The following is a 72,089-nucleotide window of genomic DNA, read 5'->3' as shown; positions in this document are numbered from 1 at the left end:
AAAGCTGTGGAGTTCAGAGTGGTTTAACAAGACGGGATTAATGCCCCTTGGAAGAGGCGTTAAGGTCACAGTGGCTTAAAAAAACGGTTTTAATGCCCCTTGGAAGATTGGTGGAGGTTACAGTGGAATAAAAATACAATATCAATGCCCCATGGAAGAGGCTTGGAGATTACAGTAGCTTAACAAGACGGTTTTAATGCCCCTTCGAAGAGTGGTGGAGGTCGCAGTGGAATAAAAAGACAATATCAATGCCCCTTGATAGACTGGTGGAGGTCGCAGTGGAATAAAAAGGCAATTTCAATGCCCGGTGGAATAGACGTGGGGGTCACAGTAGCTTAACAAAACGGTTTTAGTGACCCTTGGGAGAGTGGTGGAGGTCGCTTTGGAAAAAACAGACAATATCAATAGCAGGTGGAAGAGACGTGGAGGTCACAGTAGCTTAACAAGTTTGTTTTATTGCCCCTTGGAAGAGTGGTGGAGGTCGCAGTGGAATAAAACATTATCAATCCCCCATGGAAAATACGTGGAGGTCACAGTAGCTTAACAAGACGGTTTTAATGCCCCTTGGAAGAGAGGAGTTCGCAGTGGAATAAAAAGACAATATCAATGACCAGTGGAAGAGACGTGGAGGTCACAGTAGCTTAACAAGATGGTTTTAATGCCCCTTGGAAGAGCTATGGAGTTCAGAGTAGTTTATCAAGATGGTTTTAATGCCCCTTGGAAGAGAAGTGTAGGTCACAGTAGCTTAACAAGACGTTTTTAATGCCCCTTGGAAGAATGGTGAAGGTTACAGTGGAATAAGAAGAAAATATCAATGCCCCATGGAAGAGACGTGGAGTTCACAGTAGCTTAAAAAGACGGTTTTAATGCCCTTTGGAAGAGTGGTGAAGGTCGCAGTGGAATAAAAAGACAATATCAATGCCCCTTGAAAGAGAAGTGGAGGTCACAGTAGCTTAACTAGACTGTTTTAATGCCCCTTGATAGAGCTGTGGAGTGCAGAGTGGTTTAACAAGACGGTTTTAATTCCCCTTGGATGAGACATGGAGTTCACTGCAGCTTAACAAGACGTTTTTAATGGCCCTTGGAAGAGTGGTGGAGGTTGCAGTGGAATAAAAATACAATATCAATGCCCCTTGGAAGAGAGGTGGAGGTCACTGTAGCTTTACAAGACAGTTTTAATGCTCCTTGGAAGAACTTTGGAGTTCATAGTGGTTTAACAAGACGGTTTTAATGCTCCTTGGAAGAGACGTGGAGGTCATAGTAGCTCAACTAGACAGTTTACTGCCCCTTGGAATAGTGGTGCAGGTCACAGTGGATTAAAAAGACAGTATTAATGCCCTTGGAAGAGTGGTGGAGGTCACAGTAGAATAAAAAGACAATATCAATGCCCCGTGAAAGAGACTTGGAGGTAACAGTAGCTTAAAAAGACGGTTTTAATGCCCCTTGGAAGAGCTGTGGAGTTCAGAGTGGTTTAACAAGACGGTTTTAATGTCCTTTCGATGAGATATAGAGGACAAAGTAGCTTAACAAGACGGTTTTAATGCCCCTTGGAAGAGCTTTGCAGTTCACAGTGGTTTAACATTACGGTTTAATTGTCACTTGGAAAAGACGTGAAGGTCACAGTAGCTTGACAAGATGGTTATAATGCCCCTTAGAAGAGTGGTGGAGGTCACAGTGGAATAAAAAGACAATATCAATGCCCCGTGGAAGGGATGTGGAAGTCACAGTAGCTTAACAAGACGTTTTTAATGCCCCTTGGAAGAGTGGTGGAGGTCGCAGTAGAATAAAAAGACAATATCAATGCTCCGTGGAAGAGACTTGGAGGTAACAGCAGCTTAACAAGATGGTTTTAATGCCTATTGGAAGAGCTGTGGAGTTCAGAGTGGTTTAACAAGACGGTTTTAATGCCCCTTGGAAGAGACGTGGAGGTCATAGTAGCTCAACTAGACAGTTTACTGCCCCTTGGAAGAGTGGTGCAGGTCACAGTGGATTAAAAAGACAGTATCAATGCCCTTGGAAGAGTAGTGGAGGTCGCAGTAGAATAAAAAGACAATATCAATGCCCCGTGAAAGAGACTTGGAGGTAACAGTAGCATAAAAAGACGGCTTTAATGCCCCTTGGAAGAGCTGTGGAGTTCAGAGTGTTTTAACAAGATGGCTTTAATGCTCCTTGGAAGAAACGTGGAGGTCACAGCAGCTTAACAAGACGGTTTTAATGCCCCGTGGAAGAGTGGTGTAGGTTACAGTGGAATAAAAAGACAATATCAATGCCCCGTTGAAGAGACGTGGAGGTCACAGTAGCTTAACAAGACGGTTTTAGTGCCCCTTGGAAGAGTGCTGGAGGTTACAGCGGTATAAAAAGACAATATCAATGTCCCGAGGAAGAAACGTGGAGGTCACAGTAGCTTAAGAAGATGGTTTTAATGCCCCTTGGAAGATTGGTGGAGGTCGCAGTGGAATAAAAAGACAATGTCAATGTCCCTTGCAAGTGTGGTGGAGGTCGCTGTGGAATAAAAAGACAATATCAATGCTCCGTGGAACAGAAATGGAAATCACAGTATCTTAACAAGACGGTTTTAATGCCCCTTGGAAGAGTGCTGGAGGTCGCAGTGGAATAAAAAGACAATATCAATGCCCCTTGGAAGAGTGGTGGAGATGACAGTGGAATAAAAAGACTATATCAATGCGCCTTGGAAGAATGATGGAGGTCGCAGTGGAATAAAACGACAATATGAATGCCCCTTCGAAGACACTTGGAGGTCAAAGTAGCTTAACAAGACATTTTTATTGCCCCTGGAAGAGAGGTGGAGGTCGCTGTGGAATAAAAAGACAATATCAATGCCCTGTGGAAGAGACCTGGATGCCACAGTAGCTTAACAAGATGGTTTAATGTCCCTTGGAAGAGTGGTGGAAGTCACAGTGGAATAAAAAAGCCATATCAATGCGCCGTGGAAGACAATTGGTCACAGTAGCTTAGCAAGACAGTTTTAATGCCCCTTGGAAGTGACGTGGAGGTCACAGTAGCTTAACAATATGGTTTTAATGCCACTTGGAAGACTGGTGGAGGTCGCAGTGGAATAAAAAGACAATATCAATGCCCATTGGAAGAGCTGTGGAGTTCAGAGTGGTTTAACAAGATGGTTTTAATGACCCTTGGAAGAGATGTGGAGGTCACGGTAGCTTAATAAGACGGTTTTAATGCTCCTTCGAAGAGTGGTGGAGGTTAGAGTGGAATAAAAAGACAATATTAATGCCCCGTGGAAGTGACGTGGAGATCACAGTAGCTTAACAAGATGGTTTTAGTGCCCCTTGGAAGAGTGGTTCAGGTCACAGTGGAATAAAAAGACAATATCAATGCCCCTTGGAAGAGTGGTGGAGGTCGCAGTGGAATAAAATTACAATATCAATGCCCCTTGGAAGAGTGGTGTAGGTCACAGTGCAATAAAAAGACAATATCAATGTCCTGTGGATAAGACGTGGAGTTCAGAGTAGCTTAACAAGACAGTTTTTATGCCCCTTGGAATAGTGGTGGAGGTCGCAGTGGAATAAAAAAACAATATCAATGGCCCGTGAAAGAGATGTGGAGGTCACAGTAGCTTAATAAGACGGTCTTAATGCCACTTGGAAGAGTGGTGGAGGTCGCAGTGGAATCAAAAAACAATATCTTTGCCCCTTGGCATAGTGGTGGAGGTCGCAGTGGAATAAAAAGACAATAACAATGCCCCTGGAAGAGACTTGGAGGTCACAGTAGCTTAACAAGATGGTTTTAATGCCCCTTGGAATAGTGGTGGAGGTCGCAGTGGAATAAAAAGACAATATCAATGGCCCATGAAAGAGATGTGGAGGTCACAGTAGCTTAACAAGACGGTCTTAATGACACTTGGAAGAGTGGTGGAGGTCGCAGTGGAATAAAAAAACAATATATATGCCCCTTGGCATAGTGGTGGAGCTCGCAGTGGAATAAAAGGACAATAACAATGCCCCTTGAAGAGACGTGGAGGTCACAGTAGCTTAACAAGACGGTTTTAATGCCCCTTGGTAGAGTGGTGGAGGTCGTAGTGGAATAAAAAGACAATATAAATTTCCCCTGTCAAAGAGACGTGTAGGTCACAGTAGCCTAACAAGATGTTTTATTGCACTTTGGAAGAGTAGTGCAGCTCGCAGTGGAATAAAAAGACAATATTAATGCCCCGTGGAAGAGACTTGGAGATCACAGTAGCTTAACAAGATGGTTTAAATGCCCCTTAGAAAAGCTGTGGAGTTCAGAGTGGTTTAACGAGACGGTTTTCATGACCCTTGGAAGAGACGTGGAGGTCACAGTAGCTTAACAAGACAGTTTTAATGCCCTTTGGAAAAGGGGTGGAGTTTCCCTTGGAATAACAGGACAATATCAATAACCCGTGGAAGAAATGTGAAGGTGGCTTTAAAAGACGGCTTTATTGCCCCGTGGAAGAGTGGTGGAGGTCGCAGTGGAATAAAAGAACAATATCAATGCCCCATGGAAGAGACGAGGAGGCCACAGTAACTTAACAAGATGGTTTAATGCCCCTTGGAAGAGTGGTGGAAGTCACAGTGGAAAAAAAAAACTATATCAATGCCCCGTGGAAGAAGAGACATGGAGGTCACAGTAGCTTAACAAGACGGTTTTAATGCCCCTTAGAAGAAACATGGAGGTCACTGTAGCTTATCCAAACGGTTTTAATGCCCCTTGAAAGAGTGGTGGAGGTTGCAGTGGAATAAAAAGACAATATCAATGCCCTTGGAAGAGAGGTGGAGGTCGCAGTGGAATAAAAAGACAATATCAATGCCCCAAAGAAGAGACGTGCAGGTCCCAGAAGCTTAACAAGACAGTTTTAATGCCCCTTGTAAGAGTAGTGGAGGTTGCAGTGACACAAAAAGATAATACCAATGCCCCGCGAAAGAGACATTGAGGTCACAGTAGCTTAGCAAGATGGATTTAATGCCCCTTGGAAGAGTGGTGGAGGTCGCAGTGGAATAAAAAGACAATATCAGTGACCCGTTTTAAAGACTTAGAGGTCACAGTAGCTTAACAAGACGGTTTAATGCCCCTTGGAAGAGCTGTGGAGTTCAGAGTGGTTTAACAAGACGGTTTTCATGCCTCTAGGAAGAGACGTGGAGGTCACAGTAGCTTTGCAAGATGGTTTTAATGCCCCTTGGAAGAGCTGTGGAATTCAGAGTGGTTTAACAAGACAGTTTTAATGCCCCTTGGAAGAGAAGTGGAGGACACAGTACTTAACAAGATGGTTTTAATGCCCCTTGGAAGAGAGGTGTATGTTACAGTGGAATAAACAGACTATATCAATGCCCCGTGAAAGAGACATGGAGGACACAGGAGCTAAACCAGACTGTTTTGATGCCCCTTGGAAGAGTGGTGGAGGTCGCAGTGGAATAAAAAGACAATATCAATGCCCCTTGGAAGAGTGGTGGAGGTCGCAGTGGAATAAAAAGAAAATATCAATGCCGCTTGGAAGAGACGTGGAGGTCACAGTAGCTTAGCAAGAAGGCTTTAATGCCCCTTGGAATAGTGGTGGAGGTCGCAGTGGAATAATAAGACAATATCAATGCCCAGTAGAAGAGACTAGGAGGTCCCGGTAGGTTAACAAGAAGGTTTCAATACCCTTGGAAGAGCTGTCGAGTTTAGAGTTGTTTAAGAAAATGGTTTTAATGCCCCTTGGAACAGTGGTGGAGGTCGCAGTGGAATAAAAAGACAATATCAATGCCCCATGGAAGAGTGGTTGAGGTCGCAGTGGAAAAAAAAAGACAATATCAATGCCCCTTGGAAGAGTGGTGGAGGTTGCAGTGGGTTAAAAAACAATATCAATACCCCGTGGAAGAGACGTGGAGATCACTGTAGCTTAACAAGAGGGTTTTATTGCCCCTTGTAAGAGCTGTGGAGTTCAGAGTGTTTTAACAAGATGGTTTTAATGACCCTTGGAAGAGACATGGAGGTCAAAGTAGCTTAACAAGATGGTTTTAATGCCCCTTGGAAGAGTGGTGGAGGTTACAGTGGAATAAAAAGACAATATCAATGCCCCATGGAAAAGATGTGGAGATCACAGTAGCTTAACAACATATTTTTAATGCCCCTTGGAAGAGTGGTGGAGGTCGCAGAGGAATAAAAAGACAATATCAATGCCCCATGAAAGAGTGGTGGAGGTCGCAGTGGAATAAAAAGACAATATCAATGCCCCGTGGAAGAGATTTGGAGGTCACAGTAGCTTACCAAGACGTTTTTAATGGCCCTTGTAAGAGTGATGGAGGTCGCAGTGGAAAAAAAAGACAATATCAATGCCCCGTGGTAGAGACGTGGAGGTAACAGTAGTTTAACAAGACGGTTTTATTGCCCATGGGAGAGCTGTGGAGTTCAGAGTGGTTTAACAAGATGGTTTTAATGCCCCTTGGAAGAGACGTGTAGGTCACATTAGCTTAACAAGACTGTTTTAATGCCCAGTGGAAGAGAGGTGGTGGTTAAAGTGGAATAAAAAGACAATATCAATGCCCTGTGGAAGAGACGTCGAGGTCACAGTAGCTTAATAATATGGTTTTACTGCCCCTTGAATGAATGGTGGAGGTTGCAGTGGAATAAAAAGACAATATCAGTGCCCTTTGGAAGAGTGGTGGAGGTCGCAGTGGAATAAAAAGATAATATCAATGTCCCTTGGAAAAGTGGTGGAGGTCGCAGTGGAATAAAAAGACAATATCAATGTCCCATGGAAGAGACGTGGAGGTCACATTAGCTTATCAAGACAGTTTTAATGCCCCTTGGAAGAGTGATGGAGGTTGCAGTGGAATAAAAAGACAATATCAATGCCCCGTGGAACAGAAATGGAAATTACAGTAGCTTAACAAGAGGGTTTTATTGCTATTTGGAAGAGTGCTGGAGGTCGCAGTGGAATAAAAAGACAATATCAATGCCCCTTGGAAGAGTGGTGAAGGTCGCAGTGGAATAAATAGACAATATCATTGCCCTGTGGAAGACACTTGGAGGTCACATTAGCTTAACAAGACGTTTTTATTGCCCCTGGAAGAGAGGTGAAGGTCGCTGTGGAATAAAAAGACAATATCAATGCCCTGTGGAAGAGACCTGGAGGCCATAGTAGCTTAACAAAACGGTTTAATGTCCCTTGGAAGAGTGGTGGAAGTCGCAGTGGAATAAAAGAACCATATCAATGCCCCGTGGAAGACAATTGGAGGTCACAGTAGCTTAACAAGACAGTTTTAATGCCCCTTGGAAGAGACTTGGAGGTCACAGTAGCTTAACAATATGGTTTTAATGCCACTTGGAAGACTGTTGGAGGTTACAGAGGAATAAAAAGACAATATCAATGACCTGTGGAATAGATGTGGAGGTCACAGTAGCTTAACAATATAGTTTTAATGCCCCTTGGAAGAGTGGTGGAGGTCGCAGTGGAATAAAAAGACTATCAATGCCCCGTGGAAGAGACATGGAGGTCACAGTAGCTTAACAATATAGTTTTAATGCCCCTTGGAAGAATGGTGGAGGTCGCTGTGGAATAAAAAGACAATATCAATGCCATATTGGAAGAGCTGTGGAGTTCAGAGTGGTTTAACAAGATGGTTTTAATGATCCTTAGAAGAGACGTGGAGGTGACGGTAGCTTAGTAAGACGGTTTTAATGCTCCTTCGAAGAGTGGTGGAGGTTACAGTGGAATAAAAAGACAATATTAATGCCCCGTGGAAGTGACGTGGAGGTCACAGTAGCTTAACAAGATGGTTTTAGTGCCCCTTGGAGGAGTGGTTCAGCTTGCAATGGAATAAAAAGACAATATCAATGCCCCTTGGAAGAGTGGTGGAGGTTGCAGTGGAATAAAATTACAATATCAATGCCCCTTGGAAGAGTGGTGGAAGTCGCAGTGCAATAAAAAGACAACATCAATGCCCTGTGGATAAGACGTGGAGGTCACAGTAGGTTAACAAGACAGTTTTTATGCCCCTTGGATTAGTGGTGGAGGTCGCAGTGGAATAAAAAAACAATATCAATGGCCCGTGAAAGAGATGTGGAGGTCACAGCAGCTTAACAAGACGGTCGTAATGCCACTTGGAAGAGTGGTGGAGGTCGCAGTGGAATCAAAAAACAATATCTGTGCCGCTTGGCATAGTGGGGGACGTCGCAGTGGAATAAAAATACAATAACAATGCCCCTGGAAGAGACTTGGAGGTCACAGTAGCTTAACAACACGGTTTTAATACCCCTTGGAATAGTGGTGGAGGTCGCAGTGGAATAAAAAAACAATATCAATGGCCCGTGAAAGAGATGTGGAGGTCACAGTAGCTTAACAAGACGGTCTTATTGCCACTTGGAAGAGTGGTGGAGGTCGCAGTGGAATAAAAAAACAATATATATGCCCCTTGGCATAGTGGTGGAGGTCGCAGTGGAATAAAAGGACAATAACAATGCCCCTTGAAGAGATGTGGAGGTCACAGTAGCTTAACAAGACTGTTTTAATGCCCCGTGGTAGAGTGGTGGAGGTCGTAGTGGAATAAAAATACAATATCAATTTCCCCATCGAAGAGACGTGGAGGTCACAGTAGCCTAACAAGACGTTTTATTGCACTTTGGAAGAGTAGTGCAGGTCGCAGTGGAACAAAAAGACAATATCAATGCCCCGTGGAAGAGACTTGGAGATCACAGTAGCTTAACAGGATGGTTTTAATGCCCCTTGGAAGAGACGTGGAGCTCACAGTAGCTTAACAAGACAGTTTTAATGCCCTTTGAAAGAGTGGTGGAGTTTCCCGTGGAATAACAGGACAATATCAATGACCCGTGGAAGAGACGTGAAGGTCACAGTAGCTTAAAAAGACGGCTTTATTGCCCCTTGGAAGAGTGGTGGAGGTCGAAGTGGAATCAAAGAACAATATCAATGCCCCGTGGAAGAGACGAGGAGGCCACAGTTACTTAACAATATGGTTTAATGCCCCTTGGAAGAGTGGTGGAAGTCGCAGTGGAATAAAAAAACTATATCAATGCCCCGTGGAAGAGACATGGAGGTCACAGTAGCTTAACAAGACGGTTTTAATGCCCCTTAGAAGAAACATGGAGGTCACTGTAGCTTATCCAAATGGTTTTAATGCCCCTTGGAATAGTGGTGGAGTCTACAGAGGATTAAAGAGACAATATCAATGCCCCGTGGAAGAGACGTGGAGGTCACTGTAGCTTTACAAGATGGTTTTAATTCCCCTTGAAAGAGTGGTGGAGGCCGCAGTGGAATAAATAGACAATATCAATGTCCTTGGAAGAGAGGTGGAGGTCGCAGTGAAATAAAAAGACAATATCAATGCCCCGCTGAAGAGACGTGCAGGTCCCAGAAGCTTAAGAAGACAGTTTTAATGCCCCTTGTAAGAATAGTGGAGGTTGCAGTGAAACAAAAAGACAATTTCAATGCCCCGCGAAAGAGACGTGGAGGTCACAGTAGCTTAACAAGATGGATTTAATGCCCCTATGAAGAGCTGTGGAGTTCAGAGTGGTTTAACAAGACAGTTTTAATGCCTCTTGGAAGAGACGAGGAGGTCACAGTAGCTTTACAAGATGGTTTTAATGCCCCTTGGAAGAGTGGTGTAGGTTACAGTTGAACAAACAGACAATATCAATGCCCCGTGAAAGAGACATGGAGGACACAGTAGCTAAACCAGACGGTTTTGATGCCCCTTGGAAGAGTGGTGGAGGTCGCAGTGGAATAAAAAGACAATATTAATGCCCCTTGTAAGAGTGTTGGAGGTCGCAGTGGAATAAAAAGAAAATATCAATGCCCCTTGGAAGAGACATGGAGGTCACAGTAGCTTAGCAAGAAGGCTTTAATGCCCCTTGGAATAGTGGTGGAGGTCGCAGTGGAATAATAAGACAATATCAATGCCCAGTAGAAAAGACGAGGAGGTCCCAATAGGTTAACAAGACGGTTTCAATGCCCTTGGAAGAGCAGTGGAGTTCAGAGTTGTTTAAGAAGATGGTTTTAATGCACCTTGGAACAGTGTTGGAGGTTAGAGTGGAATAAAAAGACAATATCAATGCCCTGTGGAAGAGACGTGGAGGTCACAGTAGCTAAACAAGATTGTTTTAATGCCCATTGGAAGAGTGGTGAAGGTCGCAGTGGAATAAAAAGACAATATCAATGCCCCATGGAAGAGTGGTTGAGGTCGCAGTGGAAAAAAAAAGACAATATCAATGCCCCTTGGAAGAGTGGTGGAGGTTGCAGTGGAATAAAAAACAATATCAATACCCCGTGGAAGAGACGTGGAGATAACAGTAGCTTAACAAGGCGGTTTTAATGCCCCTTGGAAGAGCTGTGGAGTTCAGAGTGTTTTAACAAGATGGTTTTAATGCCCCTTGGAAGAGATATGGAGGTCAAAGTAGCTTAACAAGTGGCTTTTAATGCCCCTTGGAAGAGCGGTGGAGGTTACAGTAGAATAAAAAGACAATATCAATGCCCCATGGAAAAGATGTGGAGATCACAGTAGCTTAACAAGACGGTTTTATTGCCCTGAGGGAGAGCTGTGGAGTTCAGAGTGGTTTAACAAGATGGTTTTAATGCCCCTTGGAAGAGACGTGTAGGTCAAATTAGCTTAACAAGACGGTTTTAATGCCCAGTGGAAGAGATGTGGTGGTTACAGTGAAATAAAAAGACAATATCAATGCCCTGTGGAAGAGACGTCGAGGTCACAGTAGCTTAATAATATGGTTTTAGTGCCCCTTGAAAGAATGGTGGAGGTTGCAGTGGAATAAAAAGACAATATCAGTGCCCTTTGGAAGAGTGGTGGAGGTCGCAGTGGAATAAAAAGATAATATCAATGTCCCTTGGAAAAGTGGTGAAGGTCGCAATGGAATAAAAAGACAATATCAATGTCCCGTGGAAGAGACGTGGAGGTTACAGTAGCTTATCAAGACAGTTTTAATGCCCCTTGGAAGAGTGATGGAGGTTGCAGTGGAATAAAAAGACAATATCACTGCCCCGTGGAAGAGACGTGGAGGTCACAGTAGCTTAACAAGACGCTTTTAATGCCCCTTGGAAGAGCTGTGTAGTTCAAAGTGGTTTAACAAGATGGTTTTAATGCCCCTTGGAAGAGTGGTGGAGATCGCAGTGGAATCAAAAGACAATATCAATGCCCCCTGGAAGAGTGGAGGAGGTCGCAGTGGAATTAAAATACAATATCAATGCTCCGTGGAAGAGATGTGGAGGTCACAGTAGCTTAACAAGATGGTTTTATTGCCCCTTGGAAGAGTGGTTGAAGTTGCAGTGGATAAAATGGACAATATCAATGCCCCGTGGAAGAGACGTGGAGGTCACAGTAGCTTGAGAAGACGGTTTCAATGCAATCTGGAAGAGCTGTGGATTTCAGAATCGCTTAACAAGATGGTTTTAATGCCCCTTAGAAGAGAAGTGAGGTCACAGTAGCTTAACAAAATGGTTTTAATGCCCCTTGGAAAAGTGGTGGAGGTTACAGTGGTATAAAAAGACAATATCAATGCCCCGTGGAAGAGACATGGAGTCCACAGTAGCTTAACAAGATGGTTTTAATGCCCCTTGGAAGAGTGGTGGAGGTTCCAGTGGAATAAAAAGACAATATCAATGCCCCTTGCAAGAGTGGAGGAGGTCGCAGTGGAATAAAAAGACAGTATCAATGCTGCGTGGAAGAGACGTGTAGGTCACAGTAGCTTAACAAGACGGTTTTCTTGCCCCTTGGAAGAGTGGTGGAGGTCGCACTGGAATAAAAAGACAATATAAATGCCCCGTGGAAGAGACGTGGAGGTCACAGTAGTAGTGTTGAGCGAATATGCTCGACACTGCTCGGTACTCGCCCGAGCAACACACCCCTCGGGATGTTCGGCGAGCACCGAGCATTTCCAGGTTACTCGGGCGGGAGCTTGGGTCTCCGCCCTGCATGTTTGGCACCTTTACAGAGCCAATGATCATGCAGGGATTGCCAGCCAGTCACTGTAATGCCGCAGCCATGTTGGTTGCGGGCATTACATTGATTGGCTGGCTGCACAGCGTCACCTCGAGTATTTAAAACCGGGCTCCGCCATCTTGGACACAGTCGCTCTGGATTAGCCAGTGTAGGGAAAGCACTGCTGAGCTAGGGAGAGATTTATACTGCGAAATAGTTAGTTTAGGGTCTGTAAAGGCTGCCAAATCAAACAAACAGTCCTTCTCAGGACTAATATCCATCCCAAATGTCAGGCAGGCAGGCAGGCAGGCTGTATAGGAGACGCAAAGGTTAAAGCAGAAAACATTGCATTACAGTCCTGTGTGCTCCTGTTGCTGAAATTTCTGGACTCAGCTCCAGTTCCTAGCGGCCAGGAAAAATCCTTTTTTTCTCATCTAAATCCTCTTTTTTTTTTCCCTCCTTCACACCGTACAAATACCCGTCTTATTAACCTTTTAGTGTCCCCCTCCTTCAAAATAAAAAAAAAAAAGTGTGTCTGTGACAGTTCAGACACAAATATATCTGTTTAAAATAGTCTGGTGTAGGACAGAGAAACAAAAGTGTGGTTTTGCAGGTCCATGGTTCAAACCTCTATATTATCCACTTTTGGGCCATTTTTACCTAAAAAAAACAGTTTGAGTGTGTCGCTCACTGTTCAGCCGCAAATATATATATTGAAAAAAGTCTGGTATATGCCAGTAAATTATAACTTTGGTTGTGCTGTTCCACGGTAAAAAAATCTCTGTATTATCCTGCTTTTGCCATTTGTAGCCGTAAAGAAAAACAGTAATAGTGTCTCCTGATTGTTCAGACACCAATATATCTGTTTAAAAGAGTCTGGTATACACCAGTAAATTATAACTGTGGTTTTCACGTTCCACGTTAAAAAATCTCTATTATCCAGCTTTTGGTATTTTTTCCATAAAGAAAAAAAGTAATAGTATCTCCTCATTGTTCAGACACCAATATATCTGTTTAAAAGAGTCTGATATACAAAAGTAAATTATAACTGTGGTTTTGCCATTCCACGTTAAAAAATCTCTATTATTCAGCTTTTGGTATTTTTTCCTTAAAGAAAAACAGTAATAGTGTCTCCCTGATTGTTCAGACACAAATATATCTGTTTAAAATAGTCTGGTGTAGGCCCGAGAAATAGAAGTGTGATTTTGCAGTTCCACGGTTCAAACCTGTGTATTATCCACTTTTGGGCCATTTGTACCTAAAAAAAAACAGTTTGAGTATGTCGCTCATTGTTAAGCCGCAAATATATATATTGAAAAAAGTCTGGTATACACCAGTAATTTATAACTGTGGTTGTGCTATTCCATGCTAAAAAATCTCTATGATTGTGCTTTTGGCATTTTTTGCCGTAAAAAAAAACAGTAATAGTGTCTCCCTAATTGTTCAGACACAAATATATCTGTTTTAAATAGTCTTGTGTAGGACAGAGTAAGAGAAGTGTGGTTTTGCAGTTCTTCGGTTCAAACCTCTGTATTATCCACTTTTGGGCCATTTGAACCTAAAAAAAATCAGTTTGAGTGTGTTGCTCACTGTGCAGCCTTTTTTTTTAAAAAAAAGTTTGGTATACACCAGTAAATTATAACTGTGGTTTTGCTATTCCACAGTAAAAAATCTCTATTATCCTGCTTTTGCTGTATTTTGCCATAAAGAAAAACAGTAATAGTGTCTCCTGATTTTTCAGACACAAATATATGTGTTGAAAATAGTCTGGTGTAGGCCCGAGAAGTAGAACTGTGGTTTTGCCGTTCCACGGGTCAAATCTCTGTATTATCCTGCTTTTGGCATTTTTTGCTGTAAAGAAAATCAGTAATAGAGTCTCCTGATTGTTCAGACACCAATATATCTGTTTAAAAGAGTCTGGTATACACCAGTAAATGATAACTGTGGTTGTGCTGTTCCACGGTAAAAAATCTCTATCATCCTGCTTTTGGCATTTTTTTGGGGTAAAAAAAAACTGTAATAGTGTCTCCCTGATTGTTCAGACACAAATATATCTGTTTAAATTAGTCTGGTGTAGGCCAGAGAAACAGAAGTGTGGTTTTGCAGTTCCAAAATTAAAACCTCTGTATTATCCACTTTTGGGCCATTTGTACCTAAAAAAAAAACAGTTTGAGTGTGTCGCTCAATGTTCAGCCACAAATATACAGTACAGAACAAAAGTTTGGACACACCTTCTCATTTAAAGATTTTTCTGTATTTTCATGACTATGAAAATTGTACATTCACACTGAAGGCATCAAAACTATGAGTTAACACATGTGGAATTATATACTTAAGAAAAAAGTGTGAAACAATTGAAAATATGTCTTATATTCTAGGTTCTTCAAAGTAGCCACCTTTTGCTTTGATGACTGCTTTGCACACTCTTGGCATTCTCTTGATGAGCTTCAAGAGTTAGTCACCGGAAATGGTCTTCACTTCACAGGTGTGCCCTGTCAGGTTTAATAAGTGGGATTTCTTGCCTTATAAATGGGGTTGGGACCATCAGTTGTGTTGTGTAGACGTCAGGTGGACACACAGCTGATAGTCCTACTGAATAGACTGTTAGAATTTGTATTATGGCAAGAAAAAAGCAGCTAAGTAAAGAAAAACGAGTGGCCATCATTACTTTAAGAAATTAAGTCAGTCAGTCCGAAAAATTGGGAAAACTTTGAAAGTGTCCCCAAGTGCAGTTGCAAAAACCATCAAGCGCTACAAAGAAACTGGCTCACATGGCGACCGCCCCAGGAAAGGAAGACCAAGAGTCACCTCTGCTTCTGAGTATAAGTTTATCCGAGTCACCAGCCTCAGAAATGGCAGGTTAACAGCAGCTCAGATTAGAGACCAGGTCAATGCCACACAGAGTTCTAGCAGCAGACACATCTCTACAACAACTGTTAAGAGGAGACTTTGTGCAGCAGGCCTTCATGGTAAAATAGCTGCTAGGAAACCACTGCTAAGGACACTCAACAAGCAGAAGAGATTTGTTTGGGCTAAAGAACACAAGGAATGGACATTAGACCAGTGGAAATCTGTGCTTTGGTCTGATGAGTCCAAATTTGAGATCTTTGGTTCCAACCACCGTGTCTTTGTGCGATGCAGAAAAGGTGAACGGATGGACTCTACATGCCTGGTTCCCACCGTAAAGCATGGAGGAGGAGGTGTGATGGTGTGATGGTGTGATGGTGTGGGGGTGCTTTGCTGGTGACACTGTTGGGGATTTATTCAAAATTGAAGTCATACTGAACCAGCATGGCTACCACAGCATCTTGCAGCGGTATGCTATTCCATCCGGTTTGCGTTTAGTTGGATCATCATTTATTTTTCATCAGGACAATGACCCCAAACACACCTTCAAGCTGTGTAAGAGCTATTTGACCAAGAAGGAGAGTGATGGGGTGCTACGCCACATGACCTGGCCTCCACAGTCACCAGACCTGAACCCAATCGAGATGGTTTGGGGTGAGCTGGACCGCAGAATGAAGGTAAAAGGGCCAACAAGTGCTAAGCATCTCTGGGAACTCCTTCCAGATTGTTGGAAGACCATTTCCAGTGACTACCTCTTGAAGCTCATCAAGAGAATGCCAAGAGTGTGCAAAGCAGTCATCAAAGCAAAAGGTGGCTACTTTGAAGAACCTAGAATATAAGACATATTTTCAATTGTTTCACAATTTTTTGTTAAGTATATAATTCCACATGTGCTAATTCATAGTTTTGATGCCTTCAGTGTGAATGTACAATTTTCATAGACATGAAAATACAGAAAAATCTTTAAATGAGAAGCTGTGTCCAAACTTTTGGTCTGTACTGTATATGTTTAAAAAAGTCTGGTATGCACCAGTAAATTATAACTGTGGTTCTGCTGTTCCACCGTAAAAATCTCTGTATTATCCAGCTTTTGGTATTTTTTCCGTAAAGAAAAACAGTAATAGTGTCTCCTGATTGTTCAGACACCAATATATCTGTTTAAAAGAATCTGATATACACCAGTAAATTATAACTGTGGTTTTGCCGTCCCACGGTAAAAAATCTTTATTATCCAGCTTTTGGTATTTTTTCCGTAAAGAAAAACAGTAATAGTTTCTCCTGATTGTTCAGACACCAATATATCTGTTTAAAATAGTCTGGTGTAGGCCCGAGAAATAGAAGTGTGGTTTTACAGTTCCACGGTTCAAACCTCTGTATTATCCTCTTTTGGGTTATTTGTACCTAAAAAAAAAACCAGTTTGAGTGTGTCGCTCACTGTTAAGCCGCAAATATATATATTGAAAAAAGTTTGTTATACACCAGTAAATTATTACTGTGGTTGTGCTGTTCCACGGTAAAAAATCTCTATTATCCTGCTTTTGGCATTTTTTGCCGTAAAAAAAAACTGTAATAGTGTCTCCCTGATTGTTGAGACAAAAATATATCTGTTTAAAATAGTCTGGTGTAGGCCAGAGAAATAGAAGTGTGGTTTTGCAGTTCTACGGTTCAAACCTCTGTGTTATCCACTTTTGGGCCATTTTTACCTTAAAAAAAAGCAGTTTGAGTGTCTTGCTCACTGTTCAGCCGCAAATATATATATTTAAAAAAGTCTGGTATACACTAGTAAATTTTAACGGTGGCTTTGCTGTTCCAGAGTAAAAAATCTCTGTATTATCCTGCTTTTGCCATTTTTAGCCGTAAAGAAAAACAGTAATAGTGTCTCCTGATTGTTCAGACACCAATATATCTGTTTAAAAGAATCTGATATACACCAGTAAATGATAACTGTGGTTTTGCCGTCCCACGGTAAAAAATCTTTATTATCCAGCTTTTGGTATTTTTTCCGTAAAGAAAAACAGTAATAGTGTCTCCTGATTGTTCAGACACAAATATATCTGTTTAAAATAGTCTGATGTAGGCCCGAGAAATAGAAGTGTGGTTTCGCAGTTCCACGGGTCAAATCTCTATATTATCCTGCTTTTGCCATATTTTGCCATAAAGAAAAACAGTAATAGTGTCTCCTGATTGTTCAGACACAAATATATCTGTTTAAAATAGTCTGGTGTAGGCCAGAGATACAGAAGTGTGGTTTTACAGTTCCATGGTCCAAACCTCTGTATTATCCACTTTTGGGCCATTTCTACCTAAAAAAAACCAGTTTGAGTGTGTCCCTCACTGTTCAGCCGCAAATATATATATTTAAAAAAGTCTGGTATACACCAGTAAATTATAACTGTGGTTTTGCCGTTCCACGGTAAAAGATCTCTATTATCCAGCTTTTGTTATTTTTTCCATAAAGACAAAAAGTAATAGTATCTCCTGATTGTTCAGACACCAATATATCTGTTTAAAAGAGTCTGATATACACCAGGAAATTATAACTGTGGTTTTGCTGTTCCACAGTAAAAAATCTTACTATTATCCTGCTTTTGCCATCTTTTGCCGTAAAGAAAAACAGTAATAGTGTCTCCTGATTGTTCAGACACAAATATATCTGTTGAAAATAGTCTGGTGTAGGCCCGAGAAATAGAACTGTGGTTTTGCCGTTCCACGGGTCAAATCTCTGTATTATCCTGCTTTTGGCATTGTTTGCCGTAAAGAAAAACAGTAATAGTGTCTCCTGATTGTTCAGACACAAATATATCTGTTTAAAATAGTCTGGTATACAACAGTAAATGATAACTGTGGTTTTGCCATTCCACGTTTAAAAATCTCTATTACCCAGCTTTTGGTATTTTTTCCTTAAAGAAAAACAGCAATAGTGTCTCCCTGATTGTTCAGCCACAAATATATCTGTTTAAAATAGTCTGGTGTAGGCCAGAGAAACAGAAGTGTGGTTTTGCAGTTCCACGGTTCAAACCTCTGTATTATCCTCTTTTGGGTTATTTGTACCTAAAAAAAAAAACAGTTTGAGTGTGTCGCTCACAGTTCAGCCGCAAATATATATATTGAAAAAAGTTTGTTATACACAAGTAAATTATAACTGTGGTTGTGCTGTTCCACTGTAAAAATTCTCTATTATCCTGCTTTTGGCATTTTTTGCCGTAAAAAAAACTGTAATAGTGTCTCCCTGATTGTTCAGACACAAATATATCTGTTTAAAATAGTCTGGTGTAGGCCAGAGAAACAGAAGTGTGGTTTTGCAGTTCCACGGTTCAAACCTCTGTATTATCCAATTTTGGGCCATTTTTACCTTAAAAAAAGCAGTTTGAGTGTCTCGCTCACTGTTCAGTCGCAAATATATATATTTAAAAAAGTCTTGTATACACCAGTAAATTTTAACTGTGGTTTTGCTGTTCCAGAGTAAAAAATCTCTGTATTATCCTGCTTTTGCCATTTTTAGCCGTAAAGAAAAACAGTAATAGTGTCTCCTGCTTGTTCAGACACCAATATACAGTTATATGAAAAAGTTTGGGCACCCCTATTAATCTTAAGCTTAGTATTTTATAAAATTTGGTGTTTTTGCAACAGCTATTTCAGTTTGATATATGTAATAACTGTTGCACACAGTAATGTTTCTGCCTTGAAATGAGGTTTATTGTACTAACAGAAAATGTGCAATCTGCATTCAAACAAAATTTGACAGGTGCATAAGTATGGGCACCCTTATCATTTTCTTGTTTTAAATACTCCTACCTATTTTTTACTGACTTACTAAAGCACTCTTTTTGTTTTTGTAACCTCATTGAGCTTTGAACTTCATTGCCAGGTGTATGCAATCATGAGAAAAGCTACTTAAAGTGGCCACTTGCAAGTTGTTCTCCTGTTTGAATCTCCTCTGAAGAGTGGCATCATGGGCTCCTCAAAACAACTGTCAAATGATCTGAAAACAAAGATTATTCAACATAGTTGTTCAGGGGAAGGATACAAAAAGCTGTCTCAGAGATTTAACCTGTCAGTTTCCACTGTGAGGAACATAGTAAGGAAATGGAAGAACACAGGGACAGTTCTTGCTAAGGCCAGAAGTGGCAGGCCAAGAAAAACATCAGAAAGGCAGAGAAGTAGAATGGTGAGATCAGTCAAGGACAATCCTCAGACCACCTCCAGAGAGCTGCAGCATCAACTTGCTGCAGATGGTGTCACTGTGCATCGGTCAACTATACAACGCACTTTGCACAAGGAGAAGCTGTATGGGAGAGTGATGCGAAAGAAGCCGTTTCTGCAAGCACGCCACAAACAGAGTCGGCTGAGGTATGCAAAAGCACATTTGGAGAAGCCAATTTCTTTTTGGAAGAAGGTCCTGTGGACTGATGAAACCAAGATTGAGTTGTTTGGTCATACAAAAAGGCGTTATGCATGGCGGCAAAAAAACACAGCATTCCAAGAAAAACACTTGCTACCCACAGTAAAATTTGGTGGAGGTTCCATCATGCTTTGGGGCTGTGTGGCCAATGCCGGCACCGGGAATCTTGTTAAAGTTGAGGGGCGCATGGATTCCACTCAGTATCAGCAGATTCTTGACAATAATGTTCAAGAATCAGTGATTAAGTTGAAGTTAAGCAGGGGATGGATCTTTCAGCAAGACAATGATCCAAAACACCGCTCCAAATCTACTCAGGCATTCATGCAGAGGAGCGATTACAATGTTATGGAATGGCCATCCCAGTCCCCAGACCTGAATATCATTGAACATCTGTGGGATCATTTGAAGAGGGCTGTCCATGCTCGGCGACCATCAAACTTAACTGAACTGGAATTGTTTTGTAAAGAGGAATGGTCAAACATACCTTCATCCAGGATCTAGGAACTCATTAAAAGCTACAGGAAGCGACTAGAGGCTGTTATTTTTGCAAAAGGAGGATCTACTAAATATTAATGTCACTTTTCTGGTGAGGTGCCCATACTTATGCACCTGTCAAATTTTGTTTGAATGCAGATTGCACATTTTCTGTTAGTACAATAAACCTCATTTCAAGGCAGAAACATTACTGTGCCCAACAGTTATTACATATATCAAACTGAAATAGCTGTTGCAAAAACACCAATTTTTATAAAACATTAAGCTTAAGATTAATAGGGGTGCCCAAACTTTTTCATATAACTGTATCTGTTTAAAAGAGTCTGGTATACACCAGTAAATTATAACTATGGCTTTGCTGTTTCATGGTAAAAAATCTCTATTATCCAGCTTTTGGTATTTTTTCCATAAAGAAAAACATTAATAGTGTCTCCTGATTGTTCTGACACCAATATATCTGTTTAAAAGATTCTGGTATACACCAGTAAATTTTAACTGTGGTTTTGCCGTCCCACGGTAAAAAATCTTTATTATCCAGCTTTTGGTATTTTTTCCGTAAAGAAAAACAGTAATAGGGTCTCCCTGATTGTTCAGACACAAATATTTCTGTTTAAAATAGTCTGGTGTAGGCCAGAGAAACAGAAGTGTGGTTTTGCAGTTCCACTATTCAAACCTCTGTTATCCTGCTTTTGCCATTTTTTGTCGTAAAGAAAAGCAGTAATAGTGTCTCCTGATTGTTCAGACACACATATATCTGTTTAAATTAGTCTTGTGTAGGACAGAGAAAGAGAAGTGTGGTTTTACAGTTCCACGGGCCAAACCTCTGTATTATCCACTTTTGGGCAATTTATACCTAAAAAAAAAACAGTTTGAGTGTGTCGCTCACTGTTCAGCCGCAAATATATATATTGAAAAAAGTCTGGTATACACCAGTAAATTATAACTATGGTTGTGCTGTTCCACGGTAAAAAATCTCTATTATCCTGCTTTTGGCATTTTTTACCGTAAAAAAAGAACTGGAAAAGTGTCTCCTGATTGTTCAGACACAAATATATCTGTTTAAAATAGTCTGGTGTAGGCCAGAGAAACAGAAGTGTGGTTTTGCAGTTCCATGGTTCAAACCACTGTATTATCCACTTTTGGGCCATTTATACCTAAAAAAAAAACTGTTTCAGTGTGTCGCTTACTGTTCAGCCGCAAATATATATCTTAAAAAAAGTCTGGTATACACCAGTAAATTATAACTGTGGTTTTGCAGTTCCACAGTAAAAAATCTTAGTATTATCCTGCTTTTGCCATTTTTTTCCGTAAAGAAAAACAGTAATAATGTCTCCTGATTGTTCAGACACAAATATATCTGTTGAAAATAGTCTGGTGTAGGCCCGAGAAATAGAACTGTGGTTTTGCTGTTCCACGGGTCAAATCTCTGTATTATCCTGCTTTTGCCATTCGTAGCCATAAAGAAAAACAGTAATAGTGTCTCCTGATTGTTCAGACACCAATATATCTGTTTAAAAGAATCTGATATACACCAGTAAATTATAACTGTGGTTTTGCCGTCCCATGGTAAAAAATCTTTACTATCCAGCTTTTGGCATTTTTTCTGTAAAGAAAAACAGTAATAGTGTCTCCCTGATTGTTCAGACACAAATATTTCTGTTTAAAATAGTCTGGTGTAGGCCAGAGAAAGAGAAGTGTTGTTTTGGAGTTCCACTGTTCAAACCTCTGTTATCCTGCTTTTGCCATTTTTTGTCATAAGGAAAAGCAGTAATAGTGCCTCCTGATTGTTCAGACACAAATATATCTGTTTAAAATAGTCTGGTGTAGGCCAGAGAAACAGAAGTGTGGTTTTGCAGTTCCACGGGCCAAACCTCTGAATTATCCACTTTTGGGCCATTTGTACCTAAAAAAAAACAGTTTGAGTGTGTTGCTCACTGTTCAGCCGCAAATATATATGTTTAAAAAAGTCTGGTATACACCAGTAAATTATAACTGTGGTTTTGTTGTTCCACCGTAAAAAATCTCTGTATTATCTTGCTTTTACCATTTTTAGCCGTAAAGAAAAACAGTAATAGTGTCTCCTGCTTGTTCAGACACCAATATATCTGTTTAAAAGAGTCTGGTATACACCAGTAAATTATAACTGTGGTTTTGCCGTCCCACGGTAAAAAATCTTTATTATCCAGCTTTTGGTATTTTTTCCGTAAAGAAAAACAGTAATAGGGTCTCCTGATTGTTCAGACACAAAGATATCTGTTTAAAATAGTCTGGTGTAGGCCAGAGAAATAGAAGTGTGGTTTAGCAGTTCCACGGGTCAAATCTCTGTATTATCCTGCTTTTGCCATATTTTGCCATAAAGAAAAACAGTAATAGTGTCTCCTGATTGTTCAGACACAAATATATCTGTTTAAAATAGTCTTGTATAGGACAGAGAAAGAGAAGTGGGGTTTTGCAGTTCCACGGTAAAAAATCTTTACTATCCAGCTTTTGGTATTTTTTCCGTAAAGAAAAACAGTAATAGTGTCTCCCTGATTGTTCAGACACAAATATTTCTGTTTAAAATAGTCTGGTGTAGGCCAGAGAAACAGAAGTGTGGTTTTGCAGTTCCACTGTTCAAACCTCTGTTATCCTGCTTTTGCCATTTTTTGTCGTAAAGAAAAACTGTAATAGTGTCTCCTGATTGTTCAGACACCAATATATCTGTTTAAAGAGTCTGGTATACACCAGTAAATTATAACTGTGGTTTTGCCGTTCCACGGTAAAAAATCTCTATTATCCAGCTTTTGTTATTTTTTCCGTAAAGGAAAAAAACTAATAGTATCTCCTGATTGTTCAGACACTAATTCATCTGTTTAAAAGAGTCTGATATACACCAGTAAATTATAACTGTGGTTTTGCCGTCCCACGGTAAAAAATCTTTACTATCCAGCTTTTGGTATTTTTTCCGTAAAGAAAAACAGTAGTAGTGTCTCACTGATTGTTCAGACACAAATATATCTGTTTAAAATAGTCTGGTGTAGGCCAGAGAAATAGAAGTGTGGTTTAGCAGTTCCACGGGTCAAATCTCTGTTTTATCCTGCTTTTGCCATATTTTGCCATAAAGAAAAACAGTAATAGTGTCTCCTGATTGTTCAGACACAAATATATCTGTTTAAAATAGTCTTGTGTAGGATAGAGAAAGAGAAGTGTGGTTTTGCAGATCCACGGTAAAAAATCTTTACTATCCAGCTTTTGGTATTTTTTCCATACAAAAAACAGTAATAGTGTCTCCCTGATTGTTCAGACACAAATATTTCTATTTAAAGTAGTCTGGTGTAGGCCAGAGAAACAGAAGTGGGGTTTTGCAGTTCCACTGTTCAAACCTCTTTTATCCTGCTTTTGCCATTTTTTGTCATAAAGAAAAACAGTAATAGTGTCTCCTGATTATTCAGACACACATATATCTGTTTAAAATAGTCTTGTGTAGGACAGAGTAAGAGATGTGTGGTTTTGCAGTTCCACGGTTCAAACCTCTGTATTATCCACTTTTGAGCCATTTATACCTAAAAAAAAAAAGTTTGAGTGTCTCGCTCACTGTTCATCCGCAAATATATATATTGAAAAAAGTCTGGTATACACCAGTAAATTATAACTGTGGTTGTGCTGTTCCACGGTAAAAAATCTCTGTATTATCCTGCTTTTGCCGTTTGTAGCCATAAAGAAAAACAGTAATAGTGTCTCCTGATTGTTCAGACACCAATATATCTGTTTAAAATAGTCTGATATACACCAGTAAATTATAACTGTGGTTTTGCCATCCCAAAGTAAAAAATCTTTACTATCCAGCTTTTGGTATTTTTTCCGTAAAGAAAAACAGTAATAGTGTCTCCCTGATTGTTCAAACACAAATATTTCTGTTTAAAATAGTCTGGTGTAGGCCAGAGAAACAGAAGTGTGGTTTTGCAGTTCCACTATTCAAACCTCTGTTATCCTGCTTGGCCATTTTTTGTCGTAAAGAAAAGCAGTAATAGTGTCTCCTGATTGTTCAGACACACATATATCTGTTTAAATTAGTCTTGTGTAGGACAGAGAAAGAGAAGTGTGGTTTTACAGTTCCACGGGCCAAACCTCTGTATTTTCCACTTTTGGGCAATTTATACCTAAAAAAAAAACAGTTTGAGTGTGTCGCTCACTGTTCAGCCGCAAATATATATATTGAAAAAAGTCTGGTATACACCAGTAAATTATAACTATGGTTGTGCTGTTCCACGGTAAAAAATCTCTATTATCCTGCTTTTGGCATTTTTTGCCGTAAAAAAAGAACTGGAATAGTGTCTCCTGATTGTTCAGACACAAATATATCTGTTTAAAATAGTCTGGTGTAGGCCAGAGAAACAGAAGTGTGGTTTTGCAGTTCCATGGTTCAAACCTCTGTATTATCCACTTTTGGGCCATTTATACCTAAAAAAAACCCAGTTTGAGTGTGTCGCTCACTGTTCAGCCGCAAATATATATCTTAAAAAAAGTCTGGTATACACCAGTAAATTATAACTGTGGTTTTGCAGTTCCACAGTAAAAAATCTTAGTATTATCCTGCTTTTGCCATATTTTTCCGTAAAAAAAAACAGTAATAATGTCTCCTGATTGTTCAGACACAAATATATCTGTTGAAAATAGTCTGGTGTAGGCCCGAGAAATAGAACTGTGGTTTTGCTGTTCCACGGGTCAAATCTCTGTATTATCCTGCTTTTGCCATTCGTAGCCATAAAGAAAAACAGTAATAGTGTCTCCTGATTGTTCAGACACCAATATAGCTGTTTAAAAGAATCTGATATACACCAGTAAATTATAACTGTGGTTTTGCCGTCCCATGGTAAAAAATCTTTACTATCCAGCTTTTGGCATTTTTTCTGAAAAGAAAAACAGTAATAGTGTCTCCCTGATTGTTCAGACACAAATATTTCTGTTTAAAATAGTCTGGTGTAGGCCAGAGAAAGAGAAGTGTTGTTTTGGAGTTCCACTGTTCAAACCTCTGTTATCCTGCTTTTGCCATTTTTTGTCATAAAGAAAAGCAGTAATAGTGCCTCCTGATTGTTCAGACACAAATATATCTGTTTAAAATAGTCTGGTGTAGGCCAGAGAAACAGAAGTGTGGTTTTGCAGTTCCACGGTTCAAATCTCTGTATTATCCACTTTTGGGCCATTTGTACCTAAAAAAAAACAGTTTGAGTGTGTTGCTCACTGTTCAGCCGCAAATATATATGTTTAAAAAAGTCTGGTATACACCAATAAATTATAACTGTGGTTTTGTTGTTCCACCGTAAAAAATCTCTGTATTATCTTGCTTTTGCCATTTTTAGCCGTAAAGAAAAACAGTAAAAGTGTCTCCTCATTGTTCAGACACCAATATATCTGGTTGAAAGAGTCTGGTATACACCAGTAAATTATAACTGTGGTTTTGCCATCCCACAGTAAAAAATCTCTATTATCCAGCTTTTGGTATTTTTTGCGTAAAGAAAAACAGTAATAGTGTCTCCTGATTGTTCAGACACCAATATATCTGTTTAAAAGAGTCTGGTGTACACTAGTAATTTATAACTGTGGTTTTCCCATCCCAAGGTAAAAAATCTTTACTATCCAGCTTTTGGTATTTTTTCCGTAAAGAAAAACAGTAATAGTGTCTACCTGATTGTTCAGACACAAATATTTCTGTTTAAAATAGTCTGGTGTAGGCCAGAGAAACAGAAGTGTGGTTTTGCAGTTCCACTATTCAAACCTCTGTTATCCTGCTTTTGCCATTTTTTGTCGTAAAGAAAAGCAGTAGTAGTGTCTCCTGATTGTTCAGACACACATATATCTGTTTAAAATAGTCTTGTGTAGGACAGAGAAAGAGAAGTGTGGTTTTACAGTTCCACGGGCCAAACCTCTGTATTATCCACTTTTGGGCAATTTATACCTAAAAAAAAAAACAGTTTGAGTGTGTCGCTCACTGTTCAGCCGCAAATATATATATTGAAAAAAGTCTGGTATACACCAGTAAATTATAACTGTGGTTGTGCTGTTCCACGGTAAAAAATCTCTATTATCCTGCTTTTGGCATTTTTTGCCGTAAAAAAAGAACTGGAATAGTGTCTCCTGATTGTTCAGACACAAATATATCTGTTTAAAATAGTCTGGTGTAGGTCAGAGAAACAGAAGTGTGGTTTTGCAGTTCCACGGTTCAAACCTCTGTATTATCCACTTTTGGGCCATTTGTACCTAAAAAAACCCAGTTTGAGTGTGTTGCTCACTGTTCAGCGGCAAATATATATGTTTAAAAAAGTCTGGTACACCAGTAAATTATAACTGTGGTTTTGTTGTTCCACCGTAAAAAATCTCTGTATTATCTTGCTTTTGCCATTTTTAGCCGTAAAGAAAAACAGTAAAAGTGTCTCCTCATTGTTCAGACACCAATATATCTGCTTGAAAGAGTCTGGTATACACCAGTAAATTATAACTGTGGTTTTGCCATCCCACAGTAAAAAATCTCTATTATCCAGCTTTTGGTATTTTTTCCGTAAAGAAAAACAGTAATAGTGTCTCCTGATTGTTCAGACACCAATATATCTGTTTAAAAGAGTCTGGTATACACTAGTAATTTATAGCTGTGGTTTTGCCGTTCCACTGTAAAAAATCTCTATTATCCTGGTTTTGTCATTTTTTGCCGTAAAAAAAAACTGTAATAGTGTGTCCCTGATTGTTGAGACACAAATATATCTGTTGAAATAGTCTGGTGTATGATCGAGAAATAGAACTGTGGTTTTGCAGTTCCACTGGTCAAATTTCTGTATTATCCTGCTTTTGGTATTTTTTGCAGTAAAGAAAAACAGTAATAGTGTCTCCTGATTGTTCATACAATATATCTGTTTAAAAGAGTCTGGTATACACCAGTAAATTATAACTGTGGTTTTGCTGTCCCACCTTAAAAAATCTCTATTATCCAGCTTTTGGTATTTTTTCCGTAAAGAAAAACAGTAATAGTCTCTCCCTGATTGTTCAGACACAAATATATCTGTTTAAATGAGTCTTGTGTAGGCCAGAGAAACAGAAGTGCGATTTTGTAATTCCACGTTTCAAACCTCTGTATTATCCACTTTTGGGCCATTTGTACCTAAAAAACAGTGTGAGTGTGTCGCTCACTGTTCAGCCGCAAATATATACATTTAAAAAGGTCTGGTATACACCAGTAAATTATAACTGTGGTTTTTGCTGTCCACAGTAAAAAATCTCTGTATTATCCTAATTTTGCCATATTTTCCTGTAGAGAAAAACAGTAGTAATGTCTCCTGATTGTTCATATACAAATATATCTGTTGAAAATAGTCTGGTGTAGGCCCGAGAAATAGAAGTGTGGTTTTGCAGTTCCACGGGTCAAATCTCTGTATTATCCTGCTTTTGGCATTTTTGCCGTAAAGAATAACAGTAATAGTGTCTCCTGATTGTTCAGACACCAATATATCTGTTTAAAAGAGTCTGGTATACACCAGTAAATTATAACTGTGGTTTTGCCGTTCCACGGTAAAAAATCTCTATTATCCTGCTTTTGATATTTTTTCCATGAAGAAAAACAGTAATAGTGTCTCCTGATTGTTCAGACACCAATATATCTCTTGAAAATAGTCTGGTGTAGGCCCGAGAAATAGAAGTGTGGTTTTGCAGTTCCAGGGGTCAAATCTCAGTATTATCCTGCTTTTGCCATTTTTTGCCATAAATAAAAACAGTAATAGTGTCTCCTGATTGTTCAGACACAAATATATCTGTTTAAAATAGTCTTGTATAGGACAGAGAAAGAGAAGTGGGGTTTTGCAGTTCCACGGTAAAAAATCTTTACTATCCAGCTTTTGGTATTTTTTCCGTAAAGAAAAACAGTAATAGTGTCTCCCTGATTGTTCAGACACAAATATTTCTGTTTAAAATAGTCTGGTGTAGGCCAGAGAAACAGAAGTGTGGTTTTGCAGTTCCACTGTTCAAACCTCTGTTATCCTGCTTTTGCCATTTTTTGTCGTAAAGAAAAACTGTAATAGTGTCTCCTGATTGTTCAGACACCAATATATCTGTTTAAAGAGTCTGGTATACACCAGTAAATTATAACTGTGGTTTTGCCGTTCCACGGTAAAAAATCTCTATTATCCAGCTTTTGTTATTTTTTCCGTAAAGGAAAAAAACTAATAGTATCTCCTGATTGTTCAGACACTAATACATCTGTTTAAAAGAGTCTGATATACACCAGTAAATTATAACTGTGGTTTTGCCGTCCCACGGTAAAAAATCTTTACTATCCAGCTTTTGGTATTTTTTCCGTAAAGAAAAACAGTAGTAGTGTCTCACTGATTGTTCAGACACAAATATATCTGTTTAAAATAGTCTGGTGTAGGCCAGAGAAATAGAAGTGTGGTTTAGCAGTTCCACGGGTCAAATCTCTGTTTTATCCTGCTTTTGCCATATTTTGCCATAAAGAAAAACAGTAATAGTGTCTCCTGATTGTTCAGACACAAATATATCTGTTTAAAATAGTCTTGTGTAGGATAGAGAAAGAGAAGTGTGGTTTTGCAGATCCACGGTAAAAAATCTTTACTATCCAGCTTTTGGTATTTTTTCCATACAAAAAACAGTAATAGTGTCTCCCTGATTGTTCAGACACAAATATTTCTATTTAAAGTAGTCTGGTGTAGGCCAGAGAAACAGAAGTGGGGTTTTGCAGTTCCACTGTTCAAACCTCTTTTATCCTGCTTTTGCCATTTTTTGTCATAAAGAAAAACAGTAATAGTGTCTCCTGATTATTCAGACACACATATATCTGTTTAAAATAGTCTTGTGTAGGACAGAGTAAGAGATGTGTGGTTTTGCAGTTCCACGGTTCAAACCTCTGTATTATCCACTTTTGAGCCATTTATACCTAAAAAAAAAAAGTTTGAGTGTCTCGCTCACTGTTCATCCGCAAATATATATATTGAAAAAAGTCTGGTATACACCAGTAAATTATAACTGTGGTTGTGCTTTTCCACGGTAAAAAATCTCTGTATTATCCTGCTTTTGCCGTTTGTAGCCATAAAGAAAAACAGTAATAGTGTTTCCTGATTGTTCAGACACCAATATATCTGTTTAAAAGAGTCTGGTATACACCAGTAAATTATAACTGTGGTTTTGCCATCCCAATGTAAAAAATCTTTACTATCCAGCTTTTGGTATTTTTTCCGTAAAGAAAAAAAGTAATAGTATCTCCTGATTGTTCAGACACCAATATATCTGTTTAAAATAGTCTGATATACACCAGTAAATTATAACTGTGGTTTTGCCATCCCAAGGTAAAAAATCTTTACTATCCAGCTTTTGGTATTTTTTCCGTAAAGAAAAACAGTAATAGTGTCTCCCTGATTGTTCAGACACAAATATTTCTGTTTAAAATAGTCTGGTGTAGGCCAGAGAAACAGAAGTGTGGTTTTGCAGTTCCACTATTCAAACCTCTGTTATCCTGCTTGGCCATTTTTTGTCGTAAAGAAAAGCAGTAATAGTGTCTCCTGATTGTTCAGACACACATATATCTGTTTAAATTAGTCTTGTGTAGGACAGAGAAAGAGAAGTGTGGTTTTACAGTTCCACGGGCCAAACCTCTGTATTTTCCACTTTTGGGCAATTTATACCTAAAAAAAAAACAGTTTGAGTGTGTCGCTCACTGTTCAGCCGCAAATATATATATTGAAAAAAGTCTGGTATACACCAGTAAATTATAACTATGGTTGTGCTGTTCCACGGTAAAAAATCTCTATTATCCTGCTTTTGGCATTTTTTGCCGTAAAAAAAGAACTGGAATAGTGTCTCCTGATTGTTCAGACACAAATATATCTGTTTAAAATAGTCTGGTGTAGGCCAGAGAAACAGAAGTGTGGTTTTGCAGTTCCATGGTTCAAACCTCTGTATTATCCACTTTTGGGCCATTTATACCTAAAAAAAACCCAGTTTGAGTGTGTCGCTCACTGTTCAGCCGCAAATATATATCTTAAAAAAAGTCTGGTATACACCAGTAAATTATACCTGTGGTTTTGCAGTTCCACAGTAAAAAATCTTAGTATTATCCTGCTTTTGCCATATTTTTCCGTAAAGAAAAACAGTAATAATGTCTCCTGATTGTTCAGACACAAATATATCTGTTGAAAATAGTCTGGTGTAGGCCCGAGAAATAGAACTGTGGTTTTGCTGTTCCACGGGTCAAATCTCTGTATTATCCTGCTTTTGCCATTCGTAGCCATAAAGAAAAACAGTAATAGTGTCTCCTGATTGTTCAGACACCAATATATCTGTTTAAAAGAATCTGATATACACCAGTAAATTATAACTGTGGTTTTGCCGTCCCATGGTAAAAAATCTTTACTATCCAGCTTTTGGCATTTTTTCTGTAAAGAAAAACAGTAATAGTGTCTCCCTGATTGTTCAGACACAAATATTTCTGTTTAAAATAGTCTGGTGTAGGCCAGAGAAAGAGAAGTGTTGTTTTGGAGTTCCACTGTTCAAACCTCTGTTATCCTGCTTTTGCCATTTTTTGTCATAAAGAAAAGCAGTAATAGTGCCTCCTGATTGTTCAGACACAAATATATCTGTTTAAAATAGTCTGGTGTAGGCCAGAGAAACAGAAGTGTGGTTTTGCAGTTCCACGGTTCAAATCTCTGTATTATCCACTTTTGGGCCATTTGTACCTAAAAAAAAAACAGTTTGAGTGTGTTGCTCACTGTTCAGCCGCAAATATATATGTTTAAAAAAGTCTGGTATACACCAATAAATTATAACTGTGGTTTTGTTGTTCCACCGTAAAAAATCTCTGTATTATCTTGCTTTTGCCATTTTTAGCCGTAAAGAAAAACAGTAAAAGTGTCTCCTCATTGTTCAGACACCAATATATCTGGTTGAAAGAGTCTGGTATACACCAGTAAATTATAACTGTGGTTTTGCCATCCCACAGTAAAAAATCTCTATTATCCAGCTTTTGGTATTTTTTGCGTAAAGAAAAACAGTAATAGTGTCTCCTGATTGTTCAGACACCAATATATCTGTTTAAAAGAGTCTGGTATACACTAGTAATTTATAACTGTGGTTTTCCCATCCCAAGGTAAAAAATCTTTACTATCCAGCTTTTGGTATTTTTTCCGTAAAGAAAAACAGTAATAGTGTCTACCTGATTGTTCAGACACAAATATTTCTGTTTAAAATAGTCTGGTGTAGGCCAGAGAAACAGAAGTGTGGTTTTGCAGTTCCACTATTCAAACCTCTGTTATCCTGCTTTTGCCATTTTTTGTCGTAAAGAAAAGCAGTAATAGTGTCTCCTGATTGTTCAGACACACATATATCTGTTTAAAATAGTCTTGTGTAGGACAGAGAAAGAGAAGTGTGGTTTTACAGTTCCACGGGCCAAACCTCTGTATTATCCACTTTTGGGCAATTTATACCTAAAAAAAAAACAGTTTGAGTGTGTCGCTCACTGTTCAGCCGCAAATATATATATTGAAAAAAGTCTGGTATACACCAGTAAATTATAACTGTGGTTGTGCTGTTCCACGGTAAAAAATCTCTATTATCCTGCTTTTGGCATTTTTTGCCGTAAAAAAAGAACTGGAATAGTGTCTCCTGATTGTTCAGACACAAATATATCTGTTTAAAATAGTCTGGTGTAGGTCAGAGAAACAGAAGTGTGGTTTTGCAGTTCCACGGTTCAAACCTCTGTATTATCCACTTTTGGGCCATTTGTACCTAAAAAAACCCAGTTTGAGTGTGTTGCTCACTGTTCAGCGGCAAATGTATATGTTTAAAAAAGTCTGGTACACCAGTAAATTATAACTGTGGTTTTGTTGTTCCACCGTAAAAAATCTCTGTATTATCTTGCTTTTGCCATTTTTAGCCGTAAAGAAAAACAGTAAAAGTGTCTCCTCATTGTTCAGACACCAATATATCTGCTTGAAAGAGTCTGGTATACACCAGTAAATTATAACTGTGGTTTTGCCATCCCACAGTAAAAAATCTCTATTATCCAGCTTTTGGTATTTTTTCCGTAAAGAAAAACAGTAATAGTGTCTCCTGATTGTTCAGACACCAATATATCTGTTTAAAAGAATCTGGTATACACTAGTAATTTATAGCTGTGGTTTTGCCGTTCCACTGTAAAAAATCTCTATTATCCTGGTTTTGTCATTTTTTGCCGTAAAAAAAAACTGTAATAGTGTGTCCCTGATTGTTGAGACACAAATATATCTGTTGAAATAGTCTGGTGTATGATCGAGAAATAGAACTGTGGTTTTGCAGTTCCACTGGTCAAATTTCTGTATTATCCTGCTTTTGGTATTTTTTGCAGTAAAGAAAAACAGTAATAGTGTCTCCTGATTGTTCATACAATATATCTGTTTAAAAGAGTCTGGTATACACCAGTAAATTATAACTGTGGTTTTGCTGTCCCACCTTAAAAAATCTCTATTATCCAGCTTTTGGTATTTTTTCCGTAAAGAAAAACAGTAATAGTCTCTCCCTGATTGTTCAGACACAAATATATCTGTTTAAATGAGTCTTGTGTAGGCCAGAGAAACAGAAGTGCGATTTTGCAATTCCACGTTTCAAACCTCTGTATTATCCACTTTTGGGCCATTTGTACCTAAAAAACAGTGTGAGTGTGTCGCTCACTGTTCAGCCGCAAATATATACATTTAAAAAGGTCTGGTATACACCAGTAAATTATAACTGTGGTTTTTGCTGTCCACAGTAAAAAATCTCTGTATTATCCTAATTTTGCCATATTTTCCTGTAGAGAAAAACAGTAGTAATGTCTCCTGATTGTTCATATACAAATATATCTGTTGAAAATAGTCTGGTGTAGGCCCGAGAAATAGAAGTGTGGTTTTGCAGTTCCACGGGTCAAATCTCTGTATTATCCTGCTTTTGGCATTTTTGCCGTAAAGAATAACAGTAATAGTGTCTCCTGATTGTTCAGACACCAATATATCTGTTTAAAAGAGTCTGGTATACACCAGTAAATTATAACTGTGGTTTTGCCGTTCCACGGTAAAAAATCTCTATTATCCTGCTTTTGATATTTTTTCCATGAAGAAAAACAGTAATAGTGTCTCCTGATTGTTCAGACACCAATATATCTCTTGAAAATAGTCTGGTGTAGGCCCGAGAAATAGAAGTGTGGTTTTGCAGTTCCAGGGGTCAAATCTCAGTATTATCCTGCTTTTGCCATTTTTTGCCATAAATAAAAACAGTAATAGTGTCTCCTGATTGTTCAGACACAAATATATCTGTTGAAAATAGTCTGGTGTAGGCCCGAGATATAGAAGTGTGGTTTTGCAGTTCCACGAGTCAAATCTCTGTATTATCCTGCTTTTGGTATTTTTTGCCGTAAAGAAAAACAGTAATAGTGTCTGCTGATTGTTCAGACACTAATATATCTGTTTAAAAGAGTCTGGTATACACCAGTACATTATAACTGTGGTTTTGCCTTCCCACGGTAAAACTCTCTATTATCCAGCTTTTGATATTTTTTCCATAAAGAAAAACAGTAATAGTGTCTCCTGATTGTTCAGACACCACAATATCTGTTGAAAATAGTCTGGTGTAGGCCCGAGAAATAGAAGTGTGGTTTTGCAGTTCCACGGGTCAAATCTCAGTATTATCCTGCTTTTGCCATTTTTTGCCATAAAGAAAATCAGTAATAGTGTCTCCCTTATTGTTCAGACACAAATATATGTATTGAAAATAGTCTGGTGTAGGCCCAAGAAATAGAAGTGTGGTTTTGCAGTACCACGGGTCAAATCTCTCTATTGTGCTGCTTTTGCCATTTTTTGCTGTAAAGAAAAGTCGTAATAGTGTCTCCTGATTGTTCAGACACAAATATATCTGTTGAAAATAGTCTGGTGCAGGCCAGAGATATAGAAGTGTGGTTTTGCAGTTCCACCAGTCAAATCTCTGTATTATCCTGCTTTTGGTATTTTTTGCCGTAAAGAAAAACAGTAATAGTGTCTACTGATTGTTCAGACACTAATATATCTGTTTAAAAGAGTCTGGTATACACCAGTACATTATAACTGTGGTTTTGCCTTCCCACGGTAAAACTCTCTATTATCCAGCTTTTGATATTTTTTCCATAAAGAAAAACAGTAATGGTGTCTCCTGATTGTTCAGACACCAATATATCTCTTTAAAATAATCTGGTGTAGGCCCGAGAAATAGAAGTGTGGTTTTGCAGTTCCACGGGTCAAATCTCAGTATTATCCTGCTTTTGCCATTATTTGCCTTAAAGAAAATCAGTAATAGTGTCTCCCTGATTGTTCAGACACAAATATATCTGTTGAAAAAAGTCTGGTGCAGGCCCGAGAAATAGAACTGTGGTTTTGCAGTTCCATGGGTCAAATCTCTGTATTATTCTGCTTTTGGCATTTTTTGACATAAAGAAATACAGTAATAGTGTCACCTGATTGTTCAGACACCAATATATCTGTTTAAAAGAGTCTGGTATACACCAGTAAATTATAAATGTGGTTTTGCCATCCACAGTAAAAAATCTCTATTATCTAGCTTTAGGTATTTTTTCCGTAAAGAAAAACAGTAATAGTGTCTCCTGATTGTTCAGACACCAATATATCTGTTTAAAAGAGTCTGGTATACACCAGTAAATTTTAACTGTGGTTTTGCCATTCCACTGTAAAAAATCTCTATTATCCTGCTTTTGTCATTTTTTGCCGTAAAAATAAAACTGTAATAGTGTGTCCCTGATTGTTCAGACACAAATATATCTGTTCAAAATTGCCTATTGTATGCCCGAGAAATAGAAGTGTTGTTCTGCAGTACCACGGGTCAAATCTCTGTATTATCCTGCTTTTGCCATTTTTTGCCATAAAGAAAAACAGTAATAGTGTGTCCTGATTGTTCAGATACAAATATATCTGTTGAAAATAGTCTTTTGTAGGCCCGAGATATAGAAGTGTGGTTTTGCAGTTCCATGAGTCAAATCTCTGTATTATCCTGCTTTTGGTATTTTTTGCCATAAAGAAAATCAGTAATAGTGTCTGCTGATTGTTCAGACACTAATATATCTGTTTAAAAGAGTCTGGTATACACCAGTACATTATAACTGTTGTTTTGCCTTCCCACGGTAAAACTCTCTATTATCCAGCTTTTGATATTTTTTCCATAAAGAAAAACAGTAATAGTGTCTCCTGATTGTTCAGACACCAATATATCTGTCGAAAATAGTCTGGTGTAGGCCCGAGAAATAGAACTGTGGTTTTGCAGTTCCACAGTAAAAAATCTCTATTATCCTGCTTTTGTCATTTTTTGCCGTAAAAAAAAACTGTAATAGTGTCTCCCTTATTGTTCAGACACAAATATATCTGTTGAAAATAGTCTGGTGTAGGCCCATGAAATAAAAGTGTGGTTCTGCAGTACCACGGGTCAAATCTCTGTATTATCCTGCTTTTGCCATTTTTTGCCATAAAGAAAAACAGTAATAGTTTCTCCTGATTGTTCAGACAGAAATAAATCTGTTGAACATAGTCTGTTGTAGGCCCGAGAAATAGAAGTGTGGTTTTGCAGTTCCACGGGTCAAATCTCTGTATTATCCTGCTTTTGGCATTTTTTGCCGTAAAGAAAAACAGTAATAGTGTCTCCTGATTGTTCAGACACCAATATATCTGTTTAAAAGAGTCTGGTATACACCAGTACATTATAACTGTGGTTCTGCCTTCCACGGTAAAAAATCTCTATTATCCTGCTTTTGTCATTTTTTGCTGTAAAAAAAACCTGTAATCGTGTCTGCCTGATTGTTCAGACACAAATATATCTGTTGAAAATAGTCTGGTGTAGGCCAGAGAAATAGAAGTGTTGTTTTGCAGTTGCAGTTCCACGGGTCAAATCTCTGTATTGTCCTGCTTTTGCCATTTTTTGCCGTAAATGAAAACAGTAATAGTGTCTCCTGATTGTTCAGACACAAATATATCTGTTGAAATTAGTCTGGTGTAGGCCCGAGATATAGAAGTGTGATTTTGCAGTTCCACGAGTCAAATCTCTGTATTATCCTGCTTTTGGTATTTTTTGCCGTAAAGTAAAACAGTAATAGTGTCTGCTGATTGTTCAGACACTAATATATCTGTTTAAAAGAGTCTGGTATACACCAGTACATTATAACTGTGGTTTTGCCTTCCCACGGTAAAACTCTCTATTGTCCAGCTTTTGATATTTTTTCCATAAAGAAAAACAGTAATAGTGTCTCCTGATTGTTCAGACACCAAAATATCTGTTTAAAAGAGTCTGGTATACACCAGTAAATTAAAATTGTGGTTTTGCCATGCCACTGTAAAAAATCTCTATTATCCTGCTTTTGTCATTTTTTGCCGTAAAAAAAACTGTAATAGTGTCTCCCTGATTGTTCAGACACAAATATATCTGTTGAAAATAGTCTGGTGTAGGTCCAAGAAATAGAAGTGTGGTTTTGTAGTTCCACGGCTCAAATTTCTGTATTGTTCTGCTTTTGCCATTTTTTGCCGTAAAGAAAAACCATAATAGTGTCTCCTGATTGTTCAGACACAAATATATCTGTTGAAAATAGTCTGGTGTAGGCCCGAGATATAGAAGTGTGGTTTTGCAGTTCCACGAGTCAAATCTCTGTATTATCCTGCTTTTGGTATTTTTTGCCGTAAAGAAAAACAGTAATAGTGTCTGCTGATTGTTCAGACACTAATATATCTGTTTAAAAGAGTCTGGTATACACCAGTACATTATAACTGTGGTTTTGCCTTCCCACGGTAAAACTCTCTATTATCCAGCTTTTGATATTTTTTCCATAAAGAAAAACAGTAATAGTGTCTCCTGATTGTTCAGACACCAAGATATCTGTTGAAAATAGTCTGGTGTAGGCCCGAGAAATAGAAGTGTGGTTTTGCAGTTCCACGGGTCAAATCTCAGTATTATCCTGCTTTTACCATTTTTTGCCATAAAGAAAATCAGTAATAGTGTCTCCCTTATTGTTCAAACACAAATATATGTATTGAAAATAGTCTGGTGTAGGCCCAAGAAATAGAAGTGTGGTTTTGCAGTTCCACGGGTCAAATCTCTGTATTGTGCTGCTTTTGCCATTTTTTGCTGTACAGAAAAGCCGTAATAGTGTCTCCTGATTGTTCAGACACAAATATATCTGTTGAAAATAGTCTGGTGCAGGCCAGAGATATAGAAGTGTGGTTTTGCAGTTCCACCAGTCAAATCTCTGTATTATCCTGCTTTTGGCATTTTTTGCCGTAAAGAAAAACAGTAATAGTGTCTCCTGATTGTTCAGACACCAATATATCTGTTTGAAAGAGTATGGTATACACTAGTAAATTAAAACTGTAGTTTTGCCGTTCCACATTAAAAAATCTCTATTATCCAGCTTTTAGTATTTTTTCCATAAAGAAAAACAGTAATATTGTCTCCTGATTGTTCAGACACCAATATATCTGTTTAAAAGAGTCTGGTATACACCAGTAAATTATAACTGTGGTTTTGCCGTTCCACATTAAAAAATCTCTATTATCCAGCTTTTGGTATTTTTTCCGTAAAGAAAAACAGTAATAGTGTCTCCTGATTGTTCAGACACCAATATATCTGTTTAAAAGAGTCTGGTATACACCAGTAAATTATAACTGTGTTTTTGCCTCCCACAGTAAAAAATCTCTATTATCCAGCTTTTGGTATTTTTTCCGTAAAGAAAAACAGTAATAGTGGCTCCTGATTGTTCAGACACAAATATATCTGTTTAAATTAGTCTGGTGAAGGCCAGATAAATAGAAGTGTGGTTTGGCAGTTCCACAGTTCAATCCTCTGTATTATCCACCTTTGGGCCATTTTTGCCTTAAAAAAAACAGTTTGTGTGTGTCGCTCTCACTGTTCAGCCGCAAATACATCTATTTAAAATTGTCTGTTATACCCCAGTAAACAATAACTGTGGTTTTGCCATTCCACGGTAAAAAATCTGTATTATTCAGCTTTTGGTATTTTTTTTTATAAAGAAAAACAGTAATAGTTTCTCCCTGATTGTTTAGATTGTTTAAATTAGTCGGGTGTAGGCCAGAGAAATAGAACTGTGGTTTTCCTCTTCCACGGATCTAATCTACTTTTTATTACCCTTTTTCCATTGATATTGCGAGTGTAAGATATTTTATTTCCTTTACAATGGGCAAGGCGCATGGTAAGGGACGTGGAACCGGACGTTCTGGTGATTGTGAGTGCAGAGGACGGGGCCGTGGCCAAGGTGAAAATGTGCCACAACCAACAGCCACATCTTCTCACTCCCACTTCTTGACCGATTTACCAGGGAAGCACAGAACAACACCAGTATTGTGAACTGATCAGTGTGAACAGGTTATTAATTGGATAGCAGATAATACTTCCAGTTATCTGGGCACCACCACCTCCGGTCTGTCTTCCACACGGTCAAATCTTAGTAGCCTTGAGTTTCCACCGCATACTCCTCCTCACCCTGATGCTCCTTCCTCCCACCATGCCGAGTGTCGTCAGACAGCAACTGATCCCACACTTGGACACTCTGAAGAGCTGTTCACTGGTCCATTTCCAGATTTGTGCCCCTCGCCTGCTCCGCTTGAAGTGGTGGAAGAGGAGATCCCATGTAGCGATGCCCAAATATTTGAACTGCCACAGCCACAGGAAGTCGACGCTGGCAATTTGTCACAAGAGGGGGATAATGGTGAGACACCATTGCCAGGAAGTGAGGAGGAGGATCATGGTGTGCAAGTGGAAGAGGAGGAGGTGGTGGATGATCTAGTAACTGACCCAACGTGGCAGGAGGACATGCAGAGCGAGGCCAGTGGCACACAGGGTGAGGGAGGCAGAGTACCCCAACAGGCAGGAAGAAGCAGTGTGATGGCCGCACACAGAAGGCAGGCAACAGTTCCCCGTAACACCAACACGAGGGACGTTGCAAGTACAACCTGTAGGTCTTCCGGAGTCTGGAAGTTTTTTAAAGACTCTGCTGATAACCCCCAAGAGGCCATTTGTACCACCTGCCATGCCAGAATCAGCAGGGGTGACAAAACTACCAGCCTGACCACCACCAGCATGATCAGGCACATGGCAGCAAAGCACCCGACTTTGTGGGGTGAACCCCAGGTTCCAAGACCAGTGTCAGCAGGTGTCACCACTGCTTCTACAGGTGTTGTGCATGCAATAGAACCCCCTGTTGTGTGTGCAAGGCAATCCCCTGTCCATACTGCATGCAAAGATGCCCCCTCCTCTCAGTCTTCACTTGTTATGGCAGTTTCTAAAGAAACAGCATCAACGTCCACGTCCACGTCCCACCGCAGCATTCAATTGTCCATATCCCAGACCTTTGAACGAAAGCGGAAATTCGCAGCTAACGCCCCACAGGCCACAGTCCTAAATTCGCATATTTCACGACTGCTTCCGTTGGAAATGCTGCCTTTTAGGCTGGTGGAGACGGAATCCTTCCGCAACCTTATAGCGGTGGCCGGCCCTCGGTACTCGGTCCCCAGCCGACACTATTTTGCCCGGTGTGCCATCCCCGCACTACACAAGCACGTGTCCCAAAACATCTGCCGTGCCCTCAACAATGCAGTTACTGGGAGAGTCCACCTGACAACGGACACGTGGACAAGTGCTTGTGGCCTGGGACGGTACATCTCCCTGACGGCACACTGGGTAAACATAGTGGAAACTGGGACCCAGTCGGACCTTGGGACGGAACACATCCGCCCCACACTGAGGATTGCTGGCCCAATGTCAGTCAGAGTTGCCCCCACAGTGTACAGCTCTTGCGCATCATCCTCCTCCTCCTCCTCATGTTCAGCCTCCTTCTCAGATATCACCACATCAGTTACAAGCTGGAATCACTGCAGTACTGCCTCCGCCAAGCGGCAACAGGGTGTGCTGTAACTCATAAGTAGAGATGAGCGTTGTTCGACTAGAACTGTTCGCCAATCTCAAATTCGAGCTGTTTTGGGCGGTGTTCGAGTTGTTCGACGAACCCGAACGATTTGCAAAAAATTCGGCTGTTCGAGGTTATGTTCGATAACTGTTCGTGCACCAAAAGCGTGTCCTGCATGTCTGGCGCTATTTAGAGCACCAATCATGCAGGGATTGTCTGCCACTCACTGTAATGCCACAGCCATGGTTGTTGTGGCATTACAGTGATTGCCCAAATCGATGGGAACAGTGCCAACAGTGAAACATGAAAAGCCGGCAATTCATCAGCGGCATACACCGATACCCGACAATTTAGAACCGAAAGAATAGAGCTTCACACATAGATTAGATAGATAGAAACATATCAGTCACACATATAAGAAGCACAGTGACAGTGTTGCTTACTGTACTTGTCATTTAGTGTAAAGGATTTATCAAAAAAAATAATAGTGTTTTCATGCACCGTCTCTTTAAAAAAGCCAGCCGGCAATTCAGCAGCGGTACCCGACAATTTATAACAGACAGAATAGAGCTTCACACATAGATTAGATAGATAGAAACATGTCAGTCACACATATAAGAAGCACAGTGACAGTGTTGCTTACTGTACTTGTCATTTAGTGTAAAGGATTTATCAAAAAAAATAATAGTGTTTTCATGCACCGTCTCTTTAAAAAAGCCGGCCGGCAATTCAGCAGCGGTACCTGACAATTTATAACAGACAGAATAGAGCTTCACACATAGATTAGATAGATAGAAACATGTCAGTCACATATATATGAAGTACAGTGACAGTGTTGATTACTGTACTTGTCATTTAGTGTAAAGGATTTATTAAAAAAAATAATAGTGTTTTCATGCACTGTCTCTTTAAAAAAGCCGGCCGGCAATTCAGCATCGGTACCCGACAATTTAGAATAGAAGGAATAGAGAATCACACATAGATTAGATAGATAGAAACATGTCAGTCACATATATATGAAGTACAGTGACAGTGTTGATTACTGTACTTGTCATTTAGTGTTAAAATAAAGGATTTATTTAAAAAAAAATTGGCGTGGGGTTCCCTGTAATTTTAGTCTCTAGCGGAGGTTAAGCAGACGGCTGGGGCAGATGTTTGAAGCCTGGGAAGGGGGTAATACCCATGGAGCTTCCCAGGCTACTAATATCAGCCCCCAGCGGAATACCTAGCCTTTACTAGCTATTAAAATGGGGACCCCCCAAAAAAATGACGTGGGGTCCCCCCTATTTTAATAGCTAGCAAAGGCTAGGCAGACAGCTGGGGGCTGATATTAATAGCCCAGGAAGGGTTCCATGAATATTGGCCCCCTCCCAGGCTAGAAACACCAGCCGTCAGCCGCCCCAGAAATGGCGCATCCTTAGGATGCGCCAATTCTGGCACTTAGCCTCGCTCTTCCCACTGCCCTGTAGCGGTGGCAGTGGGGTAATAGGGTTGGGGTTGATGTCAGCTTATAATGCCAGCTGACATAAAGCCCAGGTTAGTAATGGAGAGGCGTCTATAAGACACCCCCATTACTAACCCCATAGTGAAAGTTAAAAAAAACCCACAAACACCCAGAATAAAGTCCTTTAATTGAAATAAAGACACATTCCTTTATTGTTCTAAATTAAACCCTACTTACCATCACACCCATTCCAGCTGAAGCCAACGATCTCCTGCAATAAAAGAAAAATAATAAAGCAACATAATCCTTACCTTTCCATGGTTCCCACGACAGCTTCAGCTCTGCTACATCGAGATAACAGGCTGGACCGCAGCAGAAAGCTGCCATCAAGCCTGTCATCCCGCAGACACTGAGAAGCGCAGGCATGCTTGCGCTCTGCAGTGTCTGGCTGTGACGGCATCCAGATGAGCCGAGGTCATGTCCAATGAACTCGGCGCCCCTCATGCAAGTCACTGACAGCGTGGGAAAATTCTCCTGCACTCAGCACTTCAGCGTGAGAATTCTCCCACGCTGTCAGTGACGTACATGAGGTCAGCTGAGTTCATTGGACATGAATGAGCTCACCTCATGCACGTCACTGACAGCGTGGGAGAATTCTCACGCTGTAGCGCTGAGTGCAGGAGAATTCTCCCACGCTGTCAGTGACGTGCATGAGGTGCGCCGAGTTCATTGGACATGAACTTGTCTCATCTTTATGCCGTCACAGCGAGACACTGAGGAGCGCAAGCATGCGTACTCTTCTCAGTGTCTGCGGGATGACAGGCTGGATGGCAGCTTTCTGCTGCGGTCCAGCCTGTCATCTCGATGTAGCAGAGCTGAAGCTGTCGTGGGAACCATGGAAAGGTAAGGATGATGTTGCTTTATTATTTTTCTTTTATTGCAGGAGATCGTTGGCTTCAGCTGGAATGGGCGTGATGGTAAGTATGGTTTAATTTAGAACAATAAAGAATTGTGTCTTTATTTCAATTAAAGGACTTTATTCTGGGTGTTGTGTTTTTTTAAATTCTTTACTAGAAATTCATGGTGGTCATGTCTAATATTGGCGTGACCCCATGAATTTCAGGCTTAGGGCCAGCTGATAATGCCAAGCTGGCCTTAACCCCTTTATTACCCAGTGAGCCACCGCACCAGGGCCCTGGATGAGTTGGGTACAGCGCCAGAAGATGGCGCTTCTATGAACGCGCCATTTTCTGGGGCGGCTGCGGACTGCAATTTGCAGCGGGTGGGGCCCAGAAAGCTTGGGCCTCCCTGCGCTGCGGATTCCAGCTCCCAGCTGCCTAGTTGTACCTGGCTGGGCACAAAAATAGGGCGAAGCCCCACGCATTTTTTTTTTTAATTATTTCATGAAATTCATGGAATAATTAAGAAAAAAAGGGCTTCCCTATATTGTTGTGTCCAACCAGGTACAAATAGGCAGCTGGTGGTTGGGGGCAGCCCGTCCCTGCCTGCTGTACCTGGCTGGACACAAATATAGTGCGAAGCCCCACGTCAATTTTTTTTAAATTATTTCATGAAATAATTTTTTTAAAAAAGGGCTTCCCTATATTGTTGTGTCTGGCCAGGTACAAATAGGCAGCTGGTGGTTGGGGGCAGCCCGTTCCTGCCTGCTGTACCTGACTGGACACAAATATAGGGCGAAGCCCCACGTCAATTTTTTTTAAATTATTTCAGGAAATTCATGAAATAATGAAAAAAAAATTGATGTGGGGCTTCGCCTTATATTTGTGTCCAGCCAGGTACAGCAGGCAGGGACGGGCTGCTCCCAACCACCAGCTGCCTATTTGTACCTAGCCGGACACAACAATATAGGGAAGCCCTTTTTTTCTTAATTATTCCATGAATTTCATGAATTAAAAAAAAAAATACGTGGAGCTTCGCCCTATTTTTGTGTCCAGCCAGGTACAACTAGGCAGCTGGGGGCTGGAATCTGCAGCGCAGGGAGGCCCAAGCTTTCTGGGCCCCACCCGCTGCAAATTGCAGTCCGCAGCCGCCCCGGAAAATGGCGCGTTCATAGAAGCGCCATCTTCTGGCGCTGTACCCAACTCATCCAGGGCCCTGGTGCGGTGGCTCACTGGGTAATAAAGGGGTTAAGGCCAGCTTGGCATTATCAGCTGGCCCTAAGCCCGAAATTCATGGGGTCACGCCAATATTAGACATGACCACCATGAATTTCTAGTAAAGTATTTAAAAAAAACACAACACCCAGAAAAAAGTCCTTTAATTGAAATAAACACACAATTCTTTATTGTTCTAAATTAAACCATACTTACCATCACGCCCATTCCAGCTGAAGCCAATGATCTCCTGCAATAAAAGTAAAATAATAAAGCAACATCATCCTTACCTTTCCATGGCTCCCACGACAGCTTCAGCTCTGCTACATCGAGATGACAGGCTGGACCGCAGCAGAACGCTGCCATCCAGCCTGTCATCCCGCAGACACTGAGAAGCGCAGGCTTGCTTGCGCTACTCAGTGTCTGGCTGTGACGGCATCCAGATGAGCCGAGGTCATGTCCAATGAACTCGGCGCACTTCATGCACGTCACTGACAGCGTGGGAAAATTCTCACGCTGAAGCGCTGAGTGCAGGAGAATTTTCCCACGCTGTCAGTGACGTACATGAGGTGAGCCGAGTTCATTGTCGGCTCATCTGGATGCCGTCACAGTCAGACACTGAGGAGCGCAAGCATGCCTGCGCTTCTCAGTGTCTGCGGGATGACAGGCTGGATGGCAGCGTTCTGCAGGTCCAGCCTGTCATCTCGATGTAGCAGAGCTGAAGCTGTCCTGGGAACCATGGAAAGGTAAGGATGAGGTTGCTTTATTATTTTTCTTTTATTGCAGGAGATCGTTGGCTTCAGCTGGAATGGGCGTGATGGTAAGTATGGTTTAATTTAGAACAATAAAGAATTGTGTCTTTATTTCAATTAAAGGACTTTATTCTGGGTGTTTGTGTTTTTTTTTTAACTTTGACTATGGGGTTAGTAATGGGGGTGTCTTATAGACGCCTCTCCATTACTAACCTGGGCTTGATGTCAGCTGGCATTATAAGCTGACATCAACCCCAACCCTATTACCCCCTGTCACCGCACCAGGGCAGCGTGGAAGAGCGAGGCTAAGTTCCAGAATTGGCGCATCCTATGGATGCGCCATTTCTGGGGCGGCTGACGGCTGGTGTTTCTAGCCTGGGAGGGGGCCAATATTCATGGCACCCTTCCTGAGCTATTAATATCAGCCCCCAGCTGTCTGCCTAGCCTTTGCTAGCTATTAAATTAGGGGGGACCCCACGTCATTTTTTTTGGGGGGGTCCTCCATTTTAATAGCCAGTAAAGGCTAGGTATTCAGCTGGGGGCTGATATTAGTAGCCTGGGAAGCTCTGTGGGTATTACCCCCTTCCCAGGCTTCAAACATCTGCCCCAGCTGTCTGCTTAACCTCCGCTAGAGACTAAAATTATGGGGAACCCCACGCCAATTTTTTTTAATAATAAATCCTTTATTTTAATACTAAATGACAAGTACAGTAACCAACACTATCACTGTATATTATATATGTGACTGACATGTTTCTATCTATCTAATCTATGTGTGAAGCTCTATTCTGTCTGTTATAAATTGTCGGGTGCAGATGCTGAATTGCCGGCCGGCTTTTTTAAAGAGACGGTGCATGAAAACACTATTATGTTTTTTGATAAATCCTTTACACTAAATGACAATTACAGTAAGCAACACTGTCACTGTACTTCATATATATGTGGCTGACATGTTTCTATCTATCTAATCTATGTGTGATTCTCTATTCCTTCTATTCTAAATTGTCGGGTACAGATGCTGAATTGCCGGCCGGCTTTTTTAAAGAGACGGTGCATGAAAACACTATTATTTTTTTTAATAAATCCTTTGCAGTAAATGACAAGTACAGTAAGCAACACTGTCACTGTACTTATTATATATGTCACTGACATGTTTCTATCTATCTAATCTATGTGTGAAGCTCTATCTTTCTGTTCTAAATTGTCGGGTACCGCTGCTGAATTGCCGGCCGGCTTTTTTAAAGAGACGGTGCATGAAAACACTATTATATTTTTTAATAAATCCTTTACACTAAATGACAAGTACAGTAAGCAACACTGTCACTGTACTTCATATATATGTGACTGACATGTTTCTATCTATCTAATCTATGTGTGATGCTCTATTCCTTCATGTCTAAATTGTCGGGTACCGGTGTATGTCGCTGCTGAATTGCCGGCCGGCTTTTTTAAAGAAAGTGTCTTCTGAGCAGTTTGTGAGCTTTTGGACACCTTTGAAGGTGTTTTCTATGTGTTCCTATGTGTTTTTGTTTGCCTGCCATTGGTTTTAACGGTGTTCTAAGGTGTTCGACGAACAGTTCGACGAACAGTTCCTCGAACATCCTGGTGTTCGACGAACCGAACCGAACCCGAACACTAAGGGGGTGGCTCAACACTACTCATAAGCTTAAGTGAGAAACCTCACACTGCTTGTGAGTTGTGGACATCTGTGAACGAGCAGGCAGATCTGTGGCTGAGACTGCTGAACCTACATCCAGGCATGGTCGTGTGTGACAATGGCCATAACCTGGTGGCGGCTCTGAGGCGAGGCAAGATCACACAAGTACCATGCCTGGCTCATGTGCTTAACCTCGTGGTTCAGCGGTTTCTTAAATCATTCCCCGAGTTGCCAGATCTGCTAGTCAAAGTAAGCCGCCTGTCAGCTCATTTTCGCAAGTTAGCTACAGCCTCCCCCGCCCTTGCTGTGTTGCAGCAGTGTTTGCAGCTTCCGTCACACCGACTGGTGTATGTTGTCCCCACACATTGGACCTCTCCTCCTCCACATGTTGCAAAGGATTTGTGAGCAGTTGTGGAGTACCAGCTGCAACAAGGCCGTCGATAATCAGGTCAGACTCCACACATAAGACTCAGGAGTGGACCTGGATGTCTGACATATGTACCATCTTGACAAACTTTGAGGAGTCCACCAAGATGGTGAGTGGCAATGATGCCATCATTAGTGTCAGCATTTCACTTGTCTGTCTTTTGCAATGCTCTCTGCAGAGAATTAAAGAGGAGGCATTGAAGCCAGAGTATGATGAGATGGATCAAGAAGCCGTAGCGGTCGTTTACACACAGCCCAGCCTCATCTCATCCCAACGTGCATTGGGGGACAATGAGGGAGAAGAGGAGGATGAGGAGGAGGAAGAACAGGAGCTTGTATTATGCGCTGTAGACGGTAGTATCTGTACAACTGTCATACCGTCGGCTCAGCGTGGGTGGCCTGAGGACAGGGAGGAGGAGGAGGAGGGGGAGGAGGAGAGCATGGTCAGTCGTCATCTTGGTGAGGACACGTAAGTCTTGCCCATTACCAGTCTAGCACGCATGGCTGACTTTATGTTACGCTGCCTTAACTGTGACCCTTGCGTTGTCAAAATGTTGGGTGACAGTCATTACTGGTTGGTGACACTTTTAGACCCCCGCTACAAGGAGAACTTTCACTCTCTTATTCCTGAGGTGGAGAGGCCTACAAAAATGGGGCAGTACCAGAAGGCCCTTGCTGCAGAACTGTTAAAAAAAATTCCCATCTGAACACGCTAGCAGCAGAGGTCACAGTTCGTTGCCCAACCAAGGCGTACGTGCGAGAGAGATGAAACTCCAATCCAGCAGAGGCAGGGGAACACTGTCAACGTTCTGGGACAGTTTTCTCAGATCCTCCCTTCGGACAGACCCTGAGGCGCGGGGTACTCTCACAAGGAGTGGAAAGTTTCAAAAGATGGTGAGGGAGTACCTTGCCGACCATCCAGCGTCCTCCGTGATTCCTCTGTGCCTTTTAATTATTGGGTATCCAAGCTGGACACTTGGAGTGTACTCGCTCTGTACGCCTTGGAGGTCATGGCCTGCCCTGCCGCTAGCATGTTATCAGAGCATGTTTTTAGTGCTGCTGGGAAATTATAACTGATAAGCGCACTCGCTTGTCAACTGACAATGCTGACAAGCTGACCCTTATAAAAATGAACAAGGGCTGGATTAGGCCAGACTTCTCATCACCACCAAATGACAGCAGAGTAACAAAGTCAAATCTACTGTGTTATTTCGGGAGGTGTATTCACATGCACCGCTTCACACCCACACATGGGTATACGCTTCTTCATTTCGGCAGTTTTATGTTCTTCTCCTTATCCTCAGCCTATACCACTATACCACCAGGGTGACCATGGTCTGTGTTGCCATTATTGAAAGTTCTTCCATCCTTATTTTTGTCAGCTTTTGCTTTTAAGGCATAAGCAAAGACTGTGGGAGACCCATTCCCCAATAATGGAAATAATATTTTTAAGATGCTGTACTGTAGGGCTCTTGTTAGCTCCACCACTCTTCCAAGGGGCATTAAAACCATCTTGCTAAGCTACTGTGACCTCCACATCTCTTCCATGGGGCATTAATATTGTCTTCTTACTCCACTGTAACCTCCACCACATTTGCAAAGGGCATTAAAACCGTCTTGTTAAGTTACTGTGACCTCCACGTCTCTTCCAAGGGGCATTAAAACTGTCTTGTTAAACCACTCTGAACTCAACAGCTCTCCCAAGGGGCATTAAAACCGCCTTGCTAAACTACTGTGACATCCACGTATCTTCCACGGGGCATTGATATTGTTTTTTTATTCCACTGCGACCTTCACCACTCTTCCAAGGGGCGTTAAAACCGTTTTGTTAAGCTACTGTGACCTCCACGTCTCTTCCATGGTGCATTGATATTGTCTTTTTATTCCACTGTAACCTCCACCACTTTTCCAAAGGGCATTAAAACCGTCTTGTTAAGCTACTGTGACCTCCACGTCTCTTCCAAGGGACATTAAAACTGTCTTGTTAAACCACTCTGAACTCCACAGCTCTTCCAATGGGCATTAAAACCGTCTTGTTAAGCTACTGTGACCTCCACGTATCTTCCACGGGGCATTGATATTGTCTTTTTATTCCACTGCGACCTCCACCACTCTTCCAAGGGGCATTGATATTGTCTTTTTATTCCACTGCGACCTCCACCACTCTTCCAAGGGGCATTAAAACCATTTTGCTTAGCTACTGGGATCTGCACGTCTTCTACAAGGGGCATTAAAACCGTCTTGTTTAACCACTCTAAACTCCACAGCTCTTCCAAGGGGCATTAAAACTGTCTTGTTAAGCTACGTCTTGTTTAACCACTCTGAACTCCACAGCTCTTCCAAGGGGCATTAAAACTGTCTTGTTAAGCTACTTTGACCTCAACATCTCTTCCACGGGGCATTGCTATTGTCTTTTTATTCCACTGCGACCTCCACCACTCTTCCAAGGGGAGTTAAAACAGTCTTGTTAAGCTACTGTGACCTCCACGGGGCATTGATATTGTCTTTTTATTCCACTGCGACCTCCACCACTCTACCAAAAGGCATTGATATTGTCTTTTTATTCCACTGCGTACTCCACCACTCTTCCAAGGGGCATTAAAACCATCTTGTTAAGCTACTGTGACCTCTATGTCTCTTACATTGGGCATTGATATTGTCTTTTTATTCCACTGTAACAACCACCACTTTTCCAAGAGGCATTATACCCTCTTGTTAAACTACTGTGACCTCCACGTCTCTTCCAAGGGGCATTAAAACAGTCTTCTTAAACCACTCTGAACTCCACAGCTTTTCCAAGGGGCATTAAAACGGTCTTGTTAAACTACTGTGACCTCCATGTCTCTTCCACGGGGCATTGATATTGTCTTTTTATTTCACTGAGACCTCCACCACGCTTCCAAGGGGAGTTAAAACCGTTTTGTTAAGCTACTGAGACCTCCACGTCTCTTCCACGGGGCATTGATATTGTCTTTTTATTCCACTGCGACCTCCACCACTGTTCCAAGGGGCATTAAAATCATTTTGTTTAGCTACTGGGATCTCCACGTCTTCTCCAAGGGGCATTAAAACCGTCTTGTTAAACCACTCTGAACTCCACAGCTCTTCCGAGGGGCATTAAACCGTCTTGTTAAGCTACTGTGACCTCAAGGTCTCTTCCCCGGGGCATTACTATTGTCTTTTTATTCCACTGCGACCTCCACCACTCTTCCAAGGGGCGTTAAAACCGTAGTGTTAAGCTACTGTGACCTACAAGGGGAATTGATATTGTCTTTTTATTCCACTGCGACCTGCACCACTCTTCCAAAAGGCATTGATATTATCTTTTTATTCCACTGTAACCTCCACCACTCTTCCAGGGGGCATTGATATTGTCTTTTTATTCCACAGCGTCCTCCACCACTCTTCCAATGGGCATTAAAACCGTCTTGTTTAGCTAATGGGATCTCCACGTCTTCTCCATGGGGCATTAAACCTGTCTTGTTAAACCACTCTGAACTCCACAGCTCTTCCAAGGGGCATTAAAACCGTCTTGTTAAGTACTGTGATATCCACGTCTCTTGCATGTGGCATTGATATTGTCTTTTTATTCCACTGCGACCTCCACCACTCTTCCAAGGGGCAATAAAACCATCTTGTTAAGCTACTGTGACCTCCACATCTCTTCCACGGGGCATTGATATTGTCTTTTTATTCCACTGCGACCTCCACCACTCTTCCAAGGGGCATTAAAACCTTCTTGTTAAGCTACTGTGACCTCCACGTCTCTTCCACGGGGCATTGATATCGTCTTTTTATTCCACTGCGACCTTCAAGACCCTTCCAAGGGGCATTGATATTGTCTTTTTATTCCTCTGCTAACTCCTCCACTCTTCCAAGGGGCGTTAAAAACGTTTTGTTTAGCTACTGGGATCTCCACGTCTCTTCCACGGGGCATTGATATCGTCTTTTTATTCCACTGCGACCTCCAAGACCCTTCCAAAGGGCATTGATATTATATTTTTATTCCACTGTGACCTCCACCACTCTTCCAAGGGGCATTGGTATTGTCTTTTTATTCCACTGCGAACTCCACCACTCTTCCAAGGGGCATTTAAACCGTTTTGCTTAGCTACTGGGATCTCCACGTCTTCTCAAAGTGGCATTAAAACCGTCTTGTTAAACCACTCTGAACTCCATAGCTCTTCCAAGGGGCATTAAAACCGTCTTCTTAAGCTACTGTGACCTCAACGTCTCTTCCATGGGGCATTGCTATTGTCTTTTTATTCACTGCGACCTCCACCACTCTGACAAGGGGCGTTAAAACCGTCTTGTTAAACTAATGTGACCTACACGGGGCATTGATATTGTCTTTTTATTCCACTGCGACCTCCACCACTCTTCCAAAAGGCATTGATATTGTCTTTTTATTCCTCTGCGAACTCCACCACTCTTCCAAGGAGCATTAAAACCGTATTGTTAAGCTACTTTGATCTCCACGTCTCTTCCACGGGGCATTAATATTGTAATTTTATTCCACTGTAACCTCCACCACTCTTCCAGGGGGCATTGATATTGTCTTTTAATTCCACTGCGAACTCCACCACTTTTCCAAGGGAAATTAAAACCATCTTGTTTGGCTACTGGAAACACCACATCTTCTCCAAGGGGCATTAAAACTGTCTTGTTAAACCACTCTGAACTCCACAGCTCTTCCAAGGAGCATTAAAACCATCTTGTTAAGCTACTGTGATCTCCACGTCTCTTCCACGTTACATTGATATTGTCTTTTTATTCCACTGTAACCTCCACCACTCTTCCAAGGAGCATTAAAACCATCTTGTTAAAATACTTTGACCTCCACGTCTGTTCCACGGGCAATTGATATTGTTTTTTTATTCCACTGCGACCTCCACCATTCTTCCAAGAGGCATTAAAACCTTCTTGTTAAGCTACTGTGACCTCCACGTCTCTTCCACGGGGCATTGATACTGTCTTTTTTTTCCACTGTGACCTACACCACTTTTCCAAGGGGCGTTAAAACCGTCTTGTTAAGCTACTGTGACCTCCACATCTTTTCCACGGGGCATTGATATTGTCTTTTTATTCCACTGCGACCTCCACCACTCTTCCAAGGGGCATAGATATTGTCTTTTTATTCCACTGCAACCTCCATCACTCTTTCAAGGGGCATTCATATTGTCTTTTTATTCCACTGCAACCTCCACCACTCTTCCAAGGGGCATTAAAACCGTTTTGTTTAGCTACTGGGATCTCCACGTCTTCTCCAAGGGGCATTGAAATCGTCATGTTAAGCTGCTGTGACCTCCACGGGGCATTGATATTGTCTTTTTAATCCACTGCGACTTCCATCACTCTTACAAAAGGCATTGATATTGTCTTTTTATTCTACTGCGAACTCCACCACACTTCCAAGGAGCATTAAATCCGTCTTGTTAAGCTACTGTGATCTCCACGCCTCTACCACAGGGCATTGATATTGTCTTTTTATTCCAATGTAACCTCCACCACTCTTCCAAGGGGCATTGATATTGTCTTTTTATTCCACTGCGACCTCCACCACTTTTCCAAGGGGCATTAAAGCCGTCTTGTTAAACCACTCTGAACTCCACAGCTCTTCCAAGGGGCATTAAAACCATCTTGTTAAACTACTGGGTTGAACTAGATGTACTTAGTCTTCCTTCAACCTTAAAAACTATGTATGTTACTGTGACCTCCATGTCTCTACCAAGGGGCATTAAAACCGTCTTGTTTAGCTTCTGGTATCTCCACGTCTACTCCAAGGGTCATTAAAACTGTCTTGTTAAACCACTCTGAACTCCACAGCTCTTCCAAGGGGCATTAAAACCGTCTTGTTAAGCTACTATGATTTCCACGTCTCTTCCACGGGGCATTGATATTGTCTTTCTATTCCACTGTAACCTCCACCACTCTTCCAAGGGGCATTAAAACCGTCTTGTTAAGCTACTGTGACCTCCACGTCTCTTCCACGGGGCATTGATATTGTCTTTTTATTCCACTGCGACCTCCACCACTCTTCCAAGGGGCATTGATATTGCCTTTTTATTCCACTGTGACCTCCACCACTTTTCCAAGGGACATTAAAACCGTCTTGTTAAGCTTCTGTGACCTCCACGTCTCTTCCAAGGGGCATTACAACCGTCTTGTTAAACCACTCTGAACTCCACAGCTCTTCCAAGGGGCATTAAAACCATCTTGTTAAACTACTGTGACCTCCACCTCTATATCAAGGGGCATTAAAAACGTCTAGTTAAACCGCTCTGACCTCCACAGATCTTCCAAGTGGCATTAATATCGTCTTGTAAAGCTACTGTGACCTCCGCGTCTCTTTCACAGGGCATTTATATTGTCTTTTTATTCCACTGCGACCGCCACTACTCTTCCAAGGGACATTAAAAGTGGCTTGTTAAGCTTCTCTGACTTCCTCGTCTCTTCCACGGGGTAATGATATTGTATTTTTATTCCACTGCGACCTCCACCACTCTTCCAAGGGGCATTGATATTGTCTTTTTATATTACTGCGACCTCCACCAATCTTCCAAGGGTCATTAAAACCGTCTTGTTAAGCTACTGTCACCTCCACGACTCTTCCACGGGGCAATGATATTGTCTTTTTATTCCACTGCAACCTCCATCACTCTTCCAAGGGGCATTCATATTGTCTTTTTATTCCACTGCAACCTCCAACACTCTTCCAAGGGGCATTGATTTTGTCTTTTTATTCCACTGCGACCTCCACCACTACTTCAAGGAGCATTAAAACCGTCTTGTTTAGCTACTGTGATTTCCACGTCTCTTCCAAGGGGAATTAAAACCGTCTTGTTAAACCACTCTTAACTCCACAGGTCTTCCAATGGTCATTAAAACCATCTTGTTAAGCTACTGTGACCTCCACGTCTCTTCCAAGGGGCAATTTTATTGTCTTTTTATTCCACTGAGACCTCCACCACTCTACCCAGGGGCATTAAAACCGTCTTGTTAAGCTACTGTGGCCTACACGGGGCATTGATATTGTCTTTTTATTCCACTGCGACCTCCACTACTCTTCCAAAAGGCATTGATATTGTCTTTTTATTCCTCTGCGAACTCCACCACTCTTCCAAGGAGCATTAAAACCGTATTATTAATCTACTTTGATCTCCACGTCTCTTCCACGGGGCATTGATATTGTATTTTTATTCCACTGTAACCTCCACCACTCTTGCAAGGGGCATTGATATTGTCTTTTTATTCCATTGTGACCTCCACCACTCTTCCAAGGGAAATTAAAACCATCTTGTTTAGCTACTGGGAACACCACGTCTTCTCCAAGGGGCATTAACACTGTCTTGTTAAACCACTCTGAACTCCACAGCTCTTCCAAGGGGCATTAAAACCATCTTGTTAAGATACTGTGACCTCCACGTCTGTTCCATGGGCAATTGATATTGTTTGTTTATTCCACTGCGAACTCCACCATTCTTCCAAGGGGCAATAAAACCGTCTTGTTAAGCTACTGTGACCTCTACATCTCTTCCACGGGGCATTGATATTGTCTTTTTCTTCCACTGCGACCTCCACCACTCTTCCAAGGGGCATTAAAACCTTCTTGATAAGCTACTGTGACCTCCACGTCTCTTGCACTGGGCATAGATATTGTCTTTTTATTCCACTGCGACCTGCACTACTCTTCCAAGGGGCATTAACATTGTCTTTTTATACCACTGCGACCACGATCATACTTACAAGGGGCATTAAAACCATCTTGTTAAGCTACTGTGACCTCCACATCTCTTCCACGGGGCACTGATGTTGTCTTTTTATTTCACCACTCTTCCAAGGGGCATTAAAACCATCTTGTTAAGCTACTGTGATCTCCACGTCTTTTCCACGTGACCTTGATATTGTCTTTTTATTCCACTGTAACCTCCACCACTCTTCCAAGGGGCATTAAAATCATCTTGTTAACCTACTGTGACCTCCACGTCTGTTCCTCGTGCCATTGATATTGTTTTTTATTCCACTGTGAACTCCACCATTCTTCCAAGGGGCAATAAAACCATCTTGTTAAGCTACTGTGACCTCCACATCTCTTCCACGGGGCATTGATATTGCGTTTTTCTTCCACTGCGACCTCCACCACTCTTCCAAGGGGCATTAAAACCTTCTTGTTATGCTACTTTGACCTCCACGTCTCTTCCACGGGGAATTAATATTGTCTTTTTATTCCACTGCGAACTCCACCACTCTTCCAAGGGGCATTGACATTGTATTTTTATACCACTGCGACCACGATCATACTTACAAGGGGCATTAAAACCGTCTTGTTAAGCTACTGTGACCTCCACATCTCTTCCACGGGGCATTGATATTGTCTTTTTATTCCACTGTAACCTCCACCACTCTTCCAAGGGGCATTAAAACAGCTTTGTTAAGCTACTGTGACCTCCACGTCTCTTCCAAGGGGCATTAAAACTGTCTTTTTAAACCAGTCTGAACTCCACAGCTCTTCTAATGGGCATTAAAACCATCTATTTAAGCTACTGTGACCTCCACGTCTCTTCCACGTGGCATTGATATTATCTTTTTATTCCACTGTGACCTACACCACTTTTCCAAGGGGCGTTAAAGCCGTCTTGTTAAGCTACTGAGACTTCCAAGTCTTTTCCATGGCCCATTGATATTGTCTTTTTATTCCACTGCGACCTCCACCACTCTTCCAAGGGGCATTGATATTGTCTTTTTATTCCACTGCAACCTCCATCTCTCTTCCAAGGGGTATTCATAATGTCTTTTTATTACACTGCGACCTCCACCACTCTTCCAAGGGGCATTAAAACTGTTTTGTTTAGCTACTGGGATCTCCACATCTTCTCCAAGGTGCATTGAAACCGTCATGTTAAGCTACTGTGACCTCCACGGGGCATTGATATTGTCTTTTTATTCCTCTGCGAACTCCACCACTCTTCCAAGGAGCATTAAAACCGTATTATTAATCTACTTTGATCTCCACGTCTCTTCCACGGGGCATTGATATTGTATTTTTATTCCACTGTAACCTCCACCACTCTTGCAAGGGGCATTGATATTGTCTTTTTATTCCATTGTGACCTCCACCACTCTTCCAAGGGAAATTAAAACCATCTTGTTTAGCTACTGGGAACACCACGTCTTCTCCAAGGGGCATTAACACTGTCTTGTTAAACCACTCTGAACTCCACAGCTCTTCCAAGGGGCATTAAAACCATCTTGTTAAGATACTGTGACCTCCACGTCTGTTCCATGGGCAATTGATATTGTTTGTTTATTCCACTGCGAACTCCACCATTCTTCCAAGGGGCAATAAAACCGTCTTGTTAAGCTACTGTGACCTCTACATCTCTTCCACGGGGCATTGATATTGTCTTTTTCTTCCACTGCGACCTCCACCACTCTTCCAAGGGGCATTAAAACCTTCTTGATAAGCTACTGTGACCTCCACGTCTCTTGCACTGGGCATAGATATTGTCTTTTTATTCCACTGCGACCTGCACTACTCTTCCAAGGGGCATTAACATTGTCTTTTTATACCACTGCGACCACGATCATACTTACAAGGGGCATTAAAACCATCTTGTTAAGCTACTGTGACCTCCACATCTCTTCCACGGGGCACTGATGTTGTCTTTTTATTTCACCACTCTTCCAAGGGGCATTAAAACCATCTTGTTAAGCTACTGTGATCTCCACGTCTTTTCCACGTGACCTTGATATTGTCTTTTTATTCCACTGTAACCTCCACCACTCTTCCAAGGGGCATTAAAATCATCTTGTTAACCTACTGTGACCTCCACGTCTGTTCCTCGTGCCATTGATATTGTTTTTTATTCCACTGTGAACTCCACCATTCTTCCAAGGGGCAATAAAACCATCTTGTTAAGCTACTGTGACCTCCACATCTCTTCCACGGGGCATTGATATTGCGTTTTTCTTCCACTGCGACCTCCACCACTCTTCCAAGGGGCATTAAAACCTTCTTGTTATGCTACTTTGACCTCCACGTCTCTTCCACGGGGAATTAATATTGTCTTTTTATTCCACTGCGAACTCCACCACTCTTCCAAGGGGCATTCACATTGTATTTTTATACCACTGCGACCACGATCATACTTACAAGGGGCATTAAAACCGTCTTGTTAAGCTACTGTGACCTCCACATCTCTTCCACGGGGCATTGATATTGTCTTTTTATTCCACTGTAACCTCCACCACTCTTCCAAGGGGCATTAAAACAGCTTTGTTAAGCTACTGTGACCTCCACGTCTCTTCCAAGGGGCATTAAAACTGTCTTTTTAAACCAGTCTGAACTCCACAGCTCTTCTAATGGGCATTAAAACCATCTATTTAAGCTACTGTGACCTCCACGTCTCTTCCACGTGGCATTGATATTATCTTTTTATTCCACTGTGACCTACACCACTTTTCCAAGGGGCGTTAAAGCCGTCTTGTTAAGCTACTGAGACTTCCAAGTCTTTTCCATGGCCCATTGATATTGTCTTTTTATTCCACTGCGACCTCCACCACTCTTCCAAGGGGCATTGATATTGTCTTTTTATTCCACTGCAACCTCCATCTCTCTTCCAAGGGGTATTCATAATGTCTTTTTATTACACTGCGACCTCCACCACTCTTCCAAGGGGCATTAAAACTGTTTTGTTTAGCTACTGGGATCTCCACATCTTCTCCAAGGTGCATTGAAACCGTCATGTTAAGCTACTGTGACCTCCACGGGGCATTGATATTGTCTTTTTAATCCACTGCGACCTACACCACTCTTAGAAAAGGCATTGATATTGTCTTTTTATTCCACTGCGAACTCCACCACACTTCCAAGCATCATTAAAACTGTCTTGTTAAGCTACTGTGATCTCCACGCCTCTTCCACGGGGCATTGATATTGACTTTTTATTCCACTGTAACCTCCACCACTCTTCCAAGGGGCATTGATATTGTCATTTTATTCCACTGCGACCTCCACCACTCTTCCAAGGGGCATTGATATTGTCTTTTTATACCACTGCAACCTCCACAACTCTTAGAAGGGGCAATAAAACCATCTTGTTAAGCTACTGTGACCTCCAAGTCTCTTCCACAGGGCATTGATATTGTCTTTTTATTCCACTACGACCTCCACCACTCTTCCAAGGGGCATTAAAACGTTCTAATTAAGCTACTGTGATTTCCACGTCTCCTTCACGGGGCATTGATATTGTCTTTTTATTCCACTGTAACCTCCACCACTCTTCTAAGGGCATTAAACCCGTCTTGTTAAGCTACTGTGACCTCCACCTGTATATCAAGGGGCATTAAAACCGTCAAGATAAACCGCTCTGACCTTCATAGATCTTCCAATTGGCATTAAAATTGTCTTGTAAAGCTACTGTGACCTCCGCGTCTCTTACACGGGGCATTTATATTGTCTTTATATTCCACTGCGACTGCCACCACTCTTCCAAGGGACATTAAAACCGTCTTGTTAAGCTACTATGATCTCCACGTCTCTTCCACGGGGCATTGATATTGTCTTTCTATTCCACTGTAACCTCCACCACTCTTCCAAGGGGCATTAAAACCGTCTTGTTAAGCTACTGTGACCTCCACGTCTCTTCCACGGGGCATTGATATTGTCTTTTTATTCCTCTGCGACCTCCACCACTCTTCCAAGGGGCATTGATATTGTCTTTTTATACCACTGCGACCTCCACAACTCTTAGAAGAGGCATTAAAACTGTCTTGTTAAGCTACTCTGACCTCCTCGTCTCTTCCACGGGGTAGTGATAATGTCTTTTTATTCCACTGCGACCTCCACCACTCTTCCAAGGGGCATTGATATTGTCTTTTTATTCCACTGCGACCTCCACCACTCTTCCAAGTGTCATTAAAACCGTTTGTTAAGCTACTGTCACCTACACGTCTCTTCCATGGGGCAATGATATTGTCTTTTTATTCCACTTCAACCTACACCACTTTTCCAAGGTGCATTAAAACCATCTTGTTAAGCTACTGTGACCTCCATGTCTATTCCACGGTGCATTGATATTTATTCCACTGCAACCTCCACCACTCTTCCAAGGGGCATTGATTTTGTCTTTTTATTCCACTGCGACCTCCACCACTACTCCAAGGGGCATTAAAACCGTCTTGTTTAGCAACTGTGATTTCCACGTCTCTTCCAAGGGGCATTACAACCGTCTTGTTAAACCACTCTTAACTCCACAGGTCTTCCAATGGGCATTAAAACCGTCTTGTTAAGCTACTGTGACCTCCACGTCTTTTCCAAGGGGCATTGGTATTGTCTTTTTATTCCACTGTGACCTCCACCACTCTTCCAAGGGGCATTAAAACTGTCTAGTTGAGCTACTGTGACCTCCATGTCTCCTTCACGGGGCATTGATATTGTCTTTTTAATCCACTGTGACCTCCACCACTCTTCCAAGGGGCATTAAACCCGTCTTGTTAAGCAATTGTGACCTCCATCTCTCTACCAAGGGGCTTTAAAACCGTCTTGTTAAACCGCTCTGAACTCCACAGATCTTCCAAGGGGCCTTAAAATTGTCTTGTAAAGCTACTGTGACCTCTGCGTCTCTACCACGGGGCATTTATATTGTCTTTTTATTCCACTGCAACCGCCACCACTCTTCCAAGGGGCATTAAAAGGGTATTGAAAAGCTACTGTGACCTCCACGTCTTTTCCACGGGGTAATGATATTGTATTTTCATTCCACTGCGACCTCCACCACTCTTCCAAGGGGCATTGATATTGTATTTTTATTCCACTGCGACCTCCACCATTCTTCCAAGGGGCATTAAAACCGTCTTGTTAAGCTACTGTAACCTGTTAGGAGGGCGGTTGCAGACAACTTTATTAAATGGAACGCAACCGACTCCGGGATCCGCGATGCAGCCAAGAGGACTGCTGCCGAACACTTTCCGGGTGGAAAGTAAAGTAACAAACTTAAAGATAACCCCTCCGTGTTAACTACACACCGGACAGGGTATAGCGGTATGCTCTATCTCCGTTTAATGCACGGAGGAGAGAGTGACCGGCAACGCACCTAACAAATATCTTAGCTCTTCGTGTTAACGCACACGGAAAGGTAAGACGGTACGCACAATCTCCAAGAACCGCAGGGAGACGTGCGTCTGTGGGAACAGCAGTATCCCTGTCTTTGATACAGGCGCTACGCTATGGGGATTGGCGCTAAAGCGGTTCACACAATCTCCAAGAACCGCAGGGAGACGTGTGACCGGACTATGAGCAGTAGCCCTGTCTTCGGTACAGGTGCTATGCTATAGGATACGGCGCTAGCGTGCGGGTGATTCCCGCCGGGTACTCGAGCACTCAGCCGGCGTGCCACCGGACTGAGCAAACCCGCTCTATTTAATTCACAGGCGGCCCGGGGTGTAAAGGCGAACCCCCTGGTTAGAGCCAGTCAGTGAAGCGAAGCTTCCTGCCTCTATGAAGCTAACCTGCCTCTATGGAGCTAAACCTGCCTAGCGGAAACTCCCGGTGGCCCTTAGGGAATGACATGGTGAGAGGGATCGACCGATGAGTGATTTGCATATCCAGGAGTGACCCATTGGCTCAGTAGAGATGACATGTCTCTGGGCAAATGTAGATGATAAAAAATTGCCCTCAGCACCAGAGTCCACCCACGCATTGGCAGCAACTGCAGATCTACCGAAGGACAAGATCACCTTATATGATAGCTTGGAGGAAGAGAACCGAGAATTTAATGTACCCCCACCAGTGGTGGTAAGCCCTACTCGTTTTACCGGCTGCTTGGAGCCCTTATTTACGGGGTGCTCTGAGAGAGGTGCAGAATGGGAACGAGAGGAACTAGACTTAGACCGGGGTACACCCGTAACCTTAGGCTCCGGGTCGGGTGTCTTGGGTTTGGGTCTAAAGACGCCTGGTGCCAACAGGTACTGGGGACTGCCAACCTCTAGCTCTAACCTGTGTTCTGCATGACGTAAGTCTATACGGTCAGCGAGAGATATTAACTCCTCCAGGGAGGTTGGAATCTCTCTGGTAGATTAAGCATCTTTAATATGCCCAGCCAGACCCTTCCAGAACACTGGGATAAGCGACCGCTCAGACCAATCCAGTTCAGCCGCCAAGGTTCTGAACTGGACGGCATAGTGACTGGCGGTGGCCGAACCCTGGACCAAAGCAAGGAGCTTAAGAGCCGTATCATGAATGACCTGAGGGCCCAGGAAAACAATTTTTAGGGTCTTAAGGAAGAGACCCGTATTTACTACCACTGGGTCATTACGCTCCCATAGAGGAGTAGCCCACTCCAGAGCCCTGTGAGACAGCAATGAGATGATATATCACACTTTGGCTCTTTCGGAGGGGAACCGTGTCTCCATCATCTCCAAGTGAACGGAGCATACATTTATAAAACCCCTACAGAGTTTACTATCCCCAGAAAATTTTTCCGGGAGAGCAAACCGGGGTAATGGGGCACTTGCAGTGGTGGCAGCCGAGTTTATCATGTTGGCTGCTAGAGAAGTCGCCTGGGTAGCTACTGCAGTGGTATCAGCAACCGGGACCGCCAGTTCCAGAGACCTGAGTCTGGTCTCCAGTTGCTGTATATAACGCTGCAGCTGCTGGTTGTCGGCCATGTTCGGCAAGACCCTGGCACTCAGATACTATTAGGGGGAGCTGTTGCAGACAACTTTATTAAATGGAACGCAACTGACCCCGGGGTCCGCGATGCAGCCAAGAGGACTGCTGCCGAGCACTTTCTGGGTGGAAAGTAAAGTAACCAACTTAAAGATAACCCCTCCGTGTTAACTACACACCGGACAGGGTATAGCGGCGACGCACCTAACAAATATCTTAGCCCTTCGTGTTAACGCACACGGAAGGGTAAGACGGTACGCACAATCTCCAAGAACCGCAGGGAGACGGCGCTAGCGTGCGGGTGATTCCCGCCGGGTACTCGAGCACTCAGCCGGCATGCCACCGGACTGAGCAGACCCGCTCTATTTAATTCACAGGCGGCTCGGGGTGTAAGGGCGAACCCCCTGGTTAGAGCCAGTCAGCGAAGCGAAGCTACCTGCCTCTTTGAAGCTAACCTGCCTCTATGGAGCTAAACCTGCCTAGCGGAAACTATGGCTCTTTGAGCCCGGAGTCAGCGTGCACACCACACACAGCTAGCTCAAATGATCTGAGCGCGCCGCCATGTTTGTGGGCGGGCCTTTTAAAGATTAAGCCCTGCCCCACTGTCGCACCATTGGTGACGACACACGTGACCAATCAGGCGGTGCCAGGTCACCGGGTCAGGTGGGTGCCAACCCACCAATCATGATCCGCCAGATCACGGACATGCTCAGTGCGGCAAATCCTGGACTTAGATTCCACAAGCCCTGTCTCCCTCTGCAACCCAGGGTTAACATTGCAAGGCACAACTACCTGGAACACAAACAGTGCTCGCGGGCCAGCTAGGCGTTGGGGCTGATGGTGATGCTGAGCAGCATCAGCCCCAGCTGGACTGAAATGGGAGACCAAAGAAGGTCCTGGACCCATTCCGAACCCAGCACCAGACTGACATCTAACAGTAACTGCCACAGGATATTGATATTGTCTTTTTATTCCATTGTAACTTCCACCACTCTTCCAATGGGTATTAAAACCATCTTGTTATGCTACTGTGACCTCCAGGTCTATTCCAAGGGGCATTAAAACCGTTTTGTTAAACCCCTCTGAACTCCCCAGCTCTTCCAAGGGGCATTAAAACCGTCTTGTTAAGCTACTGTGACCTCCACGTCTCTTCCATGGGGCATTGATATTGTCTTTTTATTCCACTGGGACCATCACCACTCTTACAAGGGTCATTAAAATCGTCTTGTTAATCTACTGTGACCTCCACGTCTCTTCCACGGGGCATTGATATTGTCTTTTTAGTCCACTGCGACCTCCATCACTCTTCCAAGGGGCTTTAAAACCGTCTTGTTAAACTACTGTGACCTCAACGTCTGTTCCACGGGGTATTGAAATTGTCTTTTTATTCCACTGCGACCTCCACCACTGTTCCAAGGGGAATTGAAATTGTCCTTTTATTCCACTGCGACCTCCACCACTTTTCCAAGGGGCATTAAAACCTTATTGTTGAGCTACTGTGACCTCCACATCTCTTCCACGGGGTATTTATATTGTCTTTTTATTCCACTGTAACCTCCACCACTTTTCCAAGGGGCAATAATAATACCGTCTGGTAAAGCTACAGTGTTGTCCACGTCTCTTCCAACTGGCATTAAAAGCGTCTTGCAAAACCTCTCTGAACTCCACAGCTTTTCCAAGTGGCATTAAAACCATCTTGTTAAGCTACTGTGACTACCACGTCTTTTCTACGGGGCATTGATATTGTCTTTTTATTCCACTGCGACCTCCACCACTCTTCCAAGGGGCAATAAAACTGTCTTGTTAACTACAGTTACCTTCACGTCTCCTCCACGGGGCATTGATATTGACTTTTTATTCCACTGCGACCTCCAGCACTCTTCCAAGGGGCATTGATATTGTCTATTTATTCTACTGTAACTTCCAGCACTCTACCAATGGGTATTAAAACCATCTTGCTATGCTACTGTGACCTCCACGTCTCTTGCAATGGGTACTAAAGCCGTCTTGTTAAACCATTCTGAACTCCATAGCTCTTCCAACGGGCATTAAAACCATCTTGTTAACCTACTGTGACCTCCACATCTCTTCCACGATGCATTGATGTTGTCTTTTTATTCCACTGCGACCTCCATCACTTTTCCAAGGGGCATAAAGTTCGTCTTGTTAAGCTACTGTGACCTCCATGTCTCCTCCACGGGGCATTGATGTAGCGTCGGCGTCCCTGCCTCCTGCTAGGCAGGGACGCCGTTCCCCTCACCTCTCCGCTCTGTGCCCAGCGTCTTCCTCCCACTCTGCTGGCAGCGCCCGCTGCTTCCCGGCTACTGCGCTTAGGGAGCGCGTGCGCTCCCCTCCTCTTAAAGGGGCCGCGCGCGCCGTCCTAAGGAGTCCCCGGCCAACGGCCGGAGGACCTCACCATATATAAGGCGCCTCCTCCAAAATGGAGGTGCCCGAGCAGTGTTGTTGCAAAGCCTGTCAACTCTGCTTCAGCCCTCAGGTCCCGTTACCAGATACCTGCCAGTTACCTGCCAGATTCCTGCTTGACACCTGCCTGATACCTGTCTATCTGCTTGCATTCCTGTGGTCTGACAGTCTGCCTATCAGCACCTGCCAGTCTGTCTATGGATCAGTCTGCCTGCTCACCTGGGAGCGCTCTCCTGCTACCTGCCTGCTAGCCTACCTGGAGGCTCTGCCGTCACTTGCCGTGACCACCTGCCAGCCAGCCGTGAGACTCTTACCCGCTCACCTGGGAGCGCTCACCTGCTGCCTGCCTGCTAGCCTACCTGGAGGCTATGCCGTCACTTGCCGTGACCACCTGCCAGCCAGCCGTGAGACTCTTACCCGCTTACCTGGAAGCGCTCACCTGCTACCCGCATGCTAGCCTACCTGGAGGCTTAGCCGTCACTTGATGTGACCACCTGCCTATCCAGAGACTCTTGCCCGCTCACCTGGGAGCGCTCACCTGCTACCTGCCTGCTAGCCTACCTGGAGGCTTTGCCGTCACTTGCTCTGACCACCTGCCTGTCCAGAGACTCTTGTCCGCTCACCTGGGAGCGCTCACCTGCTACCTGCCTGCTCGCCTTCCTGGAGGCTCTGCCGTCACTTGCCGTGACCCCCTGCCTGCCTAGAGACTCTTATCCTGCTGTCACTTGCCGTGACCACCCGCCTGCCTAGAGACTCTTATCCTGCTGTCACTTGCCGTGACCACCCGCCTGTCAAGAGACTGTTCTCGTCACTCTCCGTGACCTCCTGCCCTTCTACCCAGAGACTGTCCCTGTCACTTGACGTGACTGCCTGCCCACTTTCCCTGGGAGCCACTCGCTTCCTTACAAGACTTGCCCCTTTGTATAGTAGCTCAGAGGTTCCACCTCCCAGACCCGTTACAATTGATATTGTCTTTTTATTCCACTGCGACCTCCACCACTCTTCCAAGGGGCATTAAACCATCTTGTTAAGCTACTGTGACCTCCACGTCTGATCCAAAGGGTATTGAAATTGTCTTTTTATTCCACTGTGACCTCCACCACTCTTCCATTGGTCATTAAAAGCGTCTTGGTTAGACTACTGTGACCTTGACGTCTCTTCCACGGGGCATTGATATTGTCTTTTTAATCCACTGCGACCACCCCACTCTTCCAAGGTGCATTGATATTGTCTTTTTATTCCACTGCGACCTTCACCACTCTACCAAGGGGCATTAAAACTGTCTTGTTAAGCTACTGTGACCTCCACGTCTCTTCCACGGGGCATTGATATTGTCTTTTTATTAAACTGCGACCTCCACCACTCTTCCTAGGACAATAAAACCATCTTGTTAAGCTACTGTGAACTCCACTTTTCTTCCACGGTGCATTGATATTGTCTTTTTATTCCACTGTGATCTCCACCACATTTCGAAGAGGCATTAAAACCATCTTGATAAGCTACTGTGACCTCCACGTCTCTTCCATGGCGTATTAAAACCATCTTGTTAAGACTACTGTGACCTCCAAGTCTCTTCCACGGGGCATTGATATTGTCTTTTTAATCCACTCCGACCTCCACCACTCTTCCAAGGGGCATTGATATTTTCTCTTTATTCCACTACAACCTCCACCACTCTTCCAAGGGGTATAAAAACCATCTTGTTAATCTACGGTGCATTGATATTTTCTTTTAATTCCACTGTAAACTACTCCACTCTCCCAAGGGGCATTAAAACCATCTTGTTTAGCTACTGTCACCTCCATGTCTCTTCCAAAGGTTATAACAACCGTCTTGTTAAACCACTCTGAACTCCAAAGCTCTTACAAAGGGCATTAAAACTGTCTTGCCACTGGGCATTGTCTTTTTATTCCACTGCGACCTTCACCACCCTACCAAGAGGCATTAAAACCGTCTTGTTAAGTTACTCTCACCTCCACGTCTCTTCCACGGGGCATTGATATTGTCTTTTTATTCCACTGCGACCTCCACCACTTTTCCAAGGGATAATAAAACCATCTTGTTAAACTACTGTAACCATCACGTCTCTTCCATGGCACATTGATATTGTCTTTTCATTCCATTGCGACCTCCCCCACTCTTTGAAGGGGCATTAAAACTGTCTAGTTAAGCTACTGTGACCTCCACGTCTCTTCTACGGGCAATGATATTGTTTTTTTATTCCACTGCAACCTCCACCACTCTTCCAAGGGGCAATAATACCGTCCTGTTAAGCTACTGTGACCTCCATGTGTCTTTCACGGTGCAATGATATTGGTTTTTTTTTCCACTCCGACCTCCACCACTCTTCGAAGAGGCATTGAAACCGTCTTGTTAAGATACTGTGACCTCCATCTTTCTTCCACAGGGTATTCATATAGTCTTTTTATTCCACTGTAACCTCCACAGCTTTTCCAAGGCATATTAAATCCGTCTTGTTAAGCTACTGTGACCTCCACGTCTCATCCAAGGGGCATTAAAACCGTCTTGTTAAGCTGCTGTGACCTCCACATCTCTTCCTCGGGGCATTGATATAGTCTTTTTATTCCACTGCGACATCCACCACTCTTCCAAGGTGCATTGATATTGTCTTTTTATTACACTGCGACCTCCACCACTCTTCCAAGGGCATTAAAACCATCTTATTAAGCTACTGTGACCTCCACGTCTCTTCCATGGGGGAATTGATATTGTCTTTTTATTCCACTGTATCCTCCACCACTCTTCCAAGGGGAATTAAAACCGTCTTGTTAAGCTACTGTGACCTCAACATCTCTTTCATGGGGCATAAATGCCATCTCGTTAAACCACTCTGTACTCCACCACTCTTCCAAGGGGCAATAAAACCATCTTGTTAATCTACTGTGACCTCCACATCTCTTTCATGGGGCATTGATATTGTCTTTTTATTCCACTGCGACCCACACCACTCTACCAAGGGGCATTAAAACGGTATTGTTAAGCCACTGTTACCTTCACGTCTCTTCCACAGTGCATTAATATTGTCTTTTTATTCCTCTGCGACTTCCACCACTCTTCGTAGGGGCATTAAAGCCGTCTTGTTAAGCTACTGTGACCTCCACGTCTCTTCCACGGGGCATTCATATAGTCTGTTTATTCCACTGTAACCTCCACCACTTTTCCAAGGGGCATTAAATCCATCTTGCTAAGCTACTGTGACCTCCATGTTTCATCCAAGAGGCATTAAAACCTCCTTGTTAAACCACTCTGAACTCCACAGCTCTTCCAAGGGACATTAAAACCGTTTTGTTAAGCTACTGTGACATCCACGTCTCTTCCATGTGGCATTCAAATAGTCTGTTTATTCCACTGTAACCTCCACCACTTTTCCAAGGGGCATTAAATCCATCTTGTTAAGCTACTGTGACCTCCACGTCTCATCCAACAGACATTAAAACCGTCTTGTTAAACCACTCTGAACTCCACAGCTCTTCCAAGGGGCATTAAAACCGTCTTGCTAAGCTACTGTGACCTCCACGTCTCTTCCACGGGGCATTGATATAGTGTTTTTATTCCACTGCGACCTCCACCACTCTTCCAAGGGACATTAAAACCATCTTTTTAAGCTCCTGTGACCTCCACGTCTCTAACATTGGTCACTGATATTGTCTTTTTATTCTGCAGCGACCTCCACCACTCTTCCAAGAGTTAATAATCTGTCTTTTTAAGCTACTGTGACCTTCACGTCTCTTCCACGGGGCATTGATATTGTCTTTTTATTCCACTGCGACCTCCACCACTCTTCCAAGGGGCATTAAAGCTATCTTGTTAAGCTACTGTGACCTCCACGTCTCTTCCAAGGGGCATTAAAACCGTCTTGTTAAGCTACACTGACGTCCACGTCTATTCCACGGGGCATCGATATTGTCTTTTTATTCCACTGCGACCTCCACCACTCTTCCAAGGGGCAATAAAACCTTCTTGTTAAGCTACTGTGACCTCCACGTCTCTTCCACGGGGCATTGATATTGTCTCATTATTCCACTGTGAACTTTCAGAGTCTTCCAAGGGGCAATAAAACCATCTTGTTAAGCTACTGTAACCTCCACATCTCTTCTAAGGGGCATTAAAACCATCTTGTTAAACCACTCAGAACTTCACAGCTCTTCCTTGGGGCATTAAAACCATCTTATAAAGCTACTGTGACCTCCACGTCTCTTCCAAGGAACATTGATATTTCCTTTTTATTCCACTGCGACCTCTAGCACTCTTCCAAGGAGCATTAAAAACTTGTTAAGCTACTGTGACCTCCATGTCTCTTCCACGTGGTGTTGATATTGTGTCTTTATTTCACTGCAACCTCCACCACTTTTCCAAGGGGCATTGATGTTGTCTTTTTATTCCACTGCATCCTCCACCACTCTTCCAAGGGGCATAAAAACCATCTTGTTAATTTACTGTGATCTCCACATCTCTTCCACGGGGCATTGATATTTTCATTTTTTTCCACTGCAACCTCCACCACTCTTCAAAGAGGCATTAAGCCGTCTTTTTAAGCTACTATGACCTCCACGACTCTTCCACGGGGCATTGATATTGTCTTTTTATTCCACTGAGACCTTCACCACTCTTTCAATGGGCATTGATATTGAATTTTTATTGTACTGCGACCTCCACCACTCTTCCAAGGGGCATTCAAACCATATTTTTAAGCTACTGTGACCTCCTCGTCTCTTCCAAGGGGAAATGATATTGTCTTTTTACTCCACTGCTATCTCCACCAATCTTCCAACGGGCATTAAAACTGTCTTGTTAAGCTACTGTGACTTCAACCTCTCTTCCACGGGTCACTGATATTGTCTTTTTATTCTACTTTAACCTCCACCACTCTTCCAAGGGCCATTAAAACCGTCTTGTTAATCTACTGTGACCTGCACATCTCTTCCAAGGGGCATTAAAACAGTCTTGTTAAACCACTCTGAACTCTACAGCTCTTGCAAGGGGCATTAAAACAGTCTTATAAAGCTACTGTGACCTCCACGTCTCTTCCACGGGGCATTGATATTGCCTTTTTATTCCACTCCGACCTCCAGCACTCTTTCAAGGGGCATTAAAACCATCTTGTTAAGCTACTGTGACCTCCACATCTCTTCAACGGGGTATTGATATTGTGTTTTAATTTCACTTCGACCTCTACCACGCTTCCAAGGGGCATTGAAATTATCTTTTTATTAAAATGAGACCTCCACCACTCTACCAAGGGTCATTAAAACCGTCTTGTTCAGACTACTGTGACCTCAACGTCTGTTCCACGGGGCATTGATATTGACTTTTTCATCCACTGTGACCTTCCCCACTCTTCCAAGGGGCATTGATATTGTTTTTTTATTCTGCAGCGACTTCCACCACTCTTCCAAGGGTTAATAAACCGTCTTTTTAAGCTACTGTGACCTTCACGTCTCTTCCATGGGGCATTGATATTGTCTTTTATTCCACTGCGACCTCCACCACTCTTCCAAGGGGCATTGATATTGTCTTTTTATTCCACTGCGACCTCCAACACTCTTCCAAGGGGCATTAAAAATATCTTGTTAAGCTACTGTGACCTCCACATCTCTTCCAAGGGGCATAAAAACCATCTTGTTAAACCACTCTGAATTCCACAGCTCTTCCAAGGGGCATTAATACCATCTTGCTAAGCTACACTGACGTCCACATCTCTTCTACGGGGCATCGATATTGTCTTTTTATTCCACTGCGACCTCCACCACTCTTCCAAGGGGCCATAAAACCTTCTTGTTAAGCCACTGTGACCTCCACGTCTCTTACACGGGGCATTGATATTGGCTTTTTATTATACTGCGACCTCCAAGACTTTTTCAAGGGGCAATAAAACCGTCCTGTTAAGCTACTGTAACCTCCAAGTCTCTTCCACGGGGCAGTGATATTGTCTTTAAATTCTACTGCGACCTCCACCACTCTTCCATGGGGCATTAAAACCATCTTGTTAAGCTACTGTTACTTCCACGTCTCTTCCACGGGGCATTGATATTGTCTCATTATTCCACTGTGACCTTCCAGAGTCTTCCAAGGGGCAATAAAACCATCTTGTTAAGCTACTGTAACCTCCACATCTCTTCTAAGGGGCATTAAAACCATCTTGTTAAACCACTCAGAACTTCACAGCTCTTCCATGGGGCATTAAATCCGTCTTATAAAGCTACTGTGACCCCCACGTCTCTTCCACGGGGCATTGATATTACCTTTTTATTCCACTGCGACCTCCAGCACTCTTCCAATGAGCATTAAAACCGTCTTGATAAGCTACTGTGACCTCCTTGTCTCTTCCACGTGGTATTGATATTGTGTCTTTATTTCACTGCAACCTCCACCACTTTTCCAAGGGGCATTAATATTGTCTTTTTATTCCACTGCGACCTCCACCACTCTTCCAAGGGGCATAAAAACCATCTTGTTAATCTACTGTGATCTCCACATCTCTTCCACGGGGCATTGATATTTTCTTTTTTTCCACTGCAACCTCCACCACTCTTCGAAGTGGCATTAAACCGTCTTTTTAAGCTACTATGACCTCCTCGTCTCTTCCACGGGGCATTGTTATTGTCCTTTTATTCCACTGCGACCTCCATCACTCTTCCAAGGGGCAATGATATTGTCTTTTTATTCCACTGCGACCTCCACCACTCTTCCAAGGGGCATAAAAACCATCTTGTTAATCTACTGTGATCTCCACATCTCTTCCACGGGGCATTGATATTTTCTTTTTTTTTCACTGCAACCTCCACCACTCTTCGAAGAGGCATTAAACTGTCTTTTTAAGCTACTATGACCTCCACGACTCTTCCACGGGGCAATGATATAGTCTTTTTATTGCACTGCGACCTTCACCACTCTTTCAATAGGCATTGATACTGAATTTTTATTGTACTGCGACCTCCACCACTCTTCCAAGGGGCATTAAAACCATATTTTTAAGCTACTGTGACCTCCTCGTCTCTTCCACGGGACATTGATATTGTCTTTTTTTTCAACTGCGACCTCCACCACTCTTCCAAGGGGCAGTGATATTGTCTTTTTACTCCACTGCTATATCCACCACTCTTCCAATGGGCATTAAAACTGTCTTGTTAAGCTATTGTGCCTTCAACGTCTCTTCCACGGGTCATTGATATTGTCTTTTTATTGCACTGAAACCTCCACCACTCTTACAAGTGGCATTAAAACCGTCTTTTTAATCTACTGTGACCTCCACATCTCTTCCAAGGGGCATTAAAACAGTCTTGTTAAACCACTCTGAACTCTACAGCTCTTGCAAGGGGCATTAAAACCATCTCATAAAGCTACTGTGACCTCCACGTCTCTTCCCCGGGCATTGACATTGCCTTTTTATTTCACTACGACCTCCACCACTCTTTCAAGGGGCATTAAAACCGTCTTGTTAAGCTACTGTGACCTCCACATCTCTTCCACGGGGTATTGATATTGTGTTTTTATTTCACTGCGACCTCCACCACTCTTCCAAGGGGCATTGAAATGATCAATTTATTAAAATGAGACCACCACTCTACCAAGCGTCAATAAAACCGTCTTGTTAAGACTACTTTGACCTCCACGTCTGTTCTACGGGGCATTGATATTGTCTTTTTCATCCACTGCGACCTCCACCACTCTTCCAAGGGGCATTAAAACTTTCTTGTTAATCTACTGTGACCTCCACGTCTCTTCCAAGGGGCATTGATATTGTCTTATTATTCCACTGTGACCTTCCCGAGTCTTCCAATGGGCAATTTAACCATCTTGTTAAGCTACTGTAAACTCCACATCTCTTCTAAGGGGCATTAAAACCATCTTGTTAAAGCACTCAGAACTTCACAGCTCTTCCATGGGGCATTAAAACCGTCTTATAAAGCTACTGTGACCTCCACGTCTCTTCCAAGGAACATTGATATTGCCTTTTTATTCCACTGCGACCTCCAGCACTCTTCCAATGAGCATTAAAACCATCTTGTTAAGCTACTGTGACCTCCACGTCTCTTCCACGTGGTGTTGATATTGTGTGTTTATTTCACTACAACCTCCACCACTTTTCCAAGGGGCATTGATATTGTCTTTTTATTCCACTGCGACCTCCACCACTCTTCCAAGGGGCATAAAAAACATCTTGTTAATCTACTGTGATCTCCACATCTCTTCCACCGGGCATTGATATTTTCTTTTTTTTCCACTGCAACCTCCAACACTCTTCGAAGTGGCATTAAACCGTCTTTTTAAGCTAATATGACCTCCACGACTCTTCCACGCTGCATTGATATTGTCTTTTTATTCCACTGTAACCTCCACCACTCTTCCAAGGGGCATTAAATCCTTCTCGTTAATCTACTGTGACCTCCACATCTCTTCCAAGGGGCATTAAAACCGTCTTGTAAAAACTACTCTGAACTCTACAGCTCTTTCAAGCTGCATTACAACCGTCTTGTTAAGCTACTGTGACCTCCAAATCTCTTCCACGGGGTATTGATATTGTGTTTTTATTTCACTGCGACCTCCAACACTCTTCCAAGGAGCATTGAAGTTATCTTTTTATTAAAATGAGACCTCCACCACTCTACCAAGGGTCATTAAAACCGTCTTGTTAAGACTACTGTGACCTCCACGTCTGTTACACGGGGCATTGATATTGTCTTTTTATTCCACTGCGACCTCCACCACTCTTCCAAGGGGCAATAAAACCTTCTTGTTAAGCTACTGTTACCTCCACGTCTCTTCCACGGGGCATTAATATTGTCTTTTTATTCTACTGCGACCTCTAAGACTTTTCCAAGGGGCAATAAAAGCGTCCTTTTAAGCAACAATAACCTCCACGTCTCTTCCACGGGGCAGTGATATTGTCATTAAATTCTACTGTGACCTCCGCCACTCTTCCAAGGGGCAATAAAATCATCTTGTTAAGCTTCTGTAACCTCCACATCTCTTCTAAGGGGCATTAAAACC

This window comes from Phyllobates terribilis, unplaced genomic scaffold (assembly GCF_046119375.1).
Source record: "Phyllobates terribilis strain yellow unplaced genomic scaffold, ASM4611937v1 Scaffold_392__1_contigs__length_1777392, whole genome shotgun sequence".
Lineage (NCBI taxonomy): Eukaryota > Metazoa > Chordata > Amphibia > Anura > Dendrobatidae > Phyllobates > Phyllobates terribilis.
This window is presented reverse-complemented; position numbering follows the sequence as displayed.